This window comes from Acinonyx jubatus, chromosome D3 (genome assembly GCF_027475565.1).
Source record: "Acinonyx jubatus isolate Ajub_Pintada_27869175 chromosome D3, VMU_Ajub_asm_v1.0, whole genome shotgun sequence".
Lineage (NCBI taxonomy): Eukaryota > Metazoa > Chordata > Mammalia > Carnivora > Felidae > Acinonyx > Acinonyx jubatus.
Window position 1 is genome coordinate 73407847 of NC_069392.1, and position 72089 is coordinate 73479935.

A 72089-nucleotide genomic window follows, 5' to 3' on the forward strand; every position below is an offset into this window, starting at 1 on the left:
CACCCGGATGGGAGGGATTGGGATTTATAAACTTTTTCCTCCCCCATGGAAGACTCTAGCACAAGAGGTGTCATGGAATTGGTGCTCTTCACTGAAGAAGTAAATGGGTGAACTAAGTATTCCATTTATAAACCCTTGGGTACTTTAACAAACATACTACTTTCATACAGAAGATCCAAAAGCTAAAATCGTGAAGTTTGTCGCCATACAGCTCTATAATCAGTTCTAAATTCAACTGATTTCACCCAATGCTCCAAGTAAGCAAATGTAATGAAATAAATGGAAACATATGCTTTGAGTACCATAACAGATTGGCTTCTCAACAGATTAGGAACTCTGAGCTGTTTTCTGTTACAAACACAGGTCATACATACACACAAAATAATACTAATCTCTTTCACCTGAAATAGCTCACATAATGGCTCAAAAGTCATTTTCATCACCAAAAAAGTATATATTTAGCTAGCTAAGCCCTTCTTTATACACAGGGTTGTATTAGGGACTCAGCAGTTTTAGAGGGAGCCAATGCCTTCTTAGGCTCTACATACTTAGTTTATACCACAAAAGAATCTCTTTATGAGGGAAGTCAAATCAATTATTGACTTAAATGGCTGGTTATTTCACTGAAATGACAAGACATCCTGTGCAACACCATTGATCCAGTAGCATCATATAACCCCAGCTTCAGATACATCTAAAGGAGGCAAAATTGTTGTGTCTAAGGGAGATATCACTGAATGAATACACACAACATATGAAAATGAATTAAATATTTGAATAAATATTTAATCAGAGTTAATGCAAGCTTTACACATTGGCTCCATGAGAAGCTCTCCTGCAACTGCTCTTTCTCTCTCCTTCCTTTTCCTCCCAACCCCCCTACACACACACACACACACACACACACACACACACACACACACACGCCAGCTGCAGTGACTGAAATACCACCTCTGGAAATGCAATTTTTTTTGGTTGCCCAGATATCTTGTTTCTAACAGCAAGCTCTTCTGGAGGGAGGCCACACATTCACCTACTAATAGACATGCTTTTCCTGTGAATCTCTATGCCCTTGACCCTAGAGACATCTAGCTGATTGCTGCAATCCAAAGGTAGGGAAACAGGAAGGGAAATGGTAATTAGGGGGGAGGGAAGGATAATGGACCTCCTACCCGCCCCACACACACAAAGAAGGGCAAGACTGGAGGGCATTGGGTGTTTGTGTGAAACAGGGTGGCTGGCTACAGGAAGCACACAGAAGAGGCAACAAGAGTAATCTGCATTTCCTTTTCAATTTCACCTCCAGTTTGTCCTGCTGCTTTGTGGGAAGCAAGCATCACTGGCCAGAATTCCAAATGTGGGGGCTCTTAGGGTTGTAACTCTGCAGAAAGAGATATCTAAAGGGCTTGTCTGAAAGAGATCTATATGGCAAGTACCCTGTTTTTGCTCCAGTGCTGTAAATATTTATAATGACTTGGCAATTACTAGCGGCAAAAGTGCCCCTAATCGGACCACAGGAAGTAGCAAAGGGACTTTGTTTCCAGTCAGTACTAGAAAAAAGGGGAACTTGGTAGCTACTTGGTCATTGTTCTCGGTTTCTATAGCCATTTTCCCACGTGCTTTTACACATCCGTGGACTTGGTTTCCTCCTAGCAGGCAGGCTGTGCTCAGCCAGCATATTGGGGCCAAACTACCTGGCTGATGTGCTTCTCTCCTGCTCTGCACCACTCTATCTCTGAGACCAGATTAAAGTACTTGGGCCTGGGAGTGAAATATCTAGGCGGAAGCACCCACCTGGAGCTTCTCCTACACGGCATTATTGATAACTCCAATTTGGACCTTTTGAAGGAACTGAAAAATCTGTCATTTGTCAAGCACGCAGTCATGCATGAATCCAAATTTGGGTTGATTTTCTGCTTCTTTAAGGAAGGCGGAGAATTGTATGAAATAATGTATTTATAAATTAACATCCTCTTGACTATAATGACAATGACTTTTTTACAGCATCGTCCCTCACCCGAATACCACTGTTGCTAGTGCAGAGCAGAGGCAGATTTAAGGAGCAATTGTAATTCAACTATTTCTGAGTACAAAAATTGGACAAAGACTCTCCCCAAATTTCCCCATGTAGTCACTGCTAATATTAACCCATTTATTCTTCTCTTAGTATATAGGAATGTAAAGAAACTGCTTACAATACGTGAGAAAAAAATGTTTTCAAATATCCTACAGCAATTCAGAAGTATATATTCACTTCATCGCTTCTCGGCCTTTGGCTAAGATCAAGTGCGGAAGTATACATTCACTTCAAAGTTTACTACTACAAGAGCAAGTTTGATCATCTTATGTATTCACTGATGGTCCCTTAATAAATGCGTTTTTTAGCCTGGTTTGTGGTGTTTAAAAATAATCAAATGAGGGGCTCCTGGGTAGCTCAGTCAGTTAAGTGTCTGATTTCAGCTCAGGTCATCATCTCGTGGTTCGTGAGTCAAGCTCCTCATCGGGCTTTGTGCTGACAGCTCAGAGCCTGGAACCTGCTTCAGATTCTGTTTCTCTTTCTCTCTCTCTGCCTATCCCCTGCTCACATTGTTTCTCTGTAACTCCCAAAAATAAATAAACATTTTAAAAATTTAACCTTACTAAGAACTATAAGATACCTAGGAATAAACCTAACCAAAGAGGGGAAATTCCATATACTGAAAACTCTAGAAAGCTTATGAAAGAAATTGAAGAAGACACAAAAAAATGGAAAAACATTCCATGCTCATGGATTGGAAGAATATTGTTAAAATGCCGATACTACCCAAAGCAATCTACACATTCAATGCAATCCCTACAAAATAATACCAGCATTCTTCACAGAGCTAGAAAAAACAATCCTAACATTTGTTTGGAACCAGAAAAGACCCCAAATAACCAAAGCAATCCTGAAAAAGAAAACCAAAACTGGAGGCATCACAATTCTGGACTTCAAGCTGTACTACAAAGCTGTAATCATCAAGACAGTATGGTATTGGCACAAGAACAGACACTCAGATCAATGCAACAGAATAGAGAACCCAGAAATGGACCCACAAATGTGGCCAACTAATCTTTGACAAAGCAGGAAAGAATACCCAATGGAAAATAGAGAATCTCTTCAGCAAATGGTGCTGGGAAAACTGGACAGCTACTTGCAGAAGAATGAATCTGGACCACTTTCTTACACCACACACAAAAATAAACTCAAAATGGATAAAAGACCTCAACTTAAGACAGGAAGCTGTCAAAATCCTAGAGGAAAAAACAGGCAACAAACTCTTTGACCTCAGCTGCAGCAACTTCTTACTTGACACGTCGCCAGAGGCAAGGGAAACAAAAGCAAAAATGAACTATTGGGACCTCATTAAGATATAAAGCTTCTGCACAATTAAGGAAGTAATCAGCAAAACTAAAAGGCAACCAACGGAATGGGAGAAGATATTTGCAAATGACATATCAGATAAAGGGTTAGTATCCAAAAATCTATAAAAAATTTATCAAACTCAACATCCAAAAAACAAATAATTCAGTGAAGAAGTGGGCAAAAGACATGAATAGACACTTCTCCAAAGAAGACATCCAGGTGGCTAAAAGACACAATAAAAGATGCTAAATATCAATATGGAAATATCAATTTGGAAATACAAATCAGAACTACAATGAGATACCACCTGACACCTGTCAGAATGGCTAAAATTAACTAGGCAACAACAGATGTTGGTGAGAATGTGGAGAAAGAGGAATCCTTTTACAGTGCTAGTGGGAATGCAAACTGGTGCAGCCACTCTGAAAAACGGTACGGAGGTTCCTCAAAAAATGAAAAATAGAACTAACTTAGGACCCAGCAATTGCACTACTAGATATTTATCCAACGGATACAGGAGTGCTGATTCAAAGGGGCACATGCACCCCAATGTTTATAGCAGCATGATGGACAACAGCCAAAGTATGGAAAGAGCCCAAATGTCCATCAATGGATGAATAGATAAAGAAGATATTGTATATATACACAATGGAATATTACTTGGTGATCAAAAAGAATAAAATCTTGCCATTTGTAACAACGCGAATGGAATTGAGTGTATGTGCTAAGCAAAATAAGTCAGAGAAAGACAAATATCGTATGACTTCACTCATATGTGGAATTTAACATACAAAACAGATGAACATAAGGGAAGGGAAGCAAAAATAATAGATAAACAGAGAGGGAGACAAACCATAAGAGACTTAAATACAGAGAACAAACTGAGGGCTGCTGGTGGGATGTTGGGTGGGGGGAAGGGCTAAAGGGGTGAGGGCATTAAAGAGAGCACTTGTTTGGATGAGTACTGGGTGTTATATGTAACACAGTAATATGTAATTCTATTCCTGAAATTATTATTACACTATATTTTAACTAAAAAAAAACAAATAAATAAACATGATATTGAGGGCAGAAGAAAAAAATAAAATAAAGTAACAGTAAAAAAAATTTTTTTTAGTTTATTTATTTTTGAGAGAGAGAGCAGGGGAGGGGCAGAAAGAGAAGGAGAGAGAATCCCAAGCAGGCTCTGCGCTGTCAGCACAGAGCCCAATGCAGGGCTCGAACTCACAAACAGAGAGATCATGACCTGAGCTGAAATCAAGAGTGGGACGCTTAACTGACTGAGCCACTGAGGTGCCCCCACAAATTTTTTAATAAAAAAAAATCATAACCAAATGGCATTTTTGTGGTTTTTTTGTTTTTTGTTTTCATTTTTTTTTTAATTTTGTTTAATGTTTTTATCTATTTTTGAGACAGAGAGAGAGCATGAGCAGGGGAGGGGCAGAGAGAGAGGGAGACACAGAATCCGAAGCAGGCTCCAGGCTCTGAGCCGTCAGCACAGAGCCCGCCGCGGGGCTCGAACTCACAGACTATAAGATCATGACCTGAGCTGAAGTCAGACACAACCAACTGAGCCACCCAGGTGCCCCCCAAATGGCATTTTTGTAACCAGCCTGTTAGGGATTTCCTTCCAAACAGGCTAAAGTGGAAGAGGCAAAAGCAACCCCTCTGCAGATAATCACACTTCCAGAACCACTCTTTTCTCCTCCACATGTGACCCTCACTCTCCCTGGTAGCCGACACAGGACCATCATGGCTGGCAGCAGGGGAGGCCCCAGGCAGAGAGTGCGTATAAGAAGCTCCAGCCTCACAAACATTTCAGGCTCCCATCCTATATCCACAACCTGAAACCCCAGTTCTAGACCTGGACCATTTGTTGCCAAGAACTCTGGTCTGGGTACGTCACTACACTGACCCCAACTCTGCCTTGACTCAGACCTTGGTCTTAATGTCTACTATAACAGCCCCCTGAATCCCTCCCTGAATTCAGTAGCTTCCTTTCTCTGAGTTCTTTCCTCCCTCATCTTGGTACTCCCAGAGCCAGCCAGACACAGCAGCACAGAGCCCCCAAGTGAAATACACCAAAGTCCATTAAGAATCACCTAAAATGTCAACACAATTTGAAAGCAGCTATTAACAGTGCATATGTGAAGTTGGCAGTACTTGTGATAAGCAGGAAAAACAACAATGAATACTAATGTCTTATATTTGTATAGCACCTTAGAGTTTCCAAAGTGCTGTCATAACACCCTCGAGATAGGCAAAAGGGGTATTGTTTTCCCATTTTGCACATGAAAACATTTGAGTTTGGAAGGGTTAAATGAATGAAGCAAAACAAGAAATTCACTTTTGGGACCCACAAAGTAACTTCCATACACCATACAGGATGCCCTTGGGAAGCCCATTGGAAGGTACTTGCAAGATCATCGGACTTTGGGAGTTTGCCTTTATAATGTATCAGTTTCTTCAATATGTCGTGGATCACATTCTTCAGCCAGGAGGACCATTCATCAGATACACTCATTCCCAGACCTTGTCCCGGCATCATAATCAGAAGCAGGGGCAGGATTTGCGTTTTACCTAGCACCCCCAAGTAACTCTGATACACCCACCCTATATGAAGCAGAGTGCATTAAAGAGCCAGTTCCCATCTGGACAGGAGTTCTCTTACTGAGCACGACAGAGAAGCAAGGCCAGCATAAACTGTTGTTCTGAGGAAAGCCGGTGAATCAGGATGACATCCAGGGCCATTCATCAACCTTTGAAGCCAAGTAGTAAGGAACGTTACCCATGAACAAAACCCCTCAGGGGTTAAGAGCATGGAGACCAGAAATAAATTTCATAGATTCAAACCCCAATCCTGCCACTGATAAGTGACCAGGGACAAGGTACTTAACCTCTCTGTGCCTTAGGTTTCTCATCTATAAAATGGGGATAATAATAGAGTAACTATTATACTTCCTGGGACTGTGAGATTAAATGAATTTAGTGGAAGTAAAGCCTTCAGAACAGTGCCTAGCACCAAGTAATGTTGAATGAGTGTTGGATAGTAATAAAGACAGGGCTTCTGTGAGAGAATAGAAAATACATATATTGGTCTCTGCCCCTGGTTCCTGCACAGAGATCCTAAAACTCTTGTAAATTCCTAAGTGATAAGAGCACTAGAAGCATCTCTTGTTCTTTTTTTATTTAAAGATTTTTTTTTCAAATGTTTTTTTTTATTTTTTGAGAGAGAGAGAGCGAGCGAGAAGGGGAGAGGCAGAGAGATAGGGAGACAGAATCCCAAGCAAGCTCCACATCATCATCACAGAGCATGATGCTGGACTCAAACTCACAAAGCAGGAGATCATGACCGGAGCCAAAAACTAGAGTTGGACGCTTAACCGACTGAGCCACCCTGGCGCCCTGGAGCATCTCTTGTTCTAATGAGGTGACTCTAAGTTGGCTCTTGGTACCTGAAGTGTGTGGGGGGCATGGGGGTGGTGGAAGAGGGGGAGGGGGAGTCCTTGAGCTCTTAACCTGTGGGATCTGACATTATCTCCCGATAGATACCATCAGAAATGAATTAAATTGTAGGACACCCACCTGCCATTGTGAAGAATTGCTTGTTGTTGCAGGGAAAGCCAGTCCCACATTTGGTGACCAGAAGCAAAGTATTCTCTGTGATGGTAAAAGAGATACATGGGACAAAGAAAGACATGATAGGGAAGAACTGGGGTTTCCCCTACACAGGAAGATGGAAAACTGAGTTTTTCCCCTTCACAACGGGTGTCAGCGAAGTGGGATTGGCTAGATCATCCCTGGCTCATAAAACATGTAGTATGGGAAGAGAGAGGATAAAGGGGGGAGGGGCAATGAAGAACCTTTGGTTCCTGGGTGGCCATCTGGTCACCCACGGTATTGAGCAGTCACTGTGCTGCAACTGGTTACTAAAGGGAAAAGTTACCAACAGAATTTAGAGATGGATCCAGTGCCTGGGGAGTTGGTTCCCTGGGTACCTAGGGAAATGTCAACTAATAAGTAAAAGGTGAAATTTCTAACCGTTGGTTATTGTTATCTGCCAACAAAAAGCATCTCGAAGATCTCTGGTCACCAAGAAGGTAGTCAGTGTCGGGGGGGAGGGCAAAACCAAGAAACTACTGAAACCACAGGGCAGAATGTCCAGGAGCTGTTTCATTTTATGGACTGGTAGCATTGGCTTCCTGAGGAACTTGATGGAAATGCATTGTGAGAAAGGCGACTTTGGGGCTATGTCTGGTTTGGAAAGCAGCAGAGTGGAGGAGCATGCATGCGCTCATGCAGGACCCACGGCTCTCTGTGGAACGACCGCAGGTGCTGTGTGTGACCCAGCCACACAGCAGTATTCCTGAGGAAAGAGCCAGCCTTGTGGAGTGGACAACAGGTGACCGCGATCAATCATGGCAAATGCTACAGTGAAGGGGGCCCTTGCACATGAGCACCCCATGTAAGCTTATGGTTGCAAAGCCAAAGGACAGTTTGGGAAACCTATGGATGGTCTCAGCTTCCCCTCCTGGGCCTTACAGATGCTAATAAAAAATTATGTCCGTTAACAAGAGAATGTGGAAAGGCAGAAGAGAGATTAAGAGAATGGTTTCAGCAAGGTGGAAATTTTTAAGTTGATATTAAGAATGAAAGTGAATAAAGCAAATACTGATGGGGCAAGACAAAGAGGAAGAGAAAGGGAAGAGTCACGGGACTCATCAAGCAGAGCAGAAATTTTTAGATGGCTATTAAGAAATGAGATGGGGGCATCTGGGTAGCTCAGTCAGTTAAGTGTCCAACTCTTGATTTCAGCTCAGGTCATGATCTCACAACTCGTGGGATAGAGCTCCGTGTCAGGCTTCACACTGACAGCTCGGAGCCTGCTTGGGATTCTCTCTCTGCCTCCCTCCCTGCCCCTCCCCACCTCATGCACACACGCTCTCCTTCTCTGTCTCTCTCAAAATAAACAAATAAACTAGAACAAAAAGAAATGGGATGAATAAAATGGACACTGAGAAGTTGAAACAAAAGTCTTAATATAGCATTACCTAAGGCTGGGTGGGCCAAAAATACCCCACCTGATTCCCCAACATTAAAGTGCCCCAAACAGTCCAATCTGTATATCCCAGTTGAGAAAAATTTTTAAAGCCTGAAGGCAGAGATTACAATTAGAATTGTGGCCCCCAGCTTGTGCTGCGGCAAATTCATCATGTTCAAGGTCCACAAAAGGGCCAGGGTCCCTGGACTCAGCTCCTCCCTGGGGACCCAAAGCCTTTCCCACAAAAGTGGGGAAAAGGCTCAGGGGGTGGAAGAGAGAAGTTTCCAGGACCCCTTGATACAGGAGCCCCACGTACTGCACTATCCATACCCATTGGTGAAGTTCTGACTCAGGCTACAGTTACACTGAGAGAATATAAAAATGTAAAGTAGGAGTATGAAAGCTAGAATTTTTAAACAGGCTTTATGTGAGGTGGCTGTGTCTACCTTCCCTGAATGTTTTATGGGAATGAGAATTATGTGTGAGTATAAAAGGGACACACAGGGAAGAAACACACAGTAGAGAAGAACTGGGGTGTTTCCTGTAGAGAAAGGAAAAAAAAGAGTTTTTGCTTCTTAGCTCCCCTTCCCGATTTTATATATCCTTGAAGGGACACGCATTGTTAATAGCCAAGAGAGGCGCTCAGACTGATGGGATTTCCAGCATCTGGCACAATGTCCACAATTAAATACTTGCCATGGTAAGTATTCAATACATATTCATTGCAAATAAAATGGAACAAGTCCAACATTTCACCTGGATGGACAATTTAGAAATGAACTAGATGGAATCAAGCCTCCGTTCTTTAGTACTACGGACCAACCCAATTTCCAAGGCCTTTGAAGTATGTCCTGCGAGGAAAACCATACTTTGTGAATTTTGTTTTGTTTTGTTTTAATAAGCCATCATGTAAATTCTACTTGAGATCAGTACTGTTAGCCTTTCTGGAGGCAAAATAGGGGGCTCCCAGTGCTGAGTTCTGATTGTCCTGTGCAAAAAAACATGCACTCTAGCGACCCTATCCCCCACCATGCACTCTGTTTCTTTCTCCCCTAACCCAACAGCAGGCCAGCATTCATAATCTACCTCTGCTGTTTATGTCTTCCTAACACAACTCCACCCCTTGGACATTTTAGAAAGCAACCAGATAAACAACATTCTCTCAAATTATTATTCACTTTCTAATGAACAATTAAACTGTCGCTATGCAAAAAGAAGTTTGGTAAGTTTTGAGTGTTTCTTGACACACACAGTCTACCTGACAGTATTTGAGTCATTGTACAATGTGGAAAAAAAAAACATGAAGAGAAGCTATCATTCTGCACATGGTAAAAATGGCAGCCATTTGGAGCCACCCATGAAGATGTTAAGGCTGAGCTCTTAGAGAGTGGAAGATATTTCCAGCATGGGCAGGAAAGAGCAAGTTTCCCTAAAAGAAAACACATTGACAACAAGGGAACAGGTTGCTTCTATTGTCAATGCCCTAACGACTTTCCTAAATTAGCTTTTTATGGGAACCCTTTCTGCATGCTTGATGACGCTCAGACCACCCAAGTTAATTTGATACAAATGTAATTTAAGAGATTCCATGTGTGTCTTAAAGAAGATTTGGGGTTTGTGGGGTTTGGGTTGTTTTTTTCCCCTCTCTCCCTTTTTTTTTACTTGTTTCTTTTTTTTTAACTTGGTACAAGTTCTTTACTACATACATGCTTTTGAAACTGAGGATTTTCTGCTTAGTTATTACTTATAATCCAAGATAACATGGAAAGTAAATGAATTATACAATCTCCATTAACATCAAATACAAATCAAGAGGTTGGTTCTTCCATTGAAGCATGTGGCCATAACTTCAACTGGAGTCCATAGAAGTAAGCGAATAGGGATGTTGGTGAGTAGGTGATGTACTTCAACCTTATATCTTGAGCCAAGAATATAAATATGTATTATTTTATAGAAAGCTGAAAGCAGAGAAGGAATTTGAGTTGTTCAATTGCAACCTGGGACATCTAATCAGAAATGTTGTAAGAGAAGAACCTGTAGGGTGATTCTGTTTGATTTATTTTTATCCATCATTTTTAATTGGCAGCATCTTATTTTTCTTACATGTAATGTCGAACTCCTAGCATAAAAATTCACAAGGCTAAATTATTCTAGCTTTGCCTAACATGCCACAAGTTGAGATGTGCTTCTACATTTTAAACAACCATAGAGAGGGGCGCCTGGGTCGCTCAGTCGGTTAAGCGGCCGACTTCGGCTAACGTCATGATCTTGTGTTCTGAGTTCAAGCCCCACGTCAGGCTCTGTGCTGACAGCTCGGAACCTGGAGCCTGCTTCAGATTCTGTGTCTCCCTCTCTCTCTAGCCCTCCCCCGTTTGCACTGTCTCTTCTCTCTGTCTTTCAAAAATGAATAAATGTTAAAAAAAAAAAGAAAAGAAAAATTAAAAATAATAATAATAAACAACCATAGAGAGAGTGGAGAATGAAAGTTTAGGAGTCAGGTATTTCTAGGTTCAAATCCCACTTCTGCCACTGGTTCTCTTTGAACTCCAGGTGTTAGTTAATTTCTCTGAGGGTTAGTTTTTCAGCTGAAAAATTGAAATAGGCTACTGTATGACTTAAATGAGGTAAACATTATGAAGTACTGAATAAACAGTTTTTAAAAAGTGGTGGTGACTCAGGTCGACATTTTCTGCTGAGAGATCTTGCTTCCCTGAGGGTTCCAGGATATGCCCAGCCCAGCCACCAATACCACTGATCACCAAGTTTGCAGATTTATTCTCAGTGTCTGGCTGAAAGTAAAAGGAAGTCAATCTCTCTACCAAGATAGATCACTTTATACTACTTTGACAAGGATGAGACCGGAAGAAATGATGGTCCAAAGAAATGGCTGGAGGGAAAAGGCAAATCAAGAGTTACATAGATCTATGTAACATGAAGAAAAAAGTTAAGATTTACAAAACTGTCATATGCTTTACTCAAAAAAAAAAAATAGAAAGAAATATGCCGCTAATTTAAGGACACAAGGCCATGTGTCAAATAGGGGCTGGAAGGAAAGGTGAATTACACAGCTGTCATGACAGAGAAGCTCTGCCTAAGGCTTCCTTAGGTCAAGGAAAAGCAGGATGGAGAGCTTGGAAAAAAGAGGTCTTAGGGCAAATCCTCAGACACATCTTCCAGTGGTGGCCATTGGCTTTGTACCTAAGCAAAATATACAGGGAAGGATTCTCTCCAATGATTTACATGGACTGCATCATTTGAATGAGTCTTGAGAAACAATGTCACAAAAGGGTGAGGAAGAATATCAAAAACAAAAGAAAGAAAAATGTCTTGAGGACAAGTGTTCATATCAGCCTGAAGCTCAAGATGAAAGCGTGTCAAGACCAAGTCTAGGATGTACTAGGCTTTGACCTTTCTTGACCGAACTCCACTCAACTAAAATTTGTTAAAATCTGTAACAATGGTTCACATGCAAAATAAATTCATTTTAAGATGTTATGGTTTCATGTCTTATGCTTAAAACTTTAATCCATTTTGAAATTATTTTCCTGTTTATGTGTAAATATCATTTGACCATAAAAAAAAGAAGGAAATCCTGCCATATGTGCCAACACAGATGAACCTGAAGGGCGTTATGCTAACCGAGATAAGCCAGACAGAGAAAGACAAGAGGAATAGGGATTACCAGGAACCAGGGGTTGGGGCGAGTGGAGAGATATTGGTTGAAGGGCACAAACTTTCAGTTATAAAGTAAATAGAGTTCTGAGGCTCTAATGTAGAACATGGTGCCTATAGTTAATAATACTGTATTATACATTTAAAATTTGCTGAGAGTAGATTTTAAGTATTCTCACCAAAACAAAAAACAACAAAAAGTAATTCTGTGAAATGATGGAGGTGTTAATTAACTTGACTGTGGCTGTCATTTTACCATGTGTACATATATCAGATTATCGTGTTGTACAGTTTAAATACATTACAACTTTGTCAATTATACTCAATAAAGCTGGAAAAAAATTTTAAAGAAGAACATTAAAGACACCTAGTATACTACCTTGTACATACATGACACCTAATAGAGAACATTATTTTTATTACTAAATAAACATCTCAACAGTCCAAAAATCATCTTTATTTCATTCCATCTCTCTGATTCTGATCCCCACGCTACTGTTTAAGTCCATTCGGTCATTGATACAAAGAGGCATAAGCAATGTAATGGTTGTATTATATTTTCTCATTTTTGTTAATTTTTTTTTAACGTTTATTTATTTTTGAGACAGAGAGAGAGAGCATGAACGGGGGAGGAGCAGAGAGAGAGGGAGACACAGAATCGGAAGCAGGCTCCAGGCTCTGAGCCATCCGCCCAGAGCCCGACGCAGGGCTCGAACTGACGGACGGCGAGATCGTGACCTGAGCCGAAGTCGGACGCTTAACCGACTGAGCCACCCAGGCGCCCTATATTTTCTCATTTTTGAAGCTCACAATACAAGTCCTTCTGCCTCTTAACATAAATTGTTTTCCAATACTTTATTTTTTTTTAATTTTCGTAATGTTTATTTATTGTTGAACCGAAGTCAGACCTGAGTTGCAGTTGGATGCTTAAACAGCTGAGCCACCCAGGTGCCCCTTGTTTTCCAATTCTTTAATCTCTTTTCTGGACTTTGTCCAAAATCCTTCGTGTCCTCCCATGGGCTCTTTGCAGACCAATCACCCCTAATCCTCCCCTTCTCCTCATATCCCAGCCCTCTCTGCTGCCTACACCCTTGACCCCATCAACCACATAGTTTCCAATGCATTTACCCCCTCCTCCGTTCAGTTATCCATTCGTCATCTACTCTTGTTTTAGTTCAACGGTTCTCAAACTTTTCCATCTCAAGACCCCATGATTTTTAAAAATTATTTAGGATGCCAGTGAGCTTCTGTTTATGTGGGTTACATCTATCAATTCTTAGTGTATTCAAAGTTAAAACTGAGAAATTTTAAAATATTTCTTTACTAATGCATTTTAAAGTAACAATCATAATCCATTTATATGTTAACATAAACAGTGTATCTTTATGAAAATTCTGCTTTTCAAAAAAAAAAACCAAAAGTAGTGGGAAAGTGACTTATTTTTTACATCTTCACAAATCTCGTTAGTGCCTGGTTTAAGGGAAGACAGGGGGATTATCATATCTACCTCTGCATTCAATTTGTTGAGATATGTTGTGTTTGTTAGGTAAATTAAGAATATCTGGACTCATAATACAGTTGAAAAATGGAGAAGTATTTCATAGCCTTTTCCGATAAGTATGGATTTCCTTCTTTGACACCACACCATGTGCAACAAGAGTAGTTTCTTAGAGGTCAGTTACTATATGGGATGTCAAACCATATCAGTCAAGTGTTTATAATCTGCTACATTAAAATCAGTTGGTCTACCTTGCATATTAAATGGATCGAGTGCCAAGCATTAGTTATTTGGAAAATATTGGTTCCCCAAGTTATGTAGATCTTCCAAATGTTGACACATTTAATTATACGATATCAACAAATTGCATTTGTTAATATCACCACCAAACTTATCTCAAAAGTCTTTAAGTATTGTGACTCTGTCAAGTTCATGGTGGTGGAGATAAGTCTTCCAAAATTCTCATTTTCACTTGAAAGCTTAAATTTTTATCATAGGCAAGAAACACTGTCAGTTGTTTCCCTTGAAGTGACAGGTTCACTCTTTTCATTTTTGGGGAAGTGTCTGCCAAATACACAAATCTGAAACTCTAGTTTTTCTGCCAGTCATTCTTTCAAGTGAAGAAAGTATTGCGTGAGGAAGGGGCTAGATCAGTCCACGGCTCAGACAGTCTCCTGGGTACCTACCCTCCAGGTGACTGGCATACTGTACCAACCAGCCCAAGCATCTCCTTTGCTCTTCTCATCCAACCGTAGGAAATGCTAAGATATACTCAATAGCTGAGGTTTCATAAAATCGATAATTTGAATTACTTCATTAGGAACATCCTTAGGTGAAACGGCTGACTGCCCCCCATGAACGTGTGACACTGGCAAATACAATGACTGTCAGTGCCATTTGGTTCTAGTGACTTGATTTACGCGAGGGTGTCAGCAGCATTTCCCACACTTGAGAACCATTGTTTTAGATGTCACTGCACACTTTTTAGAACCGCATGTTCCCTTCTTGATGAGAGATTCAAGATGGAGACTTAATAAAATGGCTTCTGCCCTCTGAAGGTTGTGCATACTGAAAGATCCCCAAGTCTCTGGAGAGCTTGTATTGCCTTCAAACTTTGTATTTAAGTATTTATATGAAGCATTTAAGGGATATAAATTCTTGCTGATTGCTTGATTGATTTTTTTAAAAGCTATAAAAATCAACTGCACATTTACAGATTAGACTACACCTGGCTTAAGAGTTCCAAGTGACTGATTCATTAAAGAGGATGTGGGAAAACGGAAGCATGTCCAGGAGAGCTCAGCCGGGTTAGTGGAATGATGGAAACCAACTCCTCTGAGTACTTGTGGCAAGAACCAAAGACATTCAGGCCAAAGGTCTCTTGGCAAAACAGATAGGTTGCCCAAGAATTGTGTTGTATGGAAAAGAGATTAGATGAGTTCCTAGTAGTTCGAGGAGACCAGAGATGGGCAAGAGAGTGAAAGGTACAGAAATATTAGCTTGAATTTGAAACGAAAAAAGAAAAAATTGAGAATTCCCTCTATCCACCAGTATAATGGGTGATGTTGGAAGAAGCCATCGATGTGCTCAACAGAGGCTGGAAGGTGTGAAGACACTGAAAGGGGGACTGAGACTCCACCACAGAAATGTGTACACACTTTCAAGATGGCCATGAATCCAGGAAGCTGCCCCAGGCTGATGACTTCTAAAGTCCTTTCCAACTCTCAAATTCTGTAATTCCACAAATTCCATAAATTTTGGCACTAGAGTGCCTTAATAAACTATCATTTTCATGATTTATTGTGAGAATAAAAAAAATGTGTGTTGAATTAAAGCTGGAGTAATTCATTCTTCTGTACAGCGAAGTCAAGATGTCACCGCCTTTTGGACAGTTAGGGGAAGGAGGCTGTCCTCACAGTCAGAGATGTCAAAAGGCCTCATAGTGTGGTGGAGACATGCAGGGGTTGGGAGTCTGTCAGGGATGGACTCGGGACTTGTATATTGGCCTGAATGTCCTAAATCCCACCTATAAAATAGAATTGTGTGTTTTCACACCCCTCATAGAAATGTGGTTACAACGTAAGTGACATCTTAAGAAATAATTAGGTTTTTCTCCCCACAATAAAACTCAACCATACCAATGCCAGGACTTATTAAAATTTGTTCGAATGCTTGCCTCAGGAAACTATTTACTGAGAAAACTGAAAAATTAGTTGGGCAAAGGAAATGCAGCTAATACTGTGTGATTAGAGTGGCACATCTAACACAGCGTCTCATTAAATGTTCTTTGATAAATTCACTCAGATTATCTTGGTTATGACTTGTGACAAGGACCAAGAAATGGCCTGAAAGCCCTGTGAGCCAACGTTGCAGTGAATGGTCACTGAGTTGTGAGAAAATGCAAAGGGGAAGGGGTGGTGGGCAAGGAAAAGGAAGGGTGCTTCGGGGATGGATGTTTGATCTGGTCTTATTTAATATCTTCATTAATGATCCGGAAGAGGGGTAAATAGCCTGTTAATGAAATTTGCAAATGAGACTAAATTGGGAGACGTTGTAAACATGCTCAAGGACAGAGAAGTAACATGAAGGCACCTTGAGAGGCTGGAAGCCTGGGCCTGAATAAAAAAAGCCAAAAGCTCGTGTGTGTTCTAGAAGGAGAGGGTGGGGGGAGAAGCAGTAAGAGCCCTACCCATTTATGAACCTAAGTTTCTGTGTGTGTGTGTGTGTGTGTGTGTGTGTGTGTGTGTGTTCTTTTGTTCCTCCATTTATTCATTCAGGGTTTATTGTAGTGGACACAGTGCCAGTACCACTCGGTGGCTTTTCCTTCTACACACCTTGAAGCCTGCTCACTGATTTGGATGGAGGGCTTATTCTGGCCACAACAGCAAGACAAACCAAGAACATGGGAAAGCTAAGGCCTCAGACACAACTCTCACTGATTATGAATGGAGGTTAGGGGATGAATGCCTCTACCTTCTTTGCCCCTCAATATGGGTAACTCTGGAGGTCTCGAAAAATCCCCCAGCAAGACCGAGCTCCAGCTGTCCACAAAGGTAACTGGTTTGAAGTCACACCTGTTACTCACTTGCAACCCATGTTGAGTTGGCACACCTCCTAAACACACTCAGATCCTTGTCTCACTCTCCTGGGGGGACCCAATCCAAGGCATTTATCCGATCTTTCCATGTGCTAAGGACTGTGCTGTATAAGATAAGGTCTTTGCCCTCAAGGAGCAGGTTTGATTGGCTAATGGAATAGCAAATATCAAATCGACGTTACTATCTGTAATATATTCATGTCTGCCATAGAGCATAGGGATTTTGATGTCTAAATATTCAGTTAGCTCAAGAAAGTGCAGGACCTTCTCTTTATCACCACTTCACTATCAACACTTCACAGGTTCTCTGTTTCTAATGGTTTCTTCCCCATGTCCACAGTCATGGTGAGGACTCTAACCTCCCTACTACCTCAGCCATGGGTCTGGGACAAGCCCTACACCCAGCAGTAAAAATCCTCCCTCCCTCAACTACCACTCTGATCACATCATGGTCCTTTGCATGACCCTGTAACGATATCCAACTGCCTCAGAAGTTCAATAAGACCCCTCATGAGGAATTTGGGCTGCTATTTAAATGTCTTCTCCCTTTATCCATTTTTCTGCCCACAATAGTCTACATTTTTTCATCTCTCTGCTTCTCCCTGAAACTGAATTCTTTGTCCCATTCTGAATTTTTACTTATTTCTTTTCCTCAAAAGGACTTTCAAATGCCTCTTCTTCAAGTCATTTCTTGTTCTTTTGGGATTCTGCTAAAGAATCCTCTCTCATGAAATCTTTCTAAGCTGGCTGTCCCCAATTCTATTGTCTCCAGACCATCTAAAATCCCCCCCCCACGAATCTCTAACATGTTAAGAATGTGTTTTATATACTACTGTAACACTCACAAAACTTTTCTGAAGTTGTAATTAAACAATGTATGTAAAAGTTCTTTGTAAATGATAAAGCATGGCACTATCATAAATATGATTCTTTGTTTTCCTCCTACTTCTTTGTTTTGTGGGAGAAAGGATAATGATTGCATTCTCTTCTTTTACCTATTGGACATTTAAACTGAATACTTTCTTACGTCAGGATTAGCTAAGTGTATTTCTCTTTTGATTTTCCCTACCTCTGTATATGTGCTCAGCATCCAAGAATGTGTGCAAAAACATTCATGACTGATTGGCCATCCTGTTGCTCACGAACACCGTCTTTAGTGACTTACTAAGATGTGCACTGCAGATTTTATTTTCTGAAGATGGCCGCGTCCGTACATAGATACACACAGACATGTGTGTATATATGTCACCTGCTCTTTTCATGGAATGACTGCCATTCCTCCCACTAAGAGGCAAAGTTTATTCTCCTCCCCTGATCAACACATTGTAATTGCTTCAATGAATAGAATGTGGGGAAAGTAATGCTGTGTGATTTCTGAGGCTAAGTCATAAAGGACAATGACATGGCTTCTGCATGGCTCTCTAGTTCTCTTTTTCTCTATACGTACATTCTCCCTGGGAAACTAGTCCCAGTTATGGCTCAACCAGCAACATCAACTCCCAGAAAGATGGCTTTAGTTCCTAATCTTTGAGCTGTCCCAGAGACACATCAACCCTGCTAAATCCTACCCAAACCGCTGATTTGGAGGCAAAAGGACTGTTGACATTTTTTAGGTGCTAAACTACACAGTCGTAGTAACTAGAACAAAGTGCATTGTAGTGAGTCAGTGAGGCACATACAGAAAAGGTACCCAGATACAGTTAGAAAGTCAAATCTGGATCTCATAGGAGAGGCCAGAGCTAGAGTTCTGTGGGTGATAGTTTACTCACTAAATATAGGTGAGACGACCCCAAAAGAATAGGCATCCGTTGTGATGGCAAAAAAGTCAGTCAGGATCCTACCTGAATTTAAGGTTTCATTCAGAGTCTAATCTTCTGCCACCGTCGGGACCATTCCTGGGACCAAGACAAACCACTTCCCTTTTGAAGATGTGGAATGTGTATCAATAATAATACATAGTAAATCCAGAAATCACTGGCTACTATGGATTATACTGGAGACCTTCCATCCTGGGACTGCCCTGATCCCTTATCTGATATCATGAAGTTGCCGTGGCTGGGTTGGGTATGACCCAGGAACTTCATCTCCAAGCTCTTACACCTGAATTTCGTGTGACTGCCCTACAGGTGCTATGATTTAGATGGGCCAGGGCTGCCAAGATAAAAGACTCATCCAAGGCCAGATCAAGCAAACAAATCTAGAAATCAACTGTATTCCATAAGCATACATCTCATTTATTAACTGTTCAAAGGCTCTGGTGGTGACATCAAATATCAAATGGACTAATTTGAGAACTAGAGACCAAAACCATGGTAGAATTTTTACAGGAACCCAGGGAACATTGGCAACAGCAGGCTAGGTACCTTTAAGGGGACGTTGCCTAATGTTTGGGGCTAAAATTAAGGAAGTCAGTCAACTGGGTCCACCTTTCCAGTTTAACTCATGTTTCTGAAAATACAGTATAGTGTGGAACAGGCGTTCTCAAAGAATAGTTTTAAACCAGAATTATCAACATCACCTGGGAACTTGTAAGAAAGGCAAATTCTTGAGCTCTACCCCAAATCAACTTAAGTAGCAACTCTAAGAAAGAGTCCCCTCAGTCTGTGGTTTAATGAGCTCTCCAGGTGATTCTGATACCTGCTAAAGTTTGAGAACCATTGGCTGACTAGGACTGAATCTAGACTCACATACCATGGGAACTTGAGTAGGTGAAACATATCCCCTGCCCTCAGGTTCCTCATCTATGAAAAAAGGGAGAATATTATTATTACCATCAGGTGAAAGGGGACACCAGAGGAATCACACCAGCAGCATGTTTTGTGGATTAAACAAAACAATGTTTGTAAAGCACCTAGTGCCTCATATTCCACACTGTAGCTTTTCAGCAAATGTCGATTCCTTTTCCTCCCTCCCTTTTTCCCCAAGACATGCCGATGATAGGTCATTGAAGCCTTTGATTCCAGGGACCTAACCCTAACTTAAATGAGGGTGGGTTGTGCTTTGTACCATGGACTTTTCCAGAAGGAATTCCTGTAACTGGTATACTCTCAAGTAATGCATATCAGACAGAGAGACAAGGGGACAGAAGATACTGACACTTTTCAGGATAGCATTGCTGGAAAAATCTTTGGCCATATTGAATCCTTCTAGTCAAGTTAGTCCCTAACTTTCCACTAACTTATTCATCATCAGGACAGATATCTGAGATACTAGAGCCCTCACAGTCCCCATGAATGATAGCACGCCTGGAACATAAGACCAAATCTTCAAAATAGTGGCCTCTTTTCTCCAGCTCTAGGTTGGTACTTCTTTTGACTTTCTCATCATTATGTAACTTAACCACATGTCCCTGGCATCCTCAGCACTCACTTGAAGGGCTAATTGGTTTGTTTCCTTGTATTTCTTATGCTCAAAAGAAAGGCATCATGTCCAATGTCCCAACGTCCCAACCACAGAACGAGGCATTCTAACCTCACCATTTGTCATGGCCCAAGCAACCAAATGTCACCTCAGTAAATATTAATGGAAGTGAATTGACTAAAGAAACCAAAAACCCATGAGACATATGGAATTACACTAGACTTTGTGAACAATGGGGTGATAATGGTAATGACCTCCGTCTGAGGAGAGTTTTTCAGAGAATTGAAAACATGTTACAATTAAGTGCCCATGTCAGTGGTAAATTTATTAAGGGGTAATTGGACACAGCCTTGGCAAAACTCAGGCTGGACAGTACCGCCCCTACCCAGTGGGATGCTATTCTTTCCATTACTACCAAATAAGCTTCTCCCAGCATTCTCTGTCAACAGAAAAACAGAACAGCTTACAGTCTGAACTCTGGCGAGCCACATGGGGGTTATCTCAAAAATGCTGCAACTAAAAACATATCTACCTTTCCACAACATAAAGAAATAATCCACATTCTAAGATTTATTCTTTAGAATAACAATGGTTTTAGCACAAGCGCTGTATCATACAGTGAAGTTCGAGCATCCTTTTCAAAGGTATTTAAATCTCAATGCCCAAGGGCACTGAATTCAACTCTGAGCTTGATCCTGAAGAATGCTTATAGGAAACAGAAATAAGTGGTTAAAAAGGTCCATAAGAATGCAAAACATGTAATTTCATTATGGTATGATATGACAATGATAGACTATCAACATGATAAGGAAACAAAAGAGAAGGTTCCATCATCCCTGGCTTAGAACACATTTAACAAGTGAAATCTGGATAAAAGCAGAATTATGCGTAGACCTCTAAGAAATGAAAGAAATCATCCATGCAACGTATCTTGTTTTCATGCATCTCACTGGTTAAATTGGTCATTTGTATTTGAAAACTAACTGAGAAATACACCTGCAGAGTTCCAGCTTAACACTACAACTGGGTAACAGCTCTGGACACACCACCATCAGCCATCCCACAAAAATACCTATGAAGACGCGGAAGACGAAACATGACAGCAATAAGAAAACTGATTTGCAAACTCTTCTCAGAATCTTAAGGAAGTTCTACTACTTAAGAAACAGATCAAACCAGATTAGAAACCCATTTTGTGACTCACCATTCCTGTGCCTGATTGAAAATATCCCTCTATTGTCCACCAAGATTCAGGAATTTCACATCTGTGTCAATGACAAAATCGAGCAGCTGCCTTTCCACCATGGGGTGCTTCTCTTCAAAGCTCTCAGTTCACTGTTTCATTTCCCTCCATGCCAATCAATGCATTTGTTTATACCTGTATTCAAAGACAGAATAGTAATGTTAAAAATGATAACAGCAGCTAATATTTACAATTTACAATGCACTGGGGAGCCTGGGTGGCTCATTCATGTAAGTGTCCAACTCTTGGTTTTGGCGCAGGTCATGATCTCACAGTTTTGTGAGTTCAAGCCCCACATTGGGCTCTGTGCTGGCAGCATGGAGCCTGCTTGGGATTCTCTCTCTCTCTCTCTCTCTCTCTCTCTCTCTGCCCCTACCCTACTAGTGCTGTCTCTGTCTCCCTCAAAATAAATAAGCTTTTTAAAAAATGTACAATGCACTGTGCTAGATACTTTACAAATATCTCTCTTTAACGTCACCACACACAATAATAACAATATCATTATCTTCATTTTAGGAAAGTGAAGCTCAATGATATGAAGTAATTCACGAAATTTCACCAAGCCGGTCAGAAGTAGAACTGGGGTGAGTACTCAGATTATAAGACTCTCAAGTAAGTAGCCATTAGATGATATCATAGCCCCTATTGGGTATTTTTCAATAAATACACAGAAGGTGGGAATAATTTCTAGCATGACAGGAGATATTGTCCCTTAGATGACATAATATAAGGGGGGGGAGGAGACAGGGACATGGAAAGTTCTAGTCACAGTACATGCTAGGAACTTTCACTTCTGTGCATTCCATTTTTGCAGAATGTTAGAGCCAGGAAGCATGGAAAGAACTTTCATCTCAGTCCTGAAGGGTCCCCGTGGAAATCAATTCAAGCTTGACTTCTGAGTAAGAGATGTGACCAGCACAAGAGAACAAGGCCAAGTGTAAGTGAAATATCTTTTCTATATTAAAACATGAAGAACAATGGGAAATTGAATAAAAATAGGGAAAAATCATTACAAGGATTCAGAAGCTGAGCAGACTTCTGATAAATATTTATTAGAGAAACTGGAGTTAGGAAAAAATAATCTGGGATTAGACTTTAAATAGAGACGGGGCACCCGACTGCGGCTCAGGTCATGATCTCACAGTTTATGGGTTCGAGCCCTGCGTCAGGCTCTGTGCTGGCAGCTCAGAGACCGGAGACTGCTTTGGATTCTGTGTCTCCCTCCCTCTCTCTGCCCCTTTTCCGCTCATGCTCTGTCTGTCTCTCTCTCTCAAAGATGAATAAACATTTAAAAAAAAAAAAAAAGATTGGGGAAAAATTTTTTGAGATCATCTCTAAATTTTTTGTCACATTTCAGAAGCACGTATTATTTCATTAAAAAATGAACTATCTGAAAGAGAAAATAGCACCTTCAGAACCCATCTCACTTCCTCAAAGAGGATTGATATCTCCAGCTTCGCTCTGCTGGCGTTTAAGCTTTCCAAGTATCTATTTTAAAGAAGTAGGACACTGCTTCTTGGTTGGCTGCGTTCTCTGCACTCTGCTACACGAATGGGGTTGCCTACATGACCTCTCTGGCCCCTCTTCCAAAATGGAATGGTTCTTCTGACCCAGGAAGCTCGACCAAAGCAGGTGGCCAAACCCACGGCACATTTCAGAAGCTTACTTCCCCTGATTTTTTAAACAACTTTGTTTTTCTAATTACAAATGTAGCCGTGTTTATCACCGAAAATTTGGAAAACTCAAGATATATAGGAGAAAATAGAAACTCTTCCATACTCTCACAATTGAGAGTCATGATTTCTCATTTCCAAAATTGTTGGGAAGCCAGTCATTTAAAGGCTGGACACCAGTCCCAAGGGGCAGCCACGGTTTCCATGGCTCCACTCTGGAAAGGAGACAAGGGCCTGTGTGAGCTGGCATAGGAGGGCTCCTTGTCCCAGCTGACCACACACTCCAACTTCAAATACCGTCCATAAGATAACATCCCTGGAAGCACTTTATAAACCCTCAAGGCTTCTACAAATGGCAATGGTAATTATTCTCAGGAGCGAACGGGTTGGTATCTTGGTATTGTCATGATTGCACAAAGGGAAATTGGTTTCCAAGGAACGATTTCTAAATGTTCTGCCGTTGGAGGTGTTCCTGCCATTCAGCTTCTCTTTGTGGTAGCGGGCTGCTCCCTGGCATTTCATCTCCCACAAGGATCTGGCAGGGCCTGCGGTTGATCCTGGCAGACACACACCTCGTCTCGGGAAATCGCTGCTCCGTTCGCAGCTCGGCAAGCTTACGTATGGTGCTCGGATCTGTTTTGACCCCAAAAAAGAATACCACGTCAAATGCCTCGTTTTCAAGCACACCGCAGGCGACAAAATTTGCCTCCCAGAGAAATGCAGCACGAACCCAGCATTAGTGCAAGTATACGCATCAACACATATATGCCTCCTTACCGTTGCACATCATTTGTTCTTTGGACGTGTGAATGTTAGAGTAGAGCCTCTCAGCAAAAGGCCAGAGGAGAACAGTTCTAAGTTGTCAGGGTATACGAAGATGTTTGATAGCCCCCTCTCCTCAGATTCCTATGCCCTCTGATGAAGCTTTAGCGTGTCTAGATACTGGAAATGCCCTTCTCTAGGCTTACCCAACAGCATCTCCTCCCAGTTTTCCAGCCACCTGCCTGATCACTCCTTCCTGGTCTCCTTGCACACTCCTCTGCTCCACCTTCAAGTGGTGGCTTATCTCCACAGCTTCCAGAGAGCCAGGCTCTCATCTGGTGGTTTACTTCTGTATCCCCAGCACTGAGAATCACGTGTGGCACTTAGCAGATGCTTACCAAGTATTTGTGAGCGAATACATTGCTGCCAAACTCTCCGTGTCCTTACCACCACATTTCCACGGACTTCCAAACAATTTAGTCTCATGCCCAGAGCCACCCACCATTGCTAGGATACATCACTGAATAAGATGCACGGATCCACCCTCAACTCCAGAACCAAGGACCCCGTTCCCTTTATGAGGTGGCCTACAGCTGTGTGGTCCATGAATCCCCTACGTCAAAACCAGCTCCCAAAGAGGCACCCACCTTCATGTTCTTTCTTATTCTTTAAAACCCATTTGCCACCAAAAGAACTATAGTGTTTTGTCATCAGTATTTTCCCAACCCGAATCAAAATAAGGTCACATCCATCCCAGACACTTTGACCTTCTGGGAAATTCCCTCAACATTTCTCCTCGACTGGGAAATTTCTGAAAAAACTTTCTTTAGGATGGGGTCATGGAGAATTGCTTATTTCAGAACGATTATCACCTGGGGGCAAACCAGGTCATTTTCCAAGCTTCAAGTTTCCCCCTTGCAGGGGTGGGAGAAATAATGTAGGAAGGATTAGAGAAAATAATGCACCAAAAAGGGGCTAGAACAATGCTTGGGATACAAGAAGGATACATTCTCATCCCAGGGAACTACATAAAACAGGGGTGGTGTAGGAATCAGCACTAGGAAAGGAGACTTTGAACTGGCAGAGGAGGGAGTCCTTCACCAAAGGCTGACAATAATCATGCACCCAAAGGATGAAAGGCATAGAGTAAGAAGGACAGAAGCAGGAGGGCGACTGGGCTGGATACATTGGGTCTCCACCACCCAGAACAGTGGTGAGAGAAACCCCTGGCTCACACACAGCCAGTTTTCAGGGGGCCAGACCTTGGGGGAACACTTACAGGAACATAGGACTGCCTCCTAAAATTCTGCACCCTGAGTGCCTTGCTATCCTCATGCTAGTTCTGGCCTTTCCGAGTGGGCAACAACCTCAGGGAACAACACTGAAGACCGAGAGGGTCCCACATCCCTCGTGCCCAGTACACCGGCCCCACACCATCAGCATTTGTGTGCTACAGACCAAAACTCACGTAGTTAGCAACAGGCAAAGCACTGATCCAGCTTTCTATCCAAACCACCGGATTAATGTGTTTTATTACCACTCTGCAGGGTGAGAATCTGTCCTGTAGTTCAGATTTCTCAAGACTGCTGAAAAGAAGGAAATATGCTAACCCAGCAATAATCCACAGATCTAATTGTTTAGGAAATTCACAAAAGAATACACCTGGCTTGGGCGTTACACCTGAATGCAGGTAATCGCCCAGATCACAACAGCCTTCAAAATTAATGACTTGGGTCTATCAGCAAGACAAGAAAACTCTAGTAGAACAGCATGGATCCCAGTAGAGAATGACTTTATTAAGAATGAGTAACCCACAAGTTCTTCTACGGTAGACATGAAATAGAGAAAAAGTTCACTTTTATCTCATTTCCTTTGATATATATTTTTATATATCTGTAATGAACAAGATTATCTGGAAAAGCCCAAATAGTGGCGAATTTAAATATCATCTATACTTGGGGCGCCTACGTGGCCCAGTCGGTTAAGCGTCTGACTTCGGCTCAGGTCGTGATCTCATTCACGGTTCATGGAGTTCCAGCCCCACCTCAGGCTCTGTGCTGACAGCTCAGAGCCTGAAGCCTGCTTCGGATTCTGTGTCTTGCTCTCTCTGCCCCTCCCCCACTCACACTGTGTCTCTCTCACTCTCTCTCAAGAATAATTAGACATTGAAAATTTTTTAAATGAAAGTTAAATATCCTATGTATTTAAATTGATAGCAATCATTGACATCGTCAAGTCTAACACTTTTGGTTCAGGTTTCGGGAAGCTGGGTCCCAGAAAGAGTGTGTTACTGTTCCAGCCTGGGGTCTCACAGGTGAGCCCTGGAATTTCCCACCTTTATGACTATGTCCCTATCTGCTTAGCACTCCTCCGGTGTTCACCGAGGAGTTCGGGCACATGTTTCCTCACATGCACTCGTTATTCTAAATGGAAAACCAGTGCCACTTGCCATGAATAAATAAATAAATAAATAAATACTCGCCATAAATAAAAGGCAACCCGAACAGAAACATAATTAAAATGAAACACTGTTAAACTCTAAGTGAAAAGGCTCTGAGATCTCTTCTGTTTACATAGTGATATTAGCAAGCAAAATGTCTTCCTAGGACAAGAAATATTACCGGAAGAGAACTGAGGGGCGCCTGGGTGGCTTAGTCAGTTAAGCGTCCAATTCTTGGTTTCAGCTCAGGTCGTGATCTTGCAGTTCGTGAGTTCGCATCAGGCTCAGTGCTGACAGTGTGGCTCCTGCTTGGGATTCTCTCTCTGCCCCTCACTCTCCGACCCTCCCCCACTTACTTGTGCTCTCGCACGCGAGCGCTCTCTCTCTCTCTCTCACTCTCTCAAAGTAAACTTAAGAAAGAGAATTGAAAAGGCAACGGTTTTCTCAATATGTGACTTGAAGCCGCTTAAAGTTGTATTTGTGCATCCACTGCCATGTGGTTTCATTCTGGAAAGCCCTACTCCACCATCTAATACCAGCCAGAAGGTTCACTTCCTCCAGGCAACCCACCAGACTCCCACTCGTCAGTGAAATAAGGATTACCTTCTTGGTGGCTGTGCACCCTGTCCCATCGCCTTACTTTGGAAATTGAGAGCCATTCCTGAATGTTCGATGAGGATTATTGAGAATGTGCCCAGGAACACACTAGAAAAGGAAACTCACCAACAAAAACCGGTTCTCTAATTTTAATCACTGAATCAAGATTCAGATTCTTAGAAAGGAAACCAACATTTAAGGACAAATACTCAATATTCTGTGTCGGGCAAGTCATATGCTTTATTTCACCTAATCTCCCAGCCATCTTGAAAGGCACGCTTTATCAGCTCCATTTCTCACAAGAGTGAAGTGAAGCTCAGAGAGGTTCAGTAACTTGCCTCATGTCGCACAGCTAATACTAGCAAGATTCAAATCCAGATCTTTCATGTCAACTCTGGCTGCACATTATAATCGACTGGGAATTGGGGGTTTTTTGAATGTTTATTTTTGAGAGAGAGACAGAGCATAAGTGGGGCAGGGGTGGAGAGAGAGGGAGACACAAAATCTGAAGGAGGCTCCAGGCTCTGAACTGTGAGCACAGAGCCTGCTACGGGGCTTGAACTCAAGAGCCATGAGATCATGACCTGAGCTGAAGTCAGAAGCTTAGCTAACCGAGCCAATCGGGTGCCCCTCCATGGGAAGTTTTGATAATGATCAGTGTGTCAGAGCCTCACTTAAATTGATTCTTATTCAATTAGTCTGACATAGATGTTTGTCACTGTATTTATTTTTTAAGCTTCCTAGGTAGCTCCAGTGTGCAGCTGGCCATAAGAAATCCTTGCTTTGTACCATAACTTTTGTTTGCTGTTATTCCCTCATCACTTTCTCATTTATAAATGTCGTTTCCTAGATTTCCTTTATCATTTCCTAGTGAAGTTACAGTGAGCAGGAGAGACCGAATCTAGAAGAAGCAGGTCACTGCCCAGTGGTGGGGAAGCCCCAGGTTGAGAGTAGGGAGTCCTGGGCACCAGCCTTGTGTCTGCTCTGATTTGGCTGGGACCTTGGGCAAAGGGCTCGACCTTGGCTTCCTCATCTGCAACACGACGGGTTTGGACTTGGTGATTATGAGCTCGCCTCCAGCTCTGAAAGTGTGTGATGGGGTTCCAAGTGCTCAGACCCAGATGCAGACCTTCTGGATATGCAGGTCCCCTACGCCTTTCCAAGCCATCTTCTTCCTTCTGATTCATTTCTATTTAATGAGCTTTGGCCCGAGTGCACCCTGCCTGTCTCCCAGTCCCCTTGGCCCGTGCCGAGGTCCATAGATTATTTTTTCACCCTGGGAACATTTTCTTCATTACTAATTTGCTTCTACTTCTTTTACCCAACTCCACTTTACTACAGCCAATGGGAACTTTCTTAATATACCCAAGTGTCCTCACATGGATCTTATTTGAGCACAATCACTTTCTAGAATTCCTCCCACATTGGGGGTGGGGGCCCAGGGAGTAGGGGTAGGGAGAAACGAGCATAGGGAAGAGGCAAATCATTAAGTTTGTTTCGGGATAAATGTCATTATCAGATTCACCCCAAGATCGGCGAAGTTCAAATCCAAATGTGTGCATATGCATGCAAACGCACACACAGATACACATACATATGTCTCCAAATTTTAAGAGACTCTCAATATCTCATTCTGGATCCATTTTCTTCCATCATTTATTTAACACAGAAGAATATTTTTCAGGATACGGCTCATTTCACTCCATGGAATTATTTTACCTATTTCTGTTTGCGCATTTATTACTTTCTTAGACATACAGGACTCAGGATATGTCACCATGACGCCATTTAGAGAAAGTCAAAACACAGGTTAATACTTGCCCCCACACTATGCTGGACCTAAACTGAAGCATGTATAGAATACGCAGACTTCCCAAAGTCTGAACCAATGCCAAGGGTGTATGAGCCATGGGTTGCACCTACCAATGGGCTCTCATTGCACGTGTACACCTCGTCTCAGCACAGATTGCTTTTATCACCAGCCCCAAATTTCCCTTAATGGCAAAGGCCTTGGAAAATTTGTGACATTAAATCTGAGGCTAATTAATCCACAATGACACTCAGAATTTTTCAGGGCATGACAGACTCTATGAAGCGTTTGAACAGGAAGAAAGAACAATTTCCAGGCTGTAGCAGGACGGAGTACGGAGAGCATCCCAACAGTTCTGAAGGAAACAATTCTGTTGATTGGAACAGTATTTTGCAAATGACTATTTGGCTTTCATGGGTTGCAGCTTTTAAAAATCTCCTAACATCGGTTTTACATTTATCCTTGTTGTTGTTGCTTTTTTTAAGTGGAACTAATAATCAAGGCTTTTAGGGCAAGTTTATTGTTTTGGATACAACTGTTCCTCATCCAACTCCACACGACTACCTTCCCACTATTAGGTGGGAAGAAAAGTTCTCAGTTCCTTTCATTATTCCTCCTTTGTCATAAAACCATGGGTGTGTTTTTGATTTCCAGAGAGAAAGAAGAGTGTGTTTGTGAGTTTGCCTTTATTTTTAGACTGCGTTCTTCGATTCTTCTCTAACAGTGTATATTGTTACAGCAATCTCGAGTTCTAATTTATTTATTGTTAAAATGCTAATTATGCATTTGCCCTGTTTTTATTGAAACTAAACAAGTACAAAGTTAACTAAGAACATTTCCAAATATCCTATTGATGTAAAATCAAGTTCAAAGGTAAAATCAAGTCTTGACAGACAGAGGGCAGAAGCCTGGCTGAGATTTCAGAACCAGGGGACTCACTTTTGGGTGAGGTCATCAGCCACTCGGCAATAAGACATCTGACTTGTTCCAGTGGCTACTTTTAATTTAAAAAGGCATATAGGCCATGGGAGGGTGTGAGTGCCTCAATTATATTCTGTCTTCATATGAATGATAGCAAACGATGCCATTAGAGACGACATGGGAAGTCTCCAGTCTTTCCAAGGAGTGTAATGGGACCTTTAGGATCCCACCAACTGTCCACTACAGAAGCATCACCATTACATCAGAATATTGGAACCGAATGGAATTTGGAGACCATGATCCCCACATTACACCTGAGGAAACTGAGGAACTCAGTCTTAAACACCTACCAAGTTAATGACAGGGTCATTAGTCCACAAACCTGGACTCTTGCTCCTCAGAAGAGTGCTTTTCCCCGAAGTGAGTGCAAAGCGTCATGGGCATTAACACCAGAGTACCTTTGCTCTGCTCCTATAGGCTCTGACATAGTAAAGGGGACTTCTGCTTCTTAACCCTTTCACACATGCAGACCTCTGTGCCAAGTGCTTTGCCCATACCATCTTATTTAATTCTCATAACAATACTGCGAGGTAGGGATTATTACAGATGATTCAACTGCAAAGCAGCAAGTTCAGTAACTTGCCCAAGGTCATACAGCTGGGAAGCACCAAACCCACAATTCAGTCTTGGGTGCTCTGTTTCCATAGCTCATGCTCCAAGCCACTACTTTGCCTGTTATAACTGCTTCTCTCAATGCCAAACACCATCACGTCCCACAGTCTGCACAGACACTTCCCATGACCTTCTTCCCTTAAACAGAACCCAAGGCTTAGCCCTTCAAGGTCGGTCTGAACCATTCACACCGTATACACTTCAGTCTACAGATTGTCCACAGAAAGATTTTTTTGTTAAAGGGGACAATGCCTGAGAATCTCTACAGAGGGCCCATTCTTATAATATTTACCCTACCAATCTACAATTCTTTTCTTTTGACCTCCCTATACGCATATTCTAGAATTGGTTTTAAATACACTCATGATAGGCACAAAGTAACAAATTCCTGCTTGATTCTCCTCTTTTGAAACTATACTACCATTTTTTATCACACAGAAACCTTTTGTTCAATCAACAAACATCGACGTGTGCAGAGTACGGTGTTGAGAACTTAGGAAACAGGACTCACATCACAGGTTGGGCTGTGAGGTTTGTTCTTTTTCAGTGACAACACAGAAAGAGGTGATCCCAGCATGAAGAAGTTAGGGTATCTTCTTATTCTTCCCCGAGAAGAATTCCATCCCCTGCCCTGGGAAAAGAAACCAGAACAGCTGATGCCCTGTTTTTCCTTGCCATACTGTCGGGAGAAGAGCAAAGCAACGAGCTCAAATACTAGAAGACAACAGCATCACATGTTACTCTTCCATATGGACTTAAAGAGAAAATAAGAAAGGATAGAATCTCCTTCCTTGTTAGCTGGACCTTCTGTAGTCAAGCAGGTCCTTTGGGAGAAAACTAGGTAAGTAAATGAGTTTGTTTTGTAAAATCCACTAGGAAGAGACTCACTGAGAAGACCGAACTTCTTGAGGGCACAGGATCTCTTTCTTATTCATTTTTGCATTGCACTTTGCATCCCCGACAGCTAGCATAGTACCAAACACAAAAAAGGCACCCAAAATATGTATGTGTAAGAAGTAAATGAATAAAGAGGGTTTACTATTTGGGGTGGGGGGGGTGGATATTACTATTATTATTATACTCTTCATCATCATCAGTATTATAAACAGGTAGATCTAACTTTGTGCCTTTCATTTGGGATACCGTAGATGAAGAAACTTGAACTCTAACAAAATAAGGGATTCTGGTCTAATTTCCAAGGTCTGAGCCACAAAAGCATCACAAAATGTAGAGCTGTGTTTAAATGAAATCTTATTTTAAACTTGCATTTTAAAAACCCCGGAATGAAAATCTAAGTTGGGATCTCAACCTTGTCGCAGAGAGAATTATTAGTCCCCTCCTTTAATATACTCCGAAATGGGAGCACGGGCTTGGGAACACAGGGTAGAGTTGGGTCCTCTTAAAATCTCCCCAAGGAACAATCCTGTAGACGAAAGCACCTGATTTTCTGATCAGGCATTGTATTTGTCAGAAGAGATGATTGGGGTAGCACTGACAGAAATTTTATCACATCTAACATTTGTTCATTTCACACTTCGGGCTCTCTCTCGATCGCAGGACTCGTTCCATTGGCATTTGTCATATCTCGGCTATCTTGTTTCACCACTCTGTAGATGGTGGCTTTTTTAGGCGACTTTTTCTGAGCTGAGGATTTTTTTTTCTAGGATGCCAATCCAATCTGGTATTTCAAAATGCCAACACCATTGGCCCTGCTGGAAACCGATTAAACAATTTCTATGCCTAACAGCTCTTTTCAAGTTGCTGAGTTTTTGATTTTCATTTCTTAAGGCTAAATTTTCACACACACAAAAATTGCCCACTCTTTGCATGCAAATGAAGCAGTTTAGAAATGGAAATTCAAGCACAGTGAGCCCTGCATTAATTTACAAATCCATGGCATATTTAAAATATTTTTTCAAATTGCTTCACACGTTTTGGGTGTGTGACACATCGCCATTTAACTTAGTCAAAGTTATTTTTCTGATAAACTTTAGATAAACTCTAAAGAAGGCATCTTTGGGAGAACTTTATTATCTATTCCGTTATATTTTTTCATTAAAATAAAATGAGATCAAATTGGGTGAGCTAGAGCTCTCTGGAAAGGCAGGACTTTCTTGCCCAGGTGGGCCTTTATAACCTTGAGTGAATGGAAGGGGAGCGTGAAATGAACGTCCTTGTGCGTAGAAGTCCAGGAAGGTACGAGTGTGTATGTCATCCACACTTTACATCTCAACTGTTCGATTTCTGGATCCTGTAAGGAGAGAACCCAAATGTATCCTCACATCTCTGTAGAGATAAAAATAGACAATATCGCTAGTCTTCAGCAAAGTGTATCCTAGCTTTCTGTTGTGTCTTTGCAAAAGAATGTACATTTGGCTCAAATAGAGCTATTGAAGGAAAAGACTTTTTTTTTATCTTTTTATTTTCTTATAATACTCAATGCCAGCATATTTTAGAGTCGACATTCCTGAGATTTTCGAATTTAAAGGAGGTCTTCTGTTTATCTATCAGCGTATATCAATTCATATTCCAGTCAGACTTGAAAACTATAGTGTGCCCTACCAGACAAGAATTATAAAGTCACAGGAAACAAAACAGTGGTACTGGGGCAGAGACAGAAAAATAGTCTCCGGGCCTGAACAGAGAAAGCACACATATATGGGAGGAGTGACATTACAAATAAGTAGAAAAGGAACAACTCCTAAATAATGGTGCTGGGACAATCAGGTAGTAATTTCAAAAAAAAAAAAAATGTTTTTAAAGATGAAGAAAAAGAAAGAAAAGAAAACAGAACTACTACTCACATCATTCACTAAAATCAATTCCAGTTAGATCACTGACATATGGAAGGAAAAATTTTACGAGTTTTAGAAAGAAAACGGAAAACGTTTTTGTGATGTCAGGCTAGGGAAAGATTATTAAAGAAGTCACAAAAAGAACTAACTACAAGGAAAAAAATAAGGAAAAAGTAATGATTGATTCAACCACATTAACTTCCATTCTTCAGAAGACACCAAAATGAGTTTAAAAAAAAAAAAAAAAAGGATACAGCCTGGGAGAAGTTATCTAAAATACCTATAATTAACAAAGCATTAATATCCAGAAAATAAAGAACTTCTCTGTCAATAAGGTAAAAACAACTGAGGAAGGGAGAAGCAATCCAAGGGCATAAGAGATGAGAAAGCATTTCGTAGAGGAGACAAGACACATGTCTGTTACATACAGGGAAATGTTCATTAATCATCAGGAAAATGTGTAATGAAACCACAGTGAGATACCATTCACTCTCACCTGGTGGCTAAAATTTTAGTCTAAGAATATTATCAGTAAGATGCGGAATAAATATGGAAAAATGGATACCCCCATAAACTGTTGTTTGGAGTAAACTGCCACTTTGTTACCCACTTTGGAATACTGGTTAGCATCTCACAGTAAAATTAAGCATGTGTACATCCCACAACTCAGCAATTTCACTCGCAGATGTACAGCCAAAAGAAACGAATGCACGTATTTACCAGGCTCCATGTATGAAAGTATTCATAGTAGCATTGTTGTTCAAAACAAAACAGTCCCAGGGCACCGGGGTGGCTCAGTTGGTTGAGCGTCCAACTGCGGCTCAGGTCACGATCTCAGGGTTCACAAGTTCAAGCCCCACGTCGGGCTCTGTGCTGACAGCTCAGAGCCTGGAACTTGCTTCGGATTCTCTGGCTTTCTCTCTCTCTGCCCCTCCTCCACTCACACGCTTATTCTCTCTCTCTCTCTTTCTCTCTCAAAAATAAATAAACACTAAAAAAAAAAAAAAAAAACCCAAACATCCACAAACAGGAAAATGTATGAACGGATTACGACATAGTCCTACAGCGGAATGCAATATGGCTACATATGAACATGACTGAATCTAAAATGCATAACATGCAGCAATACTAAAGCAAGTTTAAAAAAAATGCATGTGGCATAATTTTATTTATCTAAATTTCCAAAACAGGCAAAATGAAACGTTATATTGTTTAGGAATATCTATACATAAAGAAAAGACAGAAGGTGATTCAGAGAAAACGCAGGGTGAGAAGAAGGGTTCTTCCTCTGGAGAGAAGGGTTCAATACCATTTGGAGATACCACGCACAAGGCTTCAAAGCATCAGTACTATTTTTCCTTTTACTGGATTTATTTTGTCATTATTCTTGAAATTGTATAATAGATGTTAAACACACTCTCTTGTACGTATTATATATCATATATGTAACATTTTTTAAAAGGTTTTTCAGAGAGCTTTGATCTGTGAGGGCCTAATCAAAGGTACAAACATAAAGTACCTCACTTCCCACCCCATCCCAGTTTGTCTTAAATAGTGAGTTGGTTCCCAAAGCTCTTCTCCCAAAGTCACATGGCTTCCTGCTCACTATGTGACTCGGAGAACAGAGCTGTGGGCAGAGGTGGCCAGGAAGCAGGTAGAGCCCCAGACACCCATGTGCTTCTCATAGTGGCTGATGTGTTATTTTTCTCACTTACTGTTATCGATCTTGCCTTATCTTTCTGCCATGACACAGGCTGAAAAACACAGCGACATCTGATGGTTTGTTGACCTGATTCACCCGTCCCATTTGGATAACGCCTGTGGTGGCTGACAGCTGAAAAAAGTCTCCACAAAGAATCTTGTCCTGAAGTCTCAACTGAGCACTTTCTGGAAACAGGTATTAAAGAAAAGTTTTTGCTGAAGAAGGATCTTTACCTTGCGTGTATTTGTTTAGTCTATGCTTATTAGACCTCAGATTTCCTTATGTTCCACGAAAATGATGAAGATGTGTTCCCTCGAATCATAAATGCACTTTTTGTTGCTATTTTAACATCTCTGAAATCAAGACGCATTTACAATCTAAGACATGACGTAGTTTGACAGCAGTTTTTTCTTTCTGAGAATGCGAAATAATGGCTTGTCTTTAGATTCGTGGTTTCTTAGATTCTCTGGCATGTAACATCAAGTTTCAAGGGGGATTCCCATTGATAGAAGACAGAGAAAACCAGAGGTCTTAGAACAGAGAGATCAAAACCTGCTACACTCCCTAGAGGCCAGAAGTGACTCTGAAAAAACCCACACCTGAGAACCACTCTTGTTTCCTCCCTTCACCAGCTCGCCCTACCCTGGCTTAACTGTTTGATTTCAGTAACTTGGTCACTGATGTATAGTACTAGATTGAGGACTTACCAAATAACGTGAAGATATTTTTTTAATGTTTATTTATTTTTGAGAGAAAGAGAGAGAGCGAGAGAGCACAAGCAGGGGAGGGGCAGAAAGAGAGAGAGAGAGAGAGGCACAGAGACAGAATCTGAAGAAGGCTCCAGGCTCTGAGCTGTCAGCACAGAGCTCACTGCGGGGCTCAAACTCACGAACTGTGAGATCATGACCTGATCTCAAGTCGGACGCTTAACCGACCGAGCCACCCGGGCACCCCTGTGAAGATATTTTTTTAATGTAAGGTTTCTAACAAGAATTATTCATTTCTACAAATCCTTTAAGAATTATTCAATAAGTTACAAGTTAGAAATTACATGGTGTGTGGAGGGGGTCGGGTACCAGTTTTCGTTGAGATGAACCAAGATAAGATGCTTTTCTGTGTTGAGCAGGAATTACCTAAACTGTGGGAGTAGCTCCGACAGGTTTCCATTTGCTTACAGCAAAGCCTCTTCACACCAAGACTTACTGGAAACGGGGCTGTGCTTCTTTTTGTTTGATGTGTCATGGGTAGACCCAAGCGCCACACCATCTACACATGGCACTTAATAAGTACGGACTGTTCCGAGTTTGAATGGATTTAATCTGGGCAGACAGGAAGAGCAGACATCAATCAGCACGTGTTTGGCTTGTTTTGAGAAAACAACGTCAATCTGACCTAGCATGGTCCACAGTGACCCACTCAAGGCCCAGGTAGCTGGTATCCGACATCCCTCAGGGAAATCACGATAGAGATTGTATGGTTTCCCTTCAAGTAAAGGAAACTTAAACAGAGGAAGAATTAATGTAGGTAAAACACCAGACTGGCAGCCTGAACAGCTCTTTGCCACCTGGCCATTGTAACATCCTCAGAGTCCCTGCCAACGGCATGCTTTTTTTCCACCCCACGGAACAGAGTGCTGGAAACAGATACTAGGTAGTAGTTTGCCTCCAGTGCCCTGATATGTGACAGTTTCCTGCATGGGACTTTTATTCTTATTTGGCATTTGAACTTTTAAATGACTCCCTGATTAATGCTTCGATGCTGCACGTGATAATTGCCTTGGCAGACAAGGATGTCTTTGTTCTTGCCCACTCACCTTTTGTGTGGAGTTTCCCACTCCTGTTCCCTTATTTATGACTTGTTGACGTTCATCTATATTTAGCGAGTGTTTTGCTAATATCCAAGGAGTCATCAAAGGTGCAGCTGCTCAATCTCTACAGGAAACTCCCGCTTTAAGGGGCTAGCTCTACTCTAGGAGGATCTGCTCCGGAACATTCCTCTGCAGGAAGATGAGAAATGCACTTCTTGATTTTTAAATTAGCTGGCTTGTGCTTCTATCTTTCCCCCCATTTTTGGAGCTCAGTGAACTCATATGTTATTCTTGGTTGGTTGTCAAACCAGCAAGGATGTTTTTCTGATCGTCTTTATGTGGAGTTATATTTGGCTGTTTTTTCCTCCCTTTTCAGAGACTCCTTTCTTCACTGTGTGGACACGTGACCTTGTTTTTGCGTTTTCAGTGTCCCAAGCTAGGAAACTTGTGATAGTCCTTTCCTGTTCCTTCTTGAGTCACTGGTTTATGTCACAAATGCTTGGCTCACTTCCTCCACGTCCTTAGGAAGGGGGTCCTCCAAAACAACCCCCACTGCTGCCTCTCTATCTCTGTGTGGTTGCCACAGCACAAGCCATGACAAGACCCTTTCTTTCTCAACCCCATCCCAGTCGGGTTAATTAACGGTATACTCAGAATACACTATTTTAAGGTGATCTTGCCACAAGGCAAAGCCACTACAGAGTTCTCAATTCCACAAGGAGCTGCCTCTTTGCAGTGCAGAGATGACTCCCCATAAGGCCTCATGGGTCTCTCCGTCAACCCACTTCTATCCATCCTTAGAAACAGAAAATATTTATTTCCCCTTGGTCCAGGCTTCCAAACATCAGGAGGGGGGGATATCACCCTTTTCATACATATCTTGAATAAAATAAGAAGAGAATATCAGAATCGATTTCACAAGTGCTTTTGAAACTGACAAGAATCCAGCAGAGGAGAAAAACTAAACCCAGGAACCTGGAATGGATAGAGGAAGGGGGGCATTCGAGAATGTTCTGCTTTAAGTGTTGACCCTTCCATGCAGCATCCATCTGCTCTTGTGGCTGAATCAGGGGAGGGATGGGAACCAGCCTTCGCAGGCAGCCTGCTGTGTGTGCTACTTTAACACCCGTTTTGGGAGACAGTGTGATACAGGGGTTGAGAGCACAGGCTCAGGGGCCGGGTTTGAATCCTGCCTTTACCACTTCTCCGCCATGAACCCCTTAGCCAGTTATTTTAATCTCTCAGTGCCTCAGCTTCCTCATCTAAAATGGGGACAGAGGGGGATCATAATAGTACCTCTCCCCATGAAGGTAGGAGTAAGTAGGTTGATATTAAACAGAGCCTGGCATAGAATAACTACTATACAAGCATTTGATGAACCTAAAGTTCACTGAAGCTGAATAAATAAATAAATAAATGTGACCCTCAGTCCTCTGAGCTACGTATTTGTAACCAACATCCCTGGTTGCTGGTTCAAGAGCCTCTCATCCTCTCGCTTCCTGCGGGCAGGGCTCTCCTCCACTTGATGGAGGCTGGAGATGCCATACGCCTGCCTTCCCAGCATCCCTTGCAGCTGAGACATGAACATAGAACCCAATCGTGGCCAGTGGAAACTGAGGACATTTTTGCTGGTGCCTTTTGGAAAGATTTTCCTGCCCTACCAAAAAAAATGCGGTTTTACAAGAAGCCCCCTCCCATGTTTCCTGTGTGTTGACATCCTTCTATACCCCATCATCTTGTGACCACAAGGAAAAAGCCAAGAAAAGCCAATCTAGTTCCACTGAAGCAATTCCAGAACCACCTAGGCCCAGGCTCCTTGTCAAACACAGTGTTGAGATAATACATGTCCTTATTCTGTAAGTCATTTGTAGTCAGTTGTTTATAGCCAGATGCATCCCAAATAACACAAGGAGATTTTAAATGAGGAAATGGAGGGTTAAGAAGGCTGACTAATTTTGCTAGCCAGGCAGATGGTAGGATTAGAATTCAAACCCCATCTAACTGTAGTTTGAGCTCTTACTGCTGCATCAGGAAGCCACCCCAACTGACAGTGCTCAGCGACTAGACAAAGCCAGGTAGGACCCAGAGCACCAAGGGACTGCTGTGTTCAGGACTGACTCTTCAGCAGAGCAAAAAATAACAAGTGCCTTACAATGTATTGTTCCTCTCTTGTCTGCAAAGCACTCTCACGTCTAGAAATGTAGAAGTGGAAGGGAGCTCATAGACCATCCAGCCCAGATGACAAAACTGAGATGACCAAAGTCACACACCTGGTTAACGACAAAGTCAGATGAGAACTGAGGTCATGACCTCATTTTACAGGTGGAGAAACCAAGGCACAGAGTGGGTTATGTGTCTTGTCCAAGGTCACAGACTAGTAAAGCTGGCATATAAATTAGGCAGTCTGTCTCCCAAGTCCTCGATTGCTATAATATACGCCCTACAGTGACCGGCTTCTGTAACTTGGGCCTTGCGTATAGAGATGTGCTCTCCTAATCTGAGGGAGGAGTGTAATAATGCTGGAATCAACGTCACAGATGCCAAAAAGGTTAGCTCCAAAATTGTGAGCTCCCCAGCCTGGCTGGCTGAGAGAACAGCTGGCCCATCAAGGCTCACATGCAGAGCTGGATTGCCCAAAGGCCACGCTAACTCATGCAGAGAGCACGGGTGAACCAGGGGCAACCAGAAAAGGAGGAAACTCAAGTTGGAAAACTGTAGTCTAAATTTGTAATGAAACAAAAATCTGAGGGGCACCTGAGGGGCTCAGTTGGTTAAGCGACCAACTTTGGCTCAGGTCATGATCTTGCAGTTCATGAGTTTGAGCGCCACATCGGGCTCTCTACTGTCAGCGTGGAGCCCGCTTCGGATCCTCTGTCTCCTTCTCTCTGCCCTCCCCAGATCGTGCTTGCTCTCTCCCTCTCTCAAAAATAAGTAAACATCTTTTTTAAATCTAAAAAGATGTAGTTTTAGCATGTAGGTAAGCTTTGTGCTTTACAGCTGTGACCCCGGATACCATGAAGCAGAGAAGAGCCTTCCCTGAATTTCTGATTTGCATAGTCCATGAGCATAAGTTTTGGCGTGGTTGAGAACACTCTCAGGTCACAAGAATCAGTACTTTTTCAGATTCCATCCCCTGCCCCTCCTCCTGCAATACTACAATGAAATTCAATTCTGACACTAACCACCCCACGTTAGGGTCAAACTCCACAAGTTCAAGGGTATAGTCCCCAGCAAGACTGCCCTCACTTCAGATGCCAGTCACAACTTTGAGTGTTCCCAGACCACCTGCACTTCTGACCAATTAGCTACAAATCCAAGGGATCTCACAACCCTCCCTTAGGTTCAACAACTGGCTAGAATGACTCACAGAACTCTGGAAAGTGCCATACTTACGATTACAGTTTTATTATAAAAGACACAAATTAGAAACAGCCAAATGAAGAGACACATAGGGCAAGGCCTGAGTGGGTCCCAGACACATAGCTTTTATGCCCTTTCTCCATGGAATCAGGACACATTGCCCTCTCAGCACACTGATGTCTTCACCAACCAGAAAACTCCCTCAAGCTTTGGTAACCAGTTTTTACTGGTGGTTCGTTATATAGACCTGATTGATTAAATCATTGGCCACATGATTGAACTCAATCTTCAGCCCCTATCTCCTCTCTGGACATCAAGTTCACGTAAAGTCCCAACTCTCTCATCATATGGCTGGTCTTTCTGGTGACCAGTCCCCATCTGAGTCATCTTGATAGCATAAATTCAGTTGTGGTCCAAGGGGCTCTTAAAAAACAAAGACACTCCTATCACTTGGGAATTTCCAAGGATATAGAATCTTCCTCCCAGAATCCAGGGACAAAGGCAGTCATATTCTTTATTATACAATACCCCACCCTTCACTTCCCCACATTCTGCTTTGTGATGTTTAGGCTGGGACTCTGCAAACCACATTTCTCCTTTGCCAGCCAGCTCTCTGTTAGACTTTGCCAAAGGCTTGCTAAAAGAAGACTGGAAGGCAGAAGGAGGGAAGAGGGATTTAGTCCTTTGTGTCTGCCTCCTGTTTTCCTCCTGTTTCTGTGAGCATGACCCCAGGCACACTTTCCACAGCTATACTAGCCGTTAATTTCAGTACCTATAGTTGATTCCAGTTTTCAGTTTTTTAGCATTCCCAGAACCAGCCTTCCCATGCCTTCTCAGAGACCACAGAACAAGCCAGACATCAAGGGTCCCCTCCCCTATTTCGAAGTCTGAGTCCAGGCCTCAGGGAACCCGTCCTTCCAGGTCAGAGACACCAGTACCAGCTAAGCAGCATCTCTTCCTCAGAGGTCTGTGTTCCAGGTGCATAAGACTTCCCTTCCAAGTTCAAAGACACTAGAACCAGCCACTGGTGCCCTCCAAAATCTTGAAAGGAAGAGAAAGAAAGAAAGAAAGGAAAGAAAGGAAGAAAGAAAGAAAGAAAGAAAGAGAGAAAGAAAGAAAGAAAGAAAAGGAAAGGAAAAAAGGAAAGGAAAGGAAAAGAAAGGAAGGGAAGGGAAGGGAAGGGAAGGGAAGGGAAGGGAAAGGAAAGGAAAGGAAAGGAAAGGAAAGGAAAGGAAAGGAAAGGAAAGAAAGGAAAGGAAAGGGGAAAGGAAAGGAATATCTTAATTTTAGCTCCACACAGCCCATCTCCAAGCTTCTATGTTTTAATAATTCTGACCATTGCACTTTGTCTCCTCAGCCCTGGGAATGATACTTCAGTTCCCTTTTGCCTTTTTATTTCTTTGATATCCAGTTAACAGTTCTTCATATTTAAGTTCTTCTGTTCAAAATAATTAATGGGATTTTTATCTACTGACTGGTACACAGATTGTCAAAGATGATTCCTCTCCAGAAACAGATATTGTCTGTCATCTCAGAAGCTCACCTTGGCCCCCTTGGGTTTCCTATATCATCATAACATAGCTTTAGAGCTGCACTATCCAAGAGAACCTTCTTGGATGATTGAAATGCTGCATATCAGCACTGTCCATTATGGTAGCCAACAGCCACATGTGGCTTTAAGAACTTAAATGTGACTAGTCCAACTAAACAACTGAATTTCTAGTTTTATTTCATTTTAATAAAATTGACTTTAAGTTGACACATTTGGCTAGTGGCTACTATATCAGACACCACAGCTATATAACCTTGTTTCTATTTCCTACCAGAACTTATCCTTCTGTTTTTCTATAGCACTTCATCCTATGAAGTATTTTTCATAGTGTATTCTAACTATTTTTGTGGTAGTCTCTCTTAACAACTGTAAATTACTGGAGAGGCCATCTGATGGTCTTGGTGCCTGGATACATGGCAGAAGAAGATGCTCAAAAATGATTCATGAATTGAGTATAGTGTCCAACCACAGCACAGTGCACAGCCTAAAGCCCCGTGTCAGGGAGGAAAGAGATGGCCTTGGATTGCAGAATGAAACTGCTAAGACAGAGAACTTACCTCTTTGTGTTTTAACTTTCCTCATCTCTAAGTAATTTGTATAGGGTAAGTTGAGCTTATTGGCTTAGAAAGCTGGTCTGAAAGCTAAAGATTTTTCTTGGCATTAACCTCAACATTCTATCTCTCAAAACTGGGTTTAAGGATACCTTATCCTCCTAACAATGGTCTTAAAGTCTACAGGTTAAGAAGAAGAAGAAAGAAACTTTCTCTAGCAGAAAACACATAGACAAAGTTTAGAAAAACCCACCTCTGCCCTTTGGTATTAAGGGAATGATGAGGGACTCCATTTCCTTCTATCATTATTATCCAATTGGTTATCCAACAAAGAATTATTGGACAAATCCACTATAATCCCAAACTACTTTGAGACTATGGAAATCAACCAAATCTCTCTGCTAATCTCTCACATGGCAGTTTGTAGCATATACTATAATTAAGTATCCTAGGAGTGATATATTTGTTGTATGCTCACCTAACCAGCAGGTGGAAAGCTACATGAGGGTAGAAGCCATACCTGTCTCTTCACACCTTCATTCTCAACAGAACAGCAGCAATATACATAGCTTCAATGTGGTAATTACTAAATCATTTTTGAATAAATAAATAAACAGAAAAAGAATTTGATATATATTTTGAAAATTAGTCGCCAATGCCTTAACCTGACAAAAATTGGTAATTTCACGTAACAAGTCTTCTTAAGAAAATTGTTGACCAAGAATTAGAAATTCTAAAGCCCCAAAATGAATGTGGCTGGATGAAACACGATAATGCCTAATACCTGGGTTTCCTTTTTCCCATAATTCTTTCATTGCCCCACAGTCCTCCACTCATTGAATTAGCAAACACCAAAGAAGTCAGTAGGGGATATAAACAGGTGTTTTAAATTTTATAAAGGAGACAAGAGTCTTGAAAACAGAGTCTTTTCATTGCAAGAGCAAGGCTTTTTGAAAAAGAAAAAGAGCTTTGATCTTCAAAAAGCTAACAGACTGAGGAACTCAGAGCATGCGGTTACCCCTAACCCAGAAAGGAGAAGAGAATGCCTGATGAGGTGACAATAATTTTCTGACTCAAAAACAGATTGGTGTTGAACAGCAAGGAGAAGGAAGAGGGCCCAAGAAGAGTTTAGATGTTGGGGGATTTAGATGGCATGCCCCTTCCCTCTGGGCCAAGCCTAGAGACTTAGGGAGAGGCACTCCAAGCAGAGGCGTAGGTAATCAGCAGTCTCATGGAGAATACCCTTGTTCCACCATAGCCTTGCAACAGCCAAGCAGAAATGGCAATGAGACCTGTCTGCAGAGAGGACCGACCCTGCATCTTCCACAGTACTGGTGAGGCAGAAAGGGCAACTGAAGGTTCCTGTGCACACAGAAGAAAATTTATCATGAAGCTAAAGAAATTAAAGCTTCAGTGCCCTCATTTGCACGCCCCCTTACAAAGGCCCAGAAAGGATCCTAGCAGTGTACTCCTATAGTCCCATATTTTTTTTTAAAACTTTCAACAGTAAGAGAAACTTTACCATCAATTGGTTAAGACCACTGTCTTCTTCCATTCCAACTTCTCTGACACACTTCCCCCCGTCAGATGACGTTGGAGTAGCTGTTGGCATATTTGGGATGCAGCTAAGAGGAAGTTGAGTTGAGAATACACTTATATTTGAGTTTAGTCAGATATATTTATATGGTTCCCAGTCATTTATGTGTCTAATTGTTTTTGCTAGCCATCCAAGTATACAAATGGGTGCCAAAAAATTCTCCTAGCATCCACTGTGCCAATACCCGGAGTCATGGCACAAAGTTGCAGAGCCAGAAGTTACAATCTGATATGAACATATCCTACAGCAACGAGAACCAGGGCGACATGGATAGTGGAGGAAAAGGGTTTTAAATGTGTGGAGACAGATGCTAGCCCATGGAAACTTCTTCTAGTCATGAGAAGTGTGAAATTATAAGTGAAGCATTTAGCTTCCATTGATGCCGAGTCAAAATGGAAGTTCTTCTCAGCCAGGAAATATACTCAGCAGTATAGTCAACCCAATAAAATCATAAGTGTGTGTTCTATTTCTTAAAGGTAGCTCCCCAGATTAAATTAGGTCTCTGCAAAAGCTGGATTCGCCCCTGCTACACTCAAAAGGAGCCAGGAGGTGCTGGGAGATGTTAGTGGCCCTGTGGAAACACACAGTGAGCCACACTGAGAAACATACAGGCACACAAGAACACAGAGGGACATGCATGACCGGAAATAATGCACCCTGAAGACTTTTCAGCAATAAATAAAGGAGGGACCAAATGCCTACTCCTGATGCCAGAACAATAACTAACCCCTTGGTACTCTGATCAATACTGAAGAAGAGGAGAAGACCTAGTTCTGAATTGAAGGAGTTTAAATACTCAGGTGCCCAATATCCTAAATTGACTAAGTTGACACGTAAGTAACTGATATTCAGGGCCCCAACATCAGTGGGAAAGCAGAACATCATATCTTAGCTCAATTTAGTTACAGAAGAAGGTTAATCTTCACACACGTGAGTTTTGTGACTGTGAAATTAAGACCCCGTACATAAACCCAAGCGAAATTCTGCCAAAGTGGCTGAGTCAACTCAACCTACCATGTTGCTGATGGCAATGGTAAACTTTGCTCGAGTCCTGGGCTCCCAGAAAATAGCAGTGATTAAGAAATCCCCTCCCCTTTTGGGTTTCAGGGAAATAAATCTAATCTCAGCATACCTCCTTTCTCTTCCATATTCAAGATTAGACATATCTCTATCTTTTCTCATGATTCCCATAAGACTCATGGATGACTTCCTTGTTTACTTGTCTCCACAAAGTCCCCTGCTCCCTGCATTTTTTTTTCCTGAGAGACATTCCTCATTAATGAAATACTCTCGGTTGCAACAGCCTGAACAAAACCATCTCCTTCATTACTCTGTGCCTCAGGTCTTTGACACTGGCATATTCTCACCAAATGGTAACCCAGAAGCTAGTTGTATTTGGAATCACAAACCCAAGATTCTCAAGCATAGAGAAGTGGGGCCTATGAAGGATCAGCCCATACCTTCAGTGGAGAGGACTCTTTGGAAGTTAAAAAATAAAATAAAATTTCAGACTTCCAAATGATACTAGTTTTTTTAGTACCTAGAAATTGAGAAAATAATGACCAATTACCCTCAATTAAAAATGCTTTACAAAACATTTTATTTTATTAATTCCTAGGGAGATAGACATACATTTGATAAATTCAAACATATATCCAGGTCAAAATCATTTTTTCTGTTCAGGATCCATGACTTCACGCATTTTTTAAGTATCTCTATGATCGTCAGAGATATGTGGGCCACAAGTTGGGAACAACTGACTCAGATATTTTCAGGTGAAAATTAAAACATGAGGACAGAGGGGTTGATTTGGTTGGGGTGGGCAGAATGTCAGAGGACCTGGCACCATCCTTTGGAAACCTGTTGGCCAGGCAACCTCGTGAAACACAGATATTGATCCCCCTTTGTTAGTCGACCCCCAACCCTGGAGCTGGGAAGATGCAAAACCAGTCACATCTTCCAGGCTCTCCTTATCTGGACCCACAGGGAGGCATTGCCCTCAATCCCCCTCAGGCCTTCTCTCTTGTCCTCTCCACAACACACACGCATGCATGCACACGCACACACACACACGCACACACACACACCCTTCATCTCTGACTCCACACTCAGGCCCCTGCTCCCTGGTAACCTTAATCCTTTTAGAGGAAGGCAAAGAAAACTCTCTTTTTGGACAAGATCAGAGACCCACCTGAGACAGAGAAAGAAAGAGAGCCAAGCCAGGGGCACATCAGGGTTGCACTCTGCTTCCTTGGTTTCACCCCTTCCTTTCCAAGCTGGAGTCCAGCCCCAGCGTTGAAAATGCCAACAGAAAAAGAATATCTGAATTTTTGAGAACACAGACAACATATTTGTAGATATTTCCAAATGATTTTAAGGCATGCCTGGCGAGCCCCTTTACAAATGTTAGGAGGGGAATCGTATATTGGTCATATTTGTATACAATAGGAAATGTCCTTTAAAAAACCACACTGACAAACCCACACAGATTTTATAGTCTCCTATAGAAATTTAATGAATATTGAATTTAATATCCCATCAAAGTATTAAAAACTAGCTTCTATGCTTTTTGAAATACATGACCAATCCTCGTGTAATGTTGGTGGCACACAACATTCCAACATGGAACTGTTCGTTATCTTTTTGTATAACACCATTCCATTCCCATCTAGGATTTTATTCTAGATCCAAGGAGTTAAGACATTGTATAATTTCCAAAAACTCTACAAACATACATTATTCTTTTTTTTTAATGTTTAATGTTTATTTATTTCAGAGAGAGAGTCAGAGCGTGAGCAGATGAGGGGCAGAGAGAGAGGGAGACACAGAATCCGAAGCAGGCTCCAGGCTCAGAGCCCCAAGCGCGGCTCAAACCCACTAACCATGAGATCATGACCTGAGCCGAAGTCCAGCCTCAATGGACTAAGCCACCCAGGCACCCCGAACTTACATTATTCTTAACCCTCAAAATGCATTTCTCATAGGGCAGGTAGGATTTTTAGACTTTGGATTTTGAAGCAACTCTGACAATTTTATATCGCGATGTCTGAATTTAATTTCCTTCCGCAAGATCAAAGTGTACATTATTGTGATCAGTGTGGAAAGAACCGAATGCACTGAGATGAAAACATCCTAAGTGCGTATTGGTGATTTATGTTCGATACAGAAATGAATTGTGGTTTTATGGATGGGAATTATTTTCCCTTCTGTTTAATATGTAGGCCATGTCTCCTCTGGCTTCATAGCCGGTTATCTTTCTCCTCCTACTTCACACTTTCCAGAAGCCTTCTGGTTTCACAGCGGACACATTGTAAATCTTCCCCTTCTAAGTGTCCCACATATGTTTCATTAAAAGTGTTTGTTTCTTTGATCAGCTTGACGTTTCTAATGTGAAAAAAATAATAACTCCGTCGCCTGGTGCTTGGAAATGTATAGGCCGGAAGTGAGGAGCAGAAGACGACGGTAAGCATCAGGGGTCTCCGGGTCCACCACTCAGGCTCTGCCAGGGTTTGGGCTGTGCCTGCATCTGCCAGGCTAGCATGGGTGGGAGAGATAAGAAACAATGCATCTTGGTCTGCTAAGGCTGCCATAACAAAGTACTACACACCCAGAGGCTTAAAACAACCCAGAAATCTTTTGTCTCACTGTTATGGAGACTGGAAGTCTGAAATCAAGGGATCCACAAGGTTGGTATCTTGTATCTTCTGAGGCCTCTCTTTCCTTGGCTGGGAGATGAGCATCTTCTCTCCTGTGCACTCAAGTGGTCTCTCCTCTGGACACGTGTGTGTCTGCATCCCAATTTCCCTTTCTTACAAGGACACCATTCCTATTGAATTAGGACCCGGTCTAATGACCTCATTTTAATGTAATCACCTCCTTTAAGTCCCCATCTCCAAAAACAGTCACATTCTGAAGGCCTCAGGGTTAGGCTTTCAACATATAAATTTGGAGGGGACACCACTCAGCTCAGAACACCTGATATTTGTTATACTTTGGAAAAGTGCATGAGGCAGGGGGGGTGGAAAAGGGGAGCCAAGCAGAGGCAGCCGCCATGGATTCCCTATCAAAGTAGAGTGGGTTTTTTATTTTTTAAAGACTATTTCTTAAAGCAGTTTTAGGTTAACAGCAAACTTGAGAGAAATGTAGAACAATTTCTCATATACTCGTTACCCCCACACACGCATATCCTGCCCCATGGCAACATCTCCCCACCAGAGTGGTACGTTTGTTACAGGGGATGAATCTACACTGACATGAAATAATCACCCCAAGTCCAATGCTCACCTTAGGGCTCATCTTTGATGTTGTTCATTCTGTGGGTTTAGACAAATGTATATAATAAAATGTATATTAATGTGGCCTCATACAGAGTATCTTCACAGCCCCGACAGAGTGGACTTCCGGGGACGTCAGACCACTCACAGAGTGTGGGTGCCAACACTTCAGCAAACAAATTAAGCCATTGCAGCAAAGGGAAGGCAAGCTCTGAATCATGGATGAAGGTCTATTTGGATCTCCTTGCCCTCTGCGGCAGCCCCCATTTCCCAGCAGGGGGGAATGGCACAGTGCATGATGGGTCTGATCATTCCCTGCCCCGCCCCCCTCCTCCTCCACCTCCTCCATGTCATCATTGTCAGCGCTGATCTCAGAATAATCTCCCAGGAGCCAACATGTACTTGTAGCCCTTGTCCCCAGGGGTCCAAATGACTAAACTTCCATTATAGCTCCAGAAGCATACATAATCTTTACTACACAAAAGGGCATGCCATTAAAGTCCTCTGCCCCTAGGGAATTGATTAGTGTGCCACCCATCCCACCTCCAATGTGACTTTCTTCAGAGGGTCATGAGAACGTGTCCACGTCAGGACTCCCAAACTCCAATCTGAGTCTTGTAATACTCCTACCAATTAGCATATGGAGTCCTCCCTCTTGGTTACAATTTTGAAATTGCTGGCTAGACTCCTACGGCCACACATAAATTGGCTTAGTTCTGGAGGCTATTTCACATGTGGGGTTGGCTTTTATTTGTTTGGATTAAACCATTAGATTTTTCAAGTCTATGTAGAGTACTGTTTCTGAATTTGATTCTTCTTTCTTCTTCTATCTCTAAAGTATATTCTCAAGGCACCTGGGTGGCTCAGTCGGTTAAGCATCCAACTTTTGATTTCATCTCAGGTTATGATCTCACATTCTTGAGATCGAGCCTCACATCAGGCTCTTCACTGACAGTATGGAGCCTGCTTGGGATTCTCCATCTCTCCCTCTCTCTCTCTGCCCCTTCCCTACTTGCTCTCTCTCTCTCTCTCTCTCAAAATAATTAAACATTTTTAAAAAATAACTGAAGTACATTATCTCTTTACTTTGTAGCTTGAAAGTATACTCAAGGACTTAGGAAAACAAATGGCATAAACGTTACCACTACCCACAGAAAATGCTGGTGCTCACCTCAGTTGGGGAAGGAAGAACATTAAAGAAGAAATGGCATTTTTATTAGAACATCACAGCTCCTTGACACAACCTTGTCATCTTATATTCCATAGTATATATGCTGTTGCCCTCATCTTTTCTGACATTAGTGGAAACCATTTAGGGGGTAGGAAATGACAGATAAAGAGCTACCTACCTTTCTTGATATTTTACAATTCCACAGCTCTAGCCATGCAACAATGTCCAATAAAAACACACTTTAAACACAGTTATCATAACTGATAACATTACTAATCCAATCCTTTCCTCGTTAACTTAAATCATTGCAAACAAAGAGACAATTTTTTTCTTTATTATAAGATACCTTATATATGCAACCAGATGGGCAGCTCCTGTGACTCATAGTCTAGCCAGAAGTACATAAAATAGAAAAGGGATGATTTCCCAAAGGGAGGGATGCTGTGCAGACTCCATCATCCCAGCATGGGGGTGGGGGGTAGATGATGTGGAAGGAAGTATAAAGCCAAACAGTATGTGATTGATTTTTCTAAAAGTTCTATAAATAGGAAAGAAAACTTGATATACGGAGCAGTGAGTTCCAGTCCAGACGTTACTACTAATTGGTTATAAAATCTTAACAATCCTCTTCTTCTCTAAGCTAGTTTCTTTATCTGGAACAGGAGGACATTAAACTACATCATTTCCAGGCAACTCATAGGTCTCAGATGAACTCTTTACATTACTCAAAGGTAGGAGAGTTAACTCTAATATCAACCAGCAGTGTGAACAGGAGAAAATCAATTAGCCTCTCTAAACCCTGTAAATCAGGAATGATAATGTCTTTAGTCACAAAATGAAATTGCTAGGGCATCTGGGTGACTCAGCCAGTTGAGTGTCCAACTCTTGATTTCCACTCAGGTCACGATCTCATAGTTTGTCAGATCAAGTCCCACATCAGGCTCTATGCTGACAGTGCAGAGCCTGCTTGGGATTCTCTCTCTCCCTCTCTCTGATCTTCCTGCACTCTCTCTCTCTCTGCCCCAACCCTGCTTGCATGCAGTCACTCTCTCTCTCTCTCTCTCTCTGTCTCTCTCAAAATAAATAAATAAATAAATAAATAAATAAATAAATAAATATTTAAAAACAAAGTGAAATTACATGTGCAAAATCATGTGAAAAATAAAGAATATCAATAGCTATTATTTTTGAGCACCTACTATTATTAAGTATTGTACTACATATTTTCTTGTGGCTGTATCACACTTCTCTACTGTTATCCAATATTATCTAATGAAGACCCATCCTTTACTTCTTTCTTCTTTAACTCAAGTTACTCCTCAGTTTATTCTAATGTCTAAATAGATCAAGATAAGGGGATGTTTACACATGAGTAGTCAGAGAAATTTAATGGATTTCACCCTCAAGAAAATACTGAAAGAGAGGGCAGTGAAATAGGAACTAAAAAAAATCATTAAAAATAAAAAAGGAGATGACAAGAAATTAAAATGAACACAGGTGAGGCAAGGATGATTATTTAAAAAATGCAATAGCAAAATTAAAATACGCCCTAGAACCAATACAGAGAAGGTTTTAAAATTCAGAAAATCAGGTGAATAATGTAGAAGACATACCTGATACACTCGCCTAGAATTCAGAGAAAAATTACGTAAAGATGAGAATTAGGAGGAAAACAATAGGTTTGACCTTGGTTCTCAGTCTTTTAGAGCTAAAAATCTTTGTAAAAAGGGCTATAACTGCTGAATATGAAGAAATAAATGAAGACAGGGTTATAGAATGTTCTGAACCCAAGAAAAGACAAATATTAAAAGGAGTCACTATGTTACAAGTAAAATCATTAATAGGGAAGCATATTTAGACTCATAGTCATACTTTTTTAATTACAAGAATTTTTTAAAGCATTCTATCAAAATCTAGATCCAAAAAAATTAACTAGAAAAAAAATCACCAAAAATCAGAGTAGGCTTGTTAATTTGTTTGTAACACTAAATGCAAGAAGGTAATGGAGCAACATCCAGGGAGTTTTGAGGTTGAAAGTTGCTGAACATGAATTTTTATACCCAGCCAAGTTATCGATTTAATATAATAGGAACCTAAAGACAGTGTCAGATATGTCCAAGCTAAGGAAAATATAACCTCTTCCTTTGAGGAAAGACACCCTACAACCGACCAACTGAACAAGTTTTAAAAACTGAAAACTAATGATATAAAAGAACAGGCTTCTTGCTTCTAATCATCACAGACTGCTATACCTAAACCAGATGAAGCCATATGGTAGAGTGTAGCATTGTCAGACTGGTCCTCTGAATTCTGGGGGCCAAGAAGTGATTGATAGGTACCAAGAAGATGAGTGCAGCCTGTACTAAAGAATTCTGTGTCCTTTTCAACCACAGTAGGTCCACATTCATCTCGTTTTTATATTATGATTCTGCAAAATTTGGTTTAAAAAAAAAAAGCTTTAGCTGCTTTGTTTTGTTTAAAAAAAAAAAAAAAAGATTAAAACCCATCTGAATAGTAGAAAGACCAGACATAGAAAAATCTGGGTTTGAACCACAGCTCCATCACCTACTAACTATGGGATGTTGGGGAAACCATTAACCTCTCTGACCTTTAGGGTCTTCTGTTACAAATTCATACCATCTACCTTTTGTTAAATGTTTATTTATTTTGAGAGATGGGGGGAGGCAGAGAGAGAGAAACAAACAGACAGAATCCCAAGCAGGGTGCTGCTGTCAAAGAAGAGCCCAACACAGGGTCAATTCCACAAACCATGAGATCATGACCTGAGCCAAAATCAAGAGTGGGGCACTTAACTGACTGAACCACCCACACACCCTGATACCATCTACCTTACAGATTCTTGTCAGGATAAACTTGAGATGAGATGAGAAAGAAATTTTTCATGTGCTATTATTAATCAATTGGAGATTTGCAAATTTCTAGTAAAAACTACATAATAACTTGCTTTCTTTGTTTAGAGTATGGGTTCACTGAATGTTGTGTGTTCAAGCTCATGCCACAAGCAAGGGTTCAGTAGGTGAGGCAGCTTGTCACATGAGCTGCGCTTCCAGACCACTTTAACCTTGAAATATTGTGACTGTTGCTTGGCAAAAACAGAGGAAACCGCTTGTGGCCCATGGGCTCCAGACACTCAAGCTTCACCCAGATAGATACCCAGAAGGACTAAAACGTAAATATCTCAGCCCACTTGTAACCCACTCATGACCCACCAGTAGGAAATTTCTGAGGTAAAGATTCTCATTTCTGTCTCTTAAGGTAATATCTTTAGCTACACTACAAGCATCTCTTAGGAAGCTACAACTCTTTTGAATTGCTCGTAAATTCTTCCAGAATCTAGACTTTCCAAAATTAATTTCTTCTCACCAACCTAAACTTTTCAAGCACATCATCTTTCTATACCTTCACCCAAATCTACATGTCCCCCATGCAGGTTATGCTGTGTTTCACAGGTTGGTACCACTGTTTCCCCTATATCTGTGGGTATCCCCAGCTCAACTCCAATATCTCTGAGGAAAATGACATTTTTCAAGAGTTTATACTTACATGGAAAATACTGGTGTCAAAAATCTGGGGGAAGGTTGAGGAAGGGGCCAAGATGGCAGAACAGCATGGAAGTTTTTTTGTGTCTTGTATCCATGAATACAACCAGATAAACACTAAACAATCTTGCACACCTAGAAAACTGATTTGAAGATTAACACAACAATCTCCACAACCTGAACCATAGAACTCAGCAGGTACGTGGCACAGAGGGGTGTACTGGGGGAGAGAGAAGCCATGGAGGGCAGGGAGCAGTTTTTGCCTGCAGAGAGAGGACAGAGATGGGGGGAGAGTACAGGAAAACCACCCTCCCCCCAAAAGCAGCTGAAGAGAAAGTAGAAAAGTGGAAACAGCCTCAGAAACTGAACAAAAAAAAGGGAGAAAGGAGGTTTAAATTCCATTAAGACTCTATAAACAGGGGGAGCACAGAGCCTGAAACTCCACAGTTCCATACCCAGCAGTGCTCTGGTGGGAAGGGCAAATCCCCAGTAGCAGAGAATGAGGTCTGGGGGCCACACGAAGAGAGGCACTTTCCCTGTTGGGAGGACATTTGGTAGAGTCTGTACCAAATGGTCCACAGCCAAAGGTCCCAGCAGACCCTGGAGAACAACCACATTTGCTGGTGCTGGAACAAGGACATCAAGGGTGAAGCCTGGTGCCAGAGGTGTGTTGTGATATTCCACAATCCTTGAAACGCTGCTGCTACATGATCACGTGACCTTTTTCTGGGGTGGGCGGGCACTCAGCCACAGTCACTGGGCATCGGCAGCAGCATGGTCATGCCAACGTTCCTAGGTGGGGCCGGCACCTGGCCATTGCTCTGGGAGACCCTCCCCCAGAAGGTCTGAGTGGGTCAAAGCCACAGTCCCTCAGAAGTGAGGGTTGGGAAACACAAACACATCTGAGATAAAATTCAGGTGGGAGATGCCGCCTGGCAACCTCATGGCTTGGTCACAGACAGTGTAAAAGTGGGGAGGGGACAAAAACTGGAGACAAGGGACAGGTGCATTATTGCTGATTGGGGAGAACAGAGTTCCAATACTAGAGACTGGGTAGTTGGGTGACACCATTTTCACCCCTCCCATGCATGCACATACATGCCTACAAGCGTCACAACAATCCACCCCGGTAAGCTAAGCAGTACCATCTAGTGGAGAACGGAGCCATTACACTAAGCCCCGCTCAGCTGGGCCAACCTCACTCTTCAGGAACACCACAAGTCTCCTCCGCCTGCTTAGTTTACAGACTATAAAATGCTACATAGTTTGATTTCTAGAGAAAAATGATGTATCTTTAATCATATTTCAGTCTGTTCAGTGGTCCATCTATTCAATTTTTTTCTTCTTTTCACTTCTTTTTCTTGAATACAGAAAGAACAACTTTATTTTTATTTCCAATTTTTATTAAAAATACTTCTCTTTAAATTTTTTCTGCTATATTTTCTTTGTAAATTTTTCAAATTCTATTTTACTTCCATCATTTCATTGTATTCTATTTCATTGTATTCATTTTTTCAAATTTTCAAACGTTTCCTTTTTTTCCCCTTTTTCTCTAATCTATCAAGCTCCTTTCAACAACCAGACCAAAACACACATAGGATCTAACATCATTTATTTGATTTTGTGTGTGTGTGTTGCTTTTAATTTTTTAATTTTAATTTTTTTACCTTATTAATTCCTTTTCTTCCTTCAAAATGATGAAATGAAGGAATTCACTCCAAAAGAAAGCAGGAAGAAACAATTAGGGGCTTTAATCAACACAGATACAAGCAAGATGTCTGAACCAGAATTTAGAATCACGATAATAAGAATACTAGCTGGGGTTGAAAATGGATTAGAATCCCTTTCTACAGAGAAAAAAAAAAACAAGTAAAAGCTAGTCAGGATGAAATAAAAAATGCTATGACTGAGCTGTAATCTCGAACGGATGCCATGGCATCAAGGATGGGTGAGGCAGAGCAAGAATCAGCGATATAGAAGACAAACTTATGGAGAATAATGAAGCAGAAAAAAAGAGGGAGACTAAGGCAAAAGAGCATGATTTAAGAACTAGAGAAATCAGTGACTCATTAAAAAGGAACAACATCAGAATCATAACGGTCCCATAAGACGAAGAGAGAGAAAAAGGGGTAGAAGGGTTATGTGAGCAAATCATAGCAGAAAAGTTTCTTAACCTGAGGAAAGACATAGACATCAAAATCCAGGTAGCACAGAAGACTCCCATTAGATTCAACAAAAACTGACCATCAACAAGGCATATCATAGTCAAATTCACAAAATACTCAGTCAAGGAAAGAATCAAGAAAGCAGCAAGGGAAAGAAGTCCTTAACCTACAAGGGAAGACAGATCAGGTTTGCAACAGACCTATCCACAGAAACTTGGCAGTCCAGAAAGGAGTGGCAGGATATATTCAATGTGTTGAATTGGAAAAATATGCAGCCAAGAATTCTTTATCCAGCAAGGCTGTCATTCAAAATAGAAGGAGAGATTAAAAAGTTTCCCAGACAGACAAAAATTAAAGTTGTTCATGACCACTAAACCAGCCCTGCAAGAAATTTTAAGGGGGACTCTCTGAAGGGAGAAAAGATGAAATTTAAAAAAAAAAAAGACCAAAAGCCACAAAGACAAAAAAGGAACAGAGAACACCACCAGAAACTCCAACTCTACAAGTAACATAATGGCAATAAATTCATATCTTTCAGTGTTCACTCTAAATGTCAATAGACTAAATGCTCCAATCAAAAGACATAGGGTAACAGAATGCATAAGAAAACAAGATCCATCTATATGCTGTTTACAAGAGACCCACTTTAGACCTAAAGACACCTTCGGATTGAAAGTAAGGGGCTAGAGAACAATCTATCATGCTAATGGTCAACAACAGAAAGCCAGAGTAGCCATACTTATATCAGACAATCTAGACTTTAAAGACTATAACAAGAGATGAAGAAGGGCATTATATCAAAATTAAGGGTCTATCCACCAAGAAGACCTGACAATTATAAACATTTATGCTCCAAATGTGAAGCACCCAAATATATAAATCAATTAATCACAAACATAAAGAAACTCATTGATAATAATACCATAATAGTAGGGGACTTCAACACCCCACTTACACCAATGGACAGATCATCTAAACAGAAAACCAACAAGGGAACAATGACTTTGAATGACACACTGGACCAGATGGACCTAACAGATAATCAGAACATTTCATCCTAAAACAGTGGAATACACATTCTTCTCCAGTGCACATGGAACATTCTCCAGAATAGATCACACACTGGGACACAAATCAGCCTTCAACAAGTACAAAAAGACTGAGATCATACCGTGCATATTTTCAGACCACAACGCTTTGAAACATGAAATCAACCACAAGAAAAAACTGGAAAGATAACAAATACTTGGAGACTAAAGAACATCCTACTAAAGAATGAATGGGCTAACCAAGCAGTTAAAGAAGAAATTAAAAAGTACATGGAAGCCAATGAAAATGATAACACGCCAGCCCAAAACCTCTGAGATGCAGTAAAGGAGGTCATAAGAGGGAGGCACATAGCTATCCAGGCCTTCCTAAAGAAGGAAGAAAGGTCTCATATACACAACCTAACCTTATACCTTTAAGAGCTGGAAAAAGAACAAATAAAACCCAAAACCAGGAGAAGACAGGAAATAATAAAGATTAGAGCAGAAATCAATGCTATCGAAACCAAAAAAACAAAAAACAAAAAAAACAAAAAAAAAATAAAACAGTACAACAGATCAATGAAACCAGAAGCTGGTTCTTTGAAATAATTAACAAAATTGATAACCCCCTAGCCAGTTTGATCAAAAAGAAAAAGGAAAGGACCCAAATAAATAAAATCAAGAATGAAAGATCACAACCCACACAGCAGAGATAAAAAACAATAATAAGAGAATATTATGAGCAATTATACGCCAATAAAATGGACAATCTAGAAGAAATGGACAAATTCCTAGAAACATGTAAACTACAAAAACTGAAACAGGAAGAAATAGAAAATCTGAACAGACCCATAACCAGTAAAGAAATCAAATTAGTAATCAAAAATCTCCCAAAAAACAGGAGTCCAGGGCAGATGGCTTTCCAGGGGAATTCTACCAAACATTTAAAGAAGAGTTACCACCAGGGTACCTGGGTGGCTCAGTCAGTTGAGCGACCGACTTCAGCTCAGGTCGTGATTTCACGGTTTGTGAGTTGGAGCCCCGCATCGGGCTCTGTGCTGACAGCTCAGAGCCTGGAGCCTGCTTCTGATTCTGTGTCTCCCTCTCTTTCTGTCCCTCTCCCACTCATGCTCTGTCTGTCTCTCTCTGTCTCAGAAATAAATAAACATTAAAAAATTTTTTTAAATAAAGAAGAGTTAACACCTATTCTCTTGAAACTGCTCCAAAAAATATAAATGGAAGGAAAACTTCCAAACTTTTGTAGGAAGCCAGCATTACCTTGATTCCAAAACCAGACAAACACCCCACTAAAAAGGAGAACTATAGACCAATTTCCCTGATGAACATGGATGCAAAAAATCTCAACAAGATATTAGCCAACCAGATCCAACAATACATTCAAAAAAGTATTCACCATGACCAAGTGGGATTTATACCTAGGCTGCAGGGCTGGTTCAATATCTGCAAAACAGTCAATGTGATTAATCACATCAATAAAAGAAAGGACAATAACTACACGATCCTCTCAATAGATGCAGAGAAAGCATTTGACAAAATACAGCATCCTTTCTTGATAAAAACCCACAAAAAAGTAGGGATAGAAGGTTCATACCTCAAGATCATAAAAGCCATATATGAAAGACCCAATGCTAATATCATCCTCAATGGGGAAAAACTGAGAGCTTTCCCCCTAAGGTCAGGAACAAGACAGGGATGTCCACTCTCACCACTGTTATTCAACATAGTATTGGAAGTCTTAGCCTCAGCTAAGACAACACAAAGAAATAAAAGGCATCCAAATCATCTAGTAGGAGGTCAAAATTCAGTCTTCACAGATGACATGATACTCTACATGGAAACCCCAAAAGATTCCACCAAAAAATACTGCTAGAACTGATCCATGAATTTCGCAAAGTCGCAGGATACAAAATCAATGCACAGAAATCCGTGGCATTCCTATACACCAATAACGAAGAAACAGAAAGAGAAATCAAGGAATCGATCCCATTTACAATTGCACCAAAAACCATAAAATACCTAGGAATAAATCTAACCAAAAAGGTGAAAAATCTACACACTGAAAACTATAGAAAGCTTATGAAAGAAATTGAAAGAGACACAAAAAACTACAAAAATATTCCATGCTCCTGGATAGGAAGAATAAATATTGTTAAAATATCAATATTACCCAAAGCAATCTACATATTCAAAAAATGTATCAAAATAACACCAGCATTCTTAGCAGAGCTAGAACAAACAATCCTAAAATTTGTATGGAACCAGAGAAGACCCCGAATAGCCAAAGCAATCTTGAAAAAGAAAACCAAAGCAGGAGGCATCACAAGCCCAGACTTTAAGCTGTATTACAAAGCTGTAATCATCAAGACAATATGGTACTGGCACAAAAACAGACACTCAGATCCATGGAACAGAATCGAGAACCCAGAAATGGACCCACAAACGTATGGCCAACTAATCTTTGACAAAGCAGGAAAGAATATCCAATGGAATAAAGACATTCTCTTCAGCAAGTGATGCGAGGAAAACTGGACAGCAACATGCAGAAGAATGAACTTGGACCACTTTCTTACACCATACACAAAAATAAACTCAAAATGGATGAAAGACCTAAACATAAAACAGAAAGTCATCAAAATCCTCAGGGAGAAAGCAGGCAAAAACCTCTTTGACCTTGACCACAGCAACTTCTTACTCAACACGTCACCAGAGGCAAGAGAAACAAAAGCAAAAATGAACTATTGGGACCTCATCTAAATAAAAATTTCTGCACAGTGAAGGAAACAATCAGCAACACTAAAAGGCAAACCAACGGAATGGGAGAAGATATTTGCAAATGACATATCAGATAAAGTGTTAGTATCCAAAATCCATAAAGAACTTATCAACTCAACACCCAAAAACCAAATAATCCAGTGAAGAAATGGGCAAAAGATATGAATAGACACTTTTCCAAAGATATCCAGATGGCCAACTGACACATGAAGAAATGCTCAATATCACCCATCATCAGGGAAATACAAATCAAAACCATGGTGAGGTACCACCTACACCTGTCATAATGGCTAACATTAACAACTCAGGTAACAGATGTTGGCGAGGATTTGGAGAAAGAGGATCTCCTTTGCATTGCTGGTGGGAATGCAAACTGGTGCAGCTACTCTGCAAAACAGTATGGAGGTTCTTCGTGTACACACACACACACACACACACACACACACACACAATGGAGTATTACTCGGCAATCAAAAAGAATGAAATCTTGCCTTTTGCAACTATGTGGATGGAACTAGAGGGTGTTATGCTAAGCAAAATCAGTCAGAGAAAGACAAATATCATATGATTTCACTCACATGAGGACTTTAAGATACAAAACAGATGAACATGAGGGAAGGGAAGCAAAAATAATATAAAAACAGGGAGGGGGACAAAGCATAAGAGACTCTTAAATATGGAGAACAAACAGAGGGTCACTGGAGGGGCTGTGGGAGGGGGCATGGGTTAAATGGGGAAGGGGCATTAAGGAATCTACTCCTGAATCATTGTTGCACTATAAGCTAACTAACTTGGGTGTAAATTAAATAAATAAATTTTAAAAAAGAAAGAAAGAAAAAACTAAACACACTCACATACAAAAAAAGAAAAAACAACCTGGGGGAAGGTTGTGCTGATAGTGCAAACCCTGCTTCAGATTCTCTGTCTCCCTCTCTCTCTCTGCCCTCCCCTGCTCACATGCTCGCTCTCTCTCTTTCTCTCAAAAGTAAACATTAAAAAGTGTGGGGGAAGGTATATAAACTGTATATGAATTACGATCTCAATTTGTAAAGAATATACATTGAAAAGTACTGACATAGTCCACCAAGTTAACCATGATTTTCTGAGTAATAAATTATTTTTCTCTTTCTACCTTTCTGTGCTTTTAAAATATTTTATAAGGAGTAGTATTGCTTATTTTAAATGAGCTATAACTTACATAATGTACACAAATCTCAAGCATACAATTAGACTGTTATTTCTATGTGTATACACACAGGTGGCCACCATCTGAATCACAACTATTTTCATCTCCCAACATGCTCCTCCCACATCCCCTTCCAGTTACTGATGCCCCATAAAAGTAATTATTCTCCTGACCTCAATCATCATGCAGTACTCTTACAAGGGAAGAAATAATAAACTTCCTTCTTTAAATTATAAAAAATGTGAAGAATTGAAACAACAAAGTGTAAATATCTTATATTAACACAGATACATGCTCTTCCTTAAAGTACTGACTGCTTTCATGATTGTTCTGTGCCTGCAAAATAGATCTTCTAGAAAATGGCCACCATGAGAGAGGAATAATCTATGTGAGTTGAAGGTGAACCTTGAGGGCTCTGTAGGTTTGGTTCAGAACAGCAAGTTCTATCCTAATTGACACACACACACAAAGTTAATATTCATATGAACTTACAGAGTTTTTCAGTTCCTCCAGAGTGACCCTGCATGCACAGACTCCCCTTTGAGATTTCTGATAATTATCAAATCTCAGTGAGTGGAATTCTCTTGCTTTAAGAGGTTTTTCACCTTCCCAACCTGGCCAAAATCTGATGAAGTAGAATTTTTAAAATTTCTATAGGATCCAAGAGAACTGACAACATCTGCTGTGTGAATAATTGATATAACAACGTTCTCCACAGAATGATTTCTGAAGCTTTCTTTCAGATTTAAACACTGGCATTAAGAGAGGTCTTCTTTTGTGTGACTAAGTTCAACGTAACATGGAGTTTGGCCTTTCCTCTCTAATGTCTCCTTAACGGACAGAGCTGGTCCTGTCAACATGGCGTATTTCATAAACCTTGATAGAGCTGAAAACAGTTGTCAAAGCTCCTTTCTGATGTGTCTCATTAAGTTTCAATAATTTACTCTTCTAACTTTTCCATATGGAAGTGATTTTGTATAACTTCAAACATTTCAGGCTCTCTGTTCCTCTCCAGACTCTCCATATGTGCGGAGGTGTGGACAAGAGTTTCAGGGTGCATCTGAGCTTTACTCAGCTAGAAAAGAGGATGGTTCCCATTTATAGTGTGTGTCTCCATCATCCTACGAGTATGAGCCTTCTTTCAGCTGTGTGGTTTTGCTCACTGACCTCTACTCCGCGCCAGACCTCTTTTCCTCTGCACTAAACAACATTTGCTTTTCTTGATAGCATTATTTCTGGAGTTTCAACATCCTCCCTCCGACCCTGTCAGGTCCCCTGAGGGGCTTTTCTTCCCTTTCCCTTTACTCATAGTACCTTCCTTTTCCTAAACATGTTTTGGCCAACATTTTTGTTCTGTTTTTCAAATCTAGCTCCCTGACCCTGTTGGATGCATCAACCACACCCACCTCTGATCGCTGATAGATCTTCCAAGCTGTGTCCCTGCCACACAGGACATAGCTCTCTCTAAAAGCAAATCTCTCCCACAGCCAAAAACTAGCTCTGCCTTTGCCTCTCGGTGACTGCTCAAACAGTGTGCTCGGCTATCCCAATTACCTGTTTAACTCAGACTCCGTGGACTATTTGCTAGACATACACACTAAATGAGAGATAATTATTTTCTACATTCCCCCTTGGCTGTTCAGCCTTGTTCTCACATAATATTCTACCCATGTAACAAACACTTGCCCATTTTAGTAGGCTTACTTAATATATTCAGAATATATTCAGCACCTCAGTTTCCTTATTTTGAAACACGAGGAAAACCAGCTCACAGGAGGGGGTGGTGGGCAAAACAAGGAACACTAATTCTCCTCATAGAGTATCTCACATAGCGTCTGACACATAGTAGGAAGCGTTTCAAAATTAGTTCTGTGACCATTCCTTTCTTTACGTTTTTTAAACAAAATGTTGACATCGCACGTGCAATCACACATGTATGCACACGCACACACACACACACACACACGCACACACACACTGGCATTAACCTCTCTGGACTAACCCCAAATTAAGTTGTGTCTCTTCTGAGCCATAAACCTTATTCTTTCTTCATTTTCTTCAAGTAACCATCAGTGATGCAATCTCTCTCCGCCCCTAAATTCATGGCCTGAGATTGCCTCCACAGCCGTGCTCTCTCACAAACTCTAGATTTATATAGCCTCTCTCTATCCCCACCGATAAGATGCCACCATGTGTTTTGGTCACTCCTCGACTTGACAAATGTAACTGTTGTCCAGATGGCCTAGTCTCCCTATGTGCTTCTCAAGTCTAGTAAATATTAGAGGCTCCTGCCAAGATTCTTTCTCCCTCTGGTCATTCTGATGCCTATTGTCGCTTTTGTATTCATTTTTCACAAAATTCAACACATCTACAACCAGGACTGAAAGCAAAGTGTCCTCTCAAACATGTTGGGTTACTTTTTATGTTCTAAATTTTTGCTTTTGTAGGGTGTTTCTACTCCTTCCAATTTTCTTTCTCGTTCTTCATGTACCACCTGAACTTTTTCCATTCATTCTATGCATTTTCCATTCTTTATTCAGAAGTGTTCCTAAAGTTCATCTAAAAATCCAATGATACCTATATCATGATAAATCTTCAATAGATACTGTGTGGACTTTAAAAAATGAAGTAGTGATTCTAGAGAAATCTTCCATATATACAATTATGTGTATACACACACACACACACACACATACACACATATTCATACATATACAATATACATATACATATACAGTATATCCCCACATATGTATATGTGAATACACATATTCATACATATACATATACATATACAATATATCCCTTTTTGGGGCATAAAAGGTATGAAAGAGTATGTATAGCTCGATCCTTTTGGGTGTATACGTGTGTGCCTGTGCACACACAAAGAGAGAGACATATTTGCATATTTTTCTGCAAGCATACACAAGAAATTATTTTAAATGTTTACCTTTGAGGAGAGGGACCTTTTACTACTATTTGAATTTTATCGCTAGGTAGGCATTTTAATTACTGTTTCCCTGATATCATCAGAAATTATCTGGACGGTGGAACTATAGGCAATTATTGTTTCTTTTCTTTATATTATTCAACTTATTAACATCTAAGAAATGTTACATTTAAAAAATGAAAGTAATGATGCCCCTACTCTAGAGGCTCCAGCCTGGAAAGGATTATTAGAAGAAGCTAACACAGGCCCACCACATCCTGAGATGTGAACACAATTTATTTTCAAATGTCAGGAGGCCTACCACGGTGTTCGGCAGTGAGGTGGGAAAATAGAAATGCTCCAGGAAAATAAAAATGGATAAAAGACAGCGCCTGTCCTCCAGTGGTTTCTGTACGAACAATAGGGTAACTCCTACAATCGATGGGAAACCCACTCTGTGACACGACAAAGAAAGCTTCAGAGGAAGTGACCCCTGGGTGGCGCCCTGTGTCAGTCAGGATGGGATAAGTTATGCTGCAGTAAGAAGTTAGCCGTGAAACCTCAGTGCCTAATACTGCTGAGGTAGGTCTCTTCCTTCTGTGAAGCGTTATCTCCACAGACCTGGGCACCTCTCCACTTTTCCCGCTAAAGGAATCTTAGGATGGTTGCCATCTGCAAAATGGCAAATGAAGCAAGTTAGTCTTTTGGGTGTTCTCACTTTTCCTTTCTTCCTCAGTACAATTCGTTCTCCTTTCTCTTCACTGTTGACAAGTAGCTTCTTCACACCCCTTCTCTCCCCCCAAGGAATCCAGCACCCTCATACTCATGCTATGCATTTGAATAATGAAGCCCTCCCCACTCCAGAAGAAAACTGGTATAACCGCACTACTTTCTCATGCTTCAGACTCCTACAGTCCACCTTCCCAGAATCACAAGACTTATTTGAACTATGTCTCACTTCCGGCTATTCGAGAGGTGTAACGGAACACACAAATGCCGAAACTTGGCTCTTGCAACTCAGTGTCGGAAACAAACGGATGAAGGTCCCACGGAAAAAGAATCTGCCATGATTTGAAGCAAATACAGAAAAAGTATTCAATGAGCAGTGAGTATCCACTCAGTGGACAACTCCTGCCCCTCTCTCAACCAGTTCCAGGTTCCCTAGTCTAACATTCTAACATTGGGTGTACATTCTAACACCCAACATACAGCTGCTCTCCTGAGCTGGAGTGAATACAGTTTTAGCAGACACGACACCGAGCGTGCTGATTGTTCTCTTATGTGTTTTCCAGGCCAATTCTTCCCTCTTCTCTGCTCTGCTTGCTGCATGGGAAGGTTCTCTGTGGATTATAGCACTCGTCTCCCTCACCCTCTGGCTTCAGCCATAAGAGTAACTAACATGCAATCAGAGAAAGGGAAAAGAAAAGGGTCAGGGCATTTATTCCTCCAGCTTTCTCCCTGCCTTGCCCATGGCTACAGCACTCATGGGTTCCAGCAACAAACACCTCTTCAGGCCTGGAAGTGGCTGGGCCCCGGCTTCTTCAACATCTTTTGCTGCTTTCCTTAACCCTATTCTCAACTATGTTGAATTATCCTTTCATTAACCTCTCTTCAATTACCCCTTAAGTGTAACATGTGTTTCCTATCAGGATCCACCCATCTCGACATTTCAGCCTTCTCCAAGGAAGTCAGGTCAACCCAAAGAAGCAAAATGAATTCCTCTATTGGAACTCTTGTACATTGTTGGTGGGAACATAAAATGACGTAGTCACTATGGAAAACAGTACAGTATTTCCTCAAAAAATTAAACATAGAGGGGCACCTGTATGGCTCAGGAGGCTCAGTGTCTGACTCTTGATTTCGGCTCAGGTCATGATCCCAGCATCATGGGATTGAGCCCCGTGCCAAGCATAGAGCCTGTTTCAGATTCTCTCTCTCTCTTTCTCCCTCTGCCCCTCTCCCCCACTTGTGCTTGCTCTCTCTCTCACTCTCTCTAAAATAAAAATTAAATTAAATTGAAATTAAACATAGAATTACCAGATGATCTAACAATTCCATTTCTAGGTCTATACCTGAAAGAATTGAAAGCAATGAGTCAAATATTTTAACACCCATGTTCATGACAACATTGTTCACAATAGTCAAAGGTAAGAGCAACCGAAGTGTTCATTGACAGATGGATGGATAAACAAAATGTGGAATGTACATACAATGGAATGCTATTTACTCTTTAAAAAGAAGGAAATTCTGACACAGGGCTACAACAGGGATAGACCATGAGGATAATATGCAAAGTGAAATAAGCCAATCACAAAAGCACAAACGAGTCCACCTGTGAGGTACCTAGGATAGTCAGAAAGGAGGATGATGCTTGCCAGGGGCCGGGGAAGGAGGGATTGGGAAAGTACTGTATGATGGGTATGAAGTTTCAGTTTTGCAAAATGGTTCTGGAGATGGATGGTGGTGATGTTCGTACAAAAATGTAAATATACTTAATACCACTGAACCATACCATTTAAAATTATGGTTAAGACAGTTGATTCTATCGGGTGCCTGGGTGGCTCAGTTGGTTAAGCGTCCGACTTCAGCTCAGGTCATGATCTCACATTCTGAGTTCGAGCCCCGTATCGGGCTCTGTGCTGACAGCTCAGAGCCTGGAGCCTGCTTCAGATTCTGTGTTTCCCTCTCTCTCTGACTCTCTCCCATTCATGCTCTGACTCTCTCTGTCTCAAAAAAATAAATAAACGTTAAAAAAAAATTTTTTTAAAGACCATTGATTCTATTTGTATTTTATCACCATTTAAAAAAATAAAAATGAATTTTCCTGCACCCCAATAAATAAGCTTTTGCTCACAAAAGTAAGCATCAAGTGTAGTTAATTGAAACAACTCCATTGGAAAAATTGAATAGATAAGTCTTCCTACAAGCTTTCACCAGGACTAGGACTCCAACTGGACTAACGTGTCATTCCAGGAAAGCCAAAAACCAATGCCATGTGGAACCCCAAGAACATACCTATTTATACATAAAGGCTCTGCACCAGAACCGGATGCTGCTCTCACGCAATAGAAGCGAAGCTATGGGTTCCATGCTCTCCTCCAGCAGCCTAGTTTGAGATCGAGCTCCTGGCCCCCAAAACAAGGCAGCCTTCTTCACTTCCTTCTCCACCTGGAAAGAATAAAAGCCAGAGGGGTCTGAACCAGGACCCTTGCTTTTAAGGTGTTTTCGTTTTGATTTTTTAATTGTGTCCCTATAGCCATCCCTCGTTAACCCTTCAGTTCCTGGAATCCATGGCATCCTCTATTTTTATTCTGAAGCCCAGGATCCAGTGACAAGTAGAACCAGGATATACAAAGCCTGATATATCTCATTACACAGTAGGCACAAAAGGTCCAGACTGGAAGGAGCCCCTGGTCCTACCTCCTGGGTGATACAGGGCTAGAAAAGCCCAACTGTAGTTAATTGAGAGAAATCTCCATTAGGCAGACAGCAGGAAGACAAGTAATAATCTAGACCCATGATTCTCAAAGTGTGGGTCTCAAGCTAGCAATACCAGAATTACTTGGGAACTTATTAGACATGCAGATTTATAAGCCCTACCCCAAATCTGAATCAGAAATTCTTGGAGGGGGCCCAGAAGCCTGTGGTGTAAGCCTGTACAAGCCCTCCACCCGATTCTGATGCCCACCCAAGTTTGAAAGCCACTGGTCCACACCCACAGGTTTGAACCTAAGCATTTATAAGCAGTGCAAATCCCCATGCCCAATTCCAGACGATCTGACTTAGTAAGTTAGAGGCACAGTTGAGAAACAGCACTGCAGACTAGCAAGCTGTGTGTAAGAAAGTGAGCAACAGGAGGTACTGGTAGGCAGGCAACCTTAGTGAGGAGGAATCAGGGGACAGACTTTATTCTGCGGACAGTAGGAAAGTTGGTAGGTGATGGCCCAGCTCTAGTCCCGGAGCTCTGGAGCCAGACTCATGCTCCGAGGAGGTGGGAGGTGGAAGAAACAAGGAAAAGGAGGAAGTGAAAAAGGTAAGGAAGGCCTGAATTAAGGCATTTAGCGCCCAGGGACAAGATAGAGATTCAGCCAGCAAAACTGGAAACACAGCTCCCCAAATTTAGTCTTAAGAGGGCGCATTAATCAGGCCAGCAGCGGATCTGAGGCAAGCCACCCCAATGATGAATTCAAATTCCTGCTGAATGAGCTCAGCCGGTCCTTGGAGCAGAGGCAGCGGAGTACCTGGTAGCTCAGCCTGGCTTCTCAGCTGGGATCTACCTGGGCTGAGAGAGAGCCACGGAGCTGGGGAGCAGGCACATCCTGAAAGCTGTGTGCTGGGGACGGTGGGGGGCTGACAAGCCTTCTAGCTCAGAGTTAGCACTGTGAGTCTCATGACGAATGTGCTGTGGTTTCTCTTCAGTCTTAATTTAAGGTCATTTATGTTTATTTAAAACATTTTTACCAGGCAAACAACCAGAGTAATTCATCACACCCATTAATAAGCAGGTTATCACGCCTGCACGGATAATATATATGCCCCCTACACACACCCAGACTGAGAGTTTATATGGCATTGACAAACATTGACTCTTCCAAAGGAGGTTTAGATTCAAATGTGACAGTGCTTTTCTATTCTCTCACTTTTTCCCCACAGGTTTGCCTCTTTCTCTACATTTCAAGTCACAGGAGATGCCACGGTGCAAAGTCTTTCTTCTCAGGTCAACTCTCTTTCATACAGATAGACCCCCTTTCCGTCCCATTGGTTATTCTGAACTCCCACTTCCCTTCAGGTACCATGAGTCCTAGAATAACTCTTGCTACCTCACAAGTCAGTTATGTATGTAATACAAGAAGGTTTTTAACGTAACTTGATGGCACTCATTGGTTTTTCTTTAGGATTATACACCAATAGCATTGTAGCAATAACTTCTATATTATATGCTACACACACACACACACACGCACGCACGCGCGCGCGCACACACACACACACACACACACACACCAAGCTTTCACCCGAGCCTCATTTTAAAGCAGAAAGCTCCTGAGCTTGTGACGTCTTAACCCAAAGGGTCAGGGCTCCAATGGGAAGAACATGAAATTCTTTGTCAGCCTAGATGGGTAGAGACTGGGGACACAGAGAGACTTCCACACCCTTCAAATTATATAAAAAGGGAAGCCACTTTATTTTTCAGTGAATACACCAACCTTAAGGTCCCAAATTTTGCTGAAGCTCCAGGAAGGACTCCAGGTTCTCTGACCTATCAGGAAGGCTATTTTAGGTATTTACCGTTTGCCCCACAAAGTGGCTCTCTCTTGAGCTGCCTTAGACGGGACAGAGGCAGTTGCAAAGTGTCTTCATCAGAGGAATGGCTCTTCATCTCCAAGAAAAACGGGAAATGCTTGCCTGCAAAGAGTTTCATCATGTTAATAGATCACGTTGCTGTGTTTCCACAACTGTGGCATCAATTTTGACCAAAAAAATCTGCTTCAGAAATCATACCAAACACAACACCGCCTCTGAAAGGCTTCTCTCACAGGCGGCAAAAGTCCTGGAAAGCTCACGTCATCTAGATTGAAGAGGCAACCGATAAGAGACCTCCCTGTGCCTGCCTCGTCCCAGGTTGCCTGCCTAGAAGGAGCCGTGAGGGAGTGACATCCATCAAGCCCAAATTGTCCCAGAACCTCCAAGACAGCGTGATCTTCACGCAGCATCTGTTTCTTCCTGTCAACGAGCAGCGATGATGAACTACCAAGGACACTAAGGTCTAATTGCTGCTTTTTAATATCTGGGGTTGGCTTTGAGGATTCCCCAGTTCATTGTGGGGAAGGACAATTCTAACACCCAGCCAGGCCCTGGGTAAATTGTAAAATAAGGGCAGGTATCTTGGCCTTTGACTCTTCTCTTGCTGCCACCATTCCCCAGATTTGTCCCGGCCTGTCATCTTTCCCCAGTGACCTCATGGCCTCAACCTCACTTACTTCCAAGTAGTCAAAACATACTCAGCACAAGTAATGGTTAAAACAGCACAGAGTGGTGGTTAAGAGCAGAGACCATGGAGTAGAATGCCTGAATTTAAATCTGGCCTGTCTACCCTCTAGCCACGTGAACTTGGACAGTTTACTAAAGACTTCTGTGCCTCAGTTGTCCCATAGTAGAATAGGGATGATGAGAGTAATAGTATCCACCTCAGTTGTGGTGAGGATATTTCTAAACACCAATAGTGGGTAAGTGCTTGCTAAACAAATGGCAACACATATAACCAACCAAGAAGCACAAAGCCAGCACCTATCATGTGCCCCATGGGGAACAGGTGCTACGCAACACACACCAACTGGAGGTGTCAATGCAGCATGGGCTCATGCCCATCAGGGAGCTCTACGATGACCATTTCATCTCCTCTGAAGATGGCAACTCTCCCAATTGCCATCAGCATCTTGGTCATGGGCGTTCACGCAAATTGTCCCTCTGCTTCAGTCCTAAGCATTCGCTGCTGTCGCTCTCCCAGGCTGACCTTGGGCCCACTCTTTTCCCAAAGCCAATAAAGAGGCCATTAAGTCATCTAGGAGAGGTGCGGTCCTGAGTTGGCAAGAAGAAGGAAAAGCCGGGTGCTCCAAAGCACATGCACACGCTCACGGCCAATGTCCTCTCAAATCTGCCCCCTCCACACCACGTCACTTCCAATCACCTCTCCTTGCCTTTTACAAGAGGCGTTTGATTGGAAACTGGGCTGTGAGACAGAACTAAGCACGGCATCAAAACTCCACATAGAAGCTGGTTTCTCTACACGTACATGTCAGCCAGTGAGTCTGAAGGCGCATCGTGTGCCCCAGGCCAGGCTAGGTCTCGTGGAGGCCACAGACAGAGCACAAGACATGGTGGCCACCAACCATTCTCCAAGGAGTTCAGGGAAACATGAGGCCGGGGAAACTGTGTCGAATGTCCTTGGGGAGTTCGGAAGAGAGAAAAATAAGTTAGTGCAGGTATAAGGGGTGCAACAGTTGTGGGGGAAATGGAATTGAAAATGTATTTGAAATAGCTGGAGAAAACAGAGGGCATGAGGCTTTAGGGGCAGAATCTAAAATCCAACATCCATCACAGCATCACAGCGTGTCTATGGAACAGCAAGATCAGCCCACCCACCGTGGAAAACGGAATCTGGAAGTAGTGGGAAGAAAAGACGGATGGAAAGGGCTGCCATCCATTCACAAAGGGCCTTTGAAAGCTCAGCTAGGGAATCCAGATTTGATTAAGCACTAAATGAACAAGATATTCTTTTCTATGAGCTCTCCTGGAAGCTGGATAAATACGTTCCCCACCAAGACCTCTGGGAAAATCTGTTGTTCTCAACTCAAAGCTCCCCCTTCTCTTTTCTGCTCTGCCTTTGCTTATCCTTCCAGGCCAGGGCCTCACCTGGTCTGTTGCAAAAGGCTCTCAACTGGCCACTCTCCCATACCATTCTGATCCATCCCACACCAGCTGTGAGGTCCGCCTCCCTAAAGCTCAGATCTCATCAAAAGCCCATGTAGTGGCTCCTCACTGCCAATTAAATGATACCTCAACTCCTTGCTCTTGAATTTAAGGCCATTTGAGCTCCGGCCTCAACTTCCTTTCCCCATTTTTGATCCTATTTCTTCATACTGTAGTCAGGGACAGATTAGACAGGGGCACTTTCTACCTTCACCGGCTTGACCATATGCAAAATGGTCTCCCTGGAATGGTCTTCCTGGCTGCAAAACCAAGTAGGAAATAAAGTGTCCTGAGACCATGGAGATAGATACAGTCTGTGCAAGCAGAGGGGCTAAGAAGTGTCCCAGGAAATATGGAGAGGACATTCAAGCAGGTGTGTGTGGGTGAGTGTGTGTATGTGTGGTTATGGTTGTGTGTGTGCAAGAGGCAACGCAGCCTAGTGGCTATGAGCTCTGAAGTCAAGCAAATTGATTTCACAGCCCATGCTGTGATGACTTAAATAAAGTACTTGACCATTTTATGCCTCAATTTCCCATCTAGAAAGTTAGGCTACTAACAACACCCTACTCTTGAGGTTGCTATGAGAATTAAATGAGATAATGTACATCAGTATATAGCACAGCACTAGGTCAACAGTGAATGCTGTACACGTGCTACCGTTCGTTCTAGGCAGAATTCAGCAAATAAGAGTGCAAACAGGCAAGCATATTCCTATTTCCAAATGTCTCCATATGTACTATTTCTCTTCTCTTTCACTTTCCCAAAACTACGCCCCTCCAAGTTCTTCTAGAATCTTCTTTCATTGCCTTTCCAATCCTTAGCTTCCCATTAGATGTTCCTCTTCACCTGACCCTATCTAGCCCAACACCTTCCATTCATGTTTTGTAGGAACTGCCAACATGCAGACTGAGTGAAAGAAGATAGTTTAGGGCCGGAGCCTAGTGGTGAAGGCAGGGTGGGAGGTTTGGATGTGGAAGATGTTAGCAGAAAATTGGCATCATTAAAACAAATGAGCTCTCTGAAGAGAGAAAATACAGAGAGAGAAGCCAAAACCTGAAATGGAAGCTTTAGAAATGTGTACCAAGAATCAAGAGACCTGTATGAGAAGACAGGATTCTCCCTAGGATCCCGCTTCCTCCACTCCCTTACATGGAGGCTCATCACCAACGTGCTGTTCTTGGCCCTCCCCTTCGCACTCACCACACTTTTCTGGCTTATTCTGTTACATCAGATGACACCCATATCTCTGATATCTCACCCCAGTGTCCAATTTCACCCTCAGGTCCCTGGCCTAGAAGTCCAACAGATACATGGAACTGAACCCAACCTCCATATATGTTGAAATGCAATGAAAGTAGAGAGAGGTGGTCCGTAGTGTCCAATTCAAATTTTTTCTTTCAAGGCAACCTACAAAGTGAAGTAACAGCAAACATGTTTTTCTGTATGGCTGCTCTATTTTCAAATGCAGTAACGTCCAGCATAACTTCAAATAGTCTTCAGAAGGTGTATTGGACCAGGCATGGCAGATTTTCTTTCTTGCTCTGTAAGAGGAACTTTATGCACCCATGAGAAATAGTAGCCTCGGCAGGGATTCAGATTGCCGGATTGCGTGGGCAAAAGAATGAAACCAAATAAGCCAGTCTCACCAGGGAAGCAGCTCTCAGATTTCTTATAGCCCAATCTTTGCAAAATATCCCTTCACAGCTAGCTAGGCTCTGTGTGTACATTTACAGTAAAGTACACTTGTCTTAAGGATACAAACTGGTAAATTTTTACAGAAGTGAAAAATTTACACTGTGTGGCTACCACATAAATCAAGACCATAGAATAATTCCAGCCCCCCCAGCTGGTTCCTAGATGCCCTTCCCCAGTCAATACCGCCCTCATCCTGAGGCCAGCAGCCCTGTGACTTTTATTATCAGGACTACGTGTGCCCACTCACAATCACCTAAATTGAGCCATCTAGTATGGAACTCAG

The 72089-nt window shown here is 41.7% G+C and overlaps 2 long non-coding RNA genes across 2 annotated transcripts in view; one reads left to right on the top strand and one right to left on the bottom strand.

Annotated features, from left to right (window-relative positions):
- The first annotated feature begins 22029 nt into the window (after nucleotides 1-22029).
- Nucleotides 22030-34978, top strand: LOC113602357 (uncharacterized). Its single transcript, XR_003423788.2, has 3 exons — nucleotides 22030-22233; nucleotides 30719-31012; nucleotides 34720-34978. It is a non-coding gene; the product is annotated as an uncharacterized LOC113602357 (long non-coding RNA).
- A 36567-nt stretch (nucleotides 34979-71545) lies between these two features.
- LOC128312477 (uncharacterized) overlaps nucleotides 71546-72089 on the bottom strand; it is a 2907-nt gene continuing 2363 nt past the window's right edge. Inside the window, exon 3 of the long non-coding RNA XR_008291842.1 lies at nucleotides 71546-72089. This exon is cut by the window's right edge and continues 628 nt beyond it. This is a non-coding gene — a long non-coding RNA (uncharacterized LOC128312477).